Raw genomic sequence first — 64,977 nt, 5'->3', positions numbered from 1 at the left:
AACGTAGTAGCGAGTTCCTCCTTTGATCTGGGAGAAACTCAGACACCCCTTTATATTTTATTCCTACTTGTTGGAATTTCTCATCAGCATATAAAACTTATTGCTGTTTTACCGCCGGCAGCAATGTAGGTGTGCTGGTGTCAGTGCCGGAGCCCTGCGCATCGGCGCTCCCTCGCCGGAGAGCGAAGCGGTCCCACTCCGGCACTGCACTCGCCTCAGGGACCGGCGTCACCCCTGCAGAAGATAACCTCCCGGGCTGCTCCACGGGCGCAGCAGGGCGCCCGCTTCGTTTCTAGCGCTCCCCTTTATGTTTTCAATCGTATCACAATAACTAGCAGCACCGGAATGCTCTCCGGCAAGACAAAGAGTTGTCTGCAAGTCATCTCCAAATGGAAAAGCTGAGCCGATTAGCTGGGGAGGAGCAGTTTAATGCTTGCGCGGTTAAACTGTTGGAGCTCCCGGGCTGGCGGCTCGGGAGGAAGAGGCTGTATAACCTGGAAACTGGGCTCCCCGGGGAGGAAAAAGGGAGTGGGAGGGGAAAATTGCCAGAGCACTAACTTCAAAGCCTTTCTCCCCTGCGGTGCGTGCGCGGAGGGGGAGAAACATGATTGAATTAGCGCAGCGGTAACGGCACGGAGCTGTCTGCAGCCCGCGCTCGTTAACGCCTGTCCCAATTTGGCGAGAGCAGCCAACAGGGGACTGGGAATAGGGTTGGGGTATTCCCTCCCCCCCGCAGCTCCCAGACACGGTGGAGCCACTCAAGGGACCTCTTTACAAACCAGGTGAAGTTATTCGGCGTTGTGTGCTAATCGGGAGAGATGTCGCACTGGCAGGCCATTACATCTAATTGCTGCCCATTATCTCTTTCTTTGATACGCAATTAGATGACAATTAACTTGATAAATCCCACCGAAGCGGGGGGAAAAGAAAGAGGAGAAGTTTCTTGGTCTTGGCTTGTTTCTTGTGCAGGCTTTGTTGGTTTTCATTTATATCTGTCTCAAATTCCTAGGCCTCGACGTAGTGTTACCTTTTAATGGTACTCAATAGGGAGTTAATCCCGGCAGCTCTTTGGTATTCAGGTAGGTTAAGTGCTTTATTTCTTGTTTTAGTGCTTAGTTATACCGCCTGGGCAATTCTGAACAACTGTGGAGGTGTCACAACTCCTCAGGCAACGTGTGATGGTGTGCATGGGAATCGAAGTACTATTTTGTTTGGGCCTAACTTGTACTTAACTTATCTAGGTGCTTTGTCCATTAGTTGCGCAAAGAACTGAATGAGATTTTCCCGATAAACTGTTTTTAATGCAAAGCGCATGTTTGCTCCCACAGCTGCTGGATGGGAATATCTGGGCTTGCGGCGGATGAGCCGGGAGAGAAGAGGGTGCAGCGGTGCCGAGTGAGTCAGTAGCATTTGTTATTTATGGCGTGTTAGCCCGCATTGTTCCCGTGGGCAAAGGAGCGGCTGGGTGATGGCCCTGTTAGCGTTCGCGGGTACTTCAAACAGAAAAGCGTCTATTCCGAAACAATCGATCTCGTTGGTGCCTAATTGACTATCTAATAGCACCTATCAGGACATCAAAGGAGGCGCTGAACAACCTAGTTAGCATCTCCAAAGGGGAGTAGTGGAGGGCACAAACAGTGATCAACTGTCCCACAGGTCGCGGGCTGCAGCCGTGCCTTGCAGCCCTGCCACTACCTACGCTCTTCTATGGCCCCTGAGGTACAAGTAGGGCAACGTATCTCGTCTGTGCTTCCAGGAGCGTTAAACTCATTCCCCTTTGTAAGTCACCTTACCTCTAAAGCGCTACCACAGGCTCCCTCCTAAAAACCTGCCGCCTGTTTGTGTAGCTAAACAGAATAGTAAGTGTGTGTTGGGGGGCTTGTGTCCCTCCCCGGGGAGGTGGAGTGGCGTTGCAGTTGTTCTTTACTGCATCGTCTTATCAGCCTCGCTTCTCTAGCTTTGCCAAGAAAGCTTTGGGCTTCTCAGAAAGATAAATGAGATATGCCTATGATGAAGCCAGTAACTTAGTAGCCCAGCACGTTTTAGGTCTGGTGACTTAGTAAATCAGCTCTTAATCCATGACAAATACTCTGACGGTTTAGTACGACTTCTTTCTTTTTTCATGGAAAACTTCTCACAAAGTTACTTAGGGAAACTTTGGATCCTGAATATTTGCCTAGTTGTGCTACAAATTATTTCTCTTGAGAAAGGTTATTCTTAAGATTTCTAATTCGTGGCTACTTTTTCTTATGCTGTCACACAAAGCCAGGCATGATGGTATTTTTAGGGACTTTGCATACCAACAGCATCCTTGGGGAAATGCAAGTACTTCAGCTTCTAGTAAAGGGTGAGCTTCTAGTAATGTGGTCCAGAAAATAAGCTGAACCTTCAAAAATACACCACACCTCCCCCTCACCCCCCCTCAAAAAAACCCAAAAAAAAACCCCACCCAAAAAACCCACAGAAAACTCCCAGCACCAAACCAACCCAAACATTCGTGCATATAGAACTGCTGTGGTCTTGACTGTTCTCATGGGCTTATGCTTTGTGTGTGTGTACAAAGCCCCAGAAGAAATATTCCCATTGTGTAACAGTGAGATAAATCTACCATTTGTCCCTAGAAGTCTTGTAGAGTTCACACGAAAAGAGCACTTTGTCCTGATGACCTTAGCTGTAATTCTCACATCCTGGCATTAATCACTGCACCTAAATTTCAGGGTATCATACTGAGTTATAAGTGCGCATAAGTTATCAGTATATTTCTTGAGGCAAGCATTCTTCTCATGGTTGTAAGGCTTACATGTAAATGCAGCACAACAAATATTCTGAAATATGATTTGGGGAAATGGGTACACTGTTCTTAATATAAATCATGTAAGAAAAATACAGGTATTTTCCAGGATTCTACAGTATCCCCAGCTTTTGGGTATATAGAATTCTACATGAAAACACATTAATTTCCCTAAAATATCCTATATTTATTTTTTATCGTGGTTATATATCAAGCAAGTGATACAACAGTTTGAAGTGATACAAGAGAATTGTGTGGCAGTGAATTTTTCTCATACAAGCACCATGTTTCTGCAAGGTGAGGGAGGGTTTGTCTGTAGCAACAGAGCTTCTGTATGCCAGGGTCATCCAAGTTTTCAAGTTTCTCAAGCTGTCACCTCTCTTGATGGGAACTACAACAGTCAGTTGCCCAACACCTCCCACCCCTTCCCCATCTGTTCCAGAGTTTTGTGGGGTTATGTTCATGGAGGGGGGAGAGATCCTAGGGTTGGATATAAGGCAATATATTAGGCAATTCAGATTGGATTCTAATAAAAAACAAAATCAAAACCCCAAACCATTTTCATTTACTTTCAGTCCGTGGTCAAATGGGAGGGGAAATGGCAGCAGCTATTCAGGGATACTAACAGTTTCCCATCTGTAAGACACATAATGTATAAATGCAAAAACTCATGCTTGTCTCTTTGGGCAGAGTACTGAATGTTCATCTCATGACTGGTTTAATTTTGGCAGTAGGTGTGAAGTGTCCCTCCCTAGATGGTCATCCCTGGGTGTCACTGTGTGCCCTGGTCAGGGACTACAGGGGACACTGGACTGCTTGGCTTAGTGTAAGTTTCATCTGCTGTAGAATGGGTGTGAGGGCTGCCCGGGGGGGGGGCGGGGGAGGGTGTGGGCAGGGGCATGCTGCTTGCTGGGCATGTGTGTGAAATCCCAGTGGTTCTCAGGTGCTACCTCCAAAGTTGGTTTTGGTGAGGCAGCTCAGTAGCTTATATACAACGCATTACAAGGAACAACTTCCTGTGGCTGTGTTTATACATGGTGGAACTCAAGTTTCTCTGCTTGGATTTTCCTGCACATGGGGTTATTCAGAAATGGCTGCTCTGAAATATGATGGTGATAGTGAGTATGGTGGTGTGTTTGCTCCAGAGAAAAAAAGGACGATATACAGGTGGCATAGTTCAGGAATATCTATTAAATCCATAAGTTATTAAAATTAATGTGACAGCACTTAATTATTTTGGGTAGCAATGAGTAACCTATCCTTGTTTGACTGAACTCTGTCTAGGAAATGCTATTGAGTTTAAGCCATCTCCTATTATTGGGGGGGGGGGGAGGGGGGGGAGAGTGTGTGTGTGTATTGGCACTCAAGTATGTGTTTCTGACCCAGGGAGAGAGTCTGGTCTCCAGCACAGTGTTCAACTGCTTGGGCATTTGGCGTATCAGCCAAACTGTCAGTCTTGTGCCAGAGGTCAATGAACCTCCGTTAGTGCCTGTGCCCAGCGGGCCGATCTCTATCAGTCAGGGCTGTGCTGAAACGGCCTCTCCCATCTCTGCCTTTAGGGGCTGGTGTTGCAAACAAAGCTCCATGAGGAATACAGCTGCTGGATTCAGTGGGCTCGGTAAAGTGTTAGCATTACTCAAGGGCACCGGATTTACCGGTCTACTGGGGAGCAGAACTGGAGTGGCCCTTGGGGGTGGAAGGGATCAATAGTGCACTGTCTATGGACCTACAGAAACGCTTGAAACAGTGAAAATGGATATCACGAATGTGATTTTTATCCCCTGATCTCTCATCATAAGTTGTGTAGTTTTGAGGGGAGTAGAGGAGTTGGTTTGTTTGGGGTGTTTGTCTGTCTTGTCTTTCTTCAAAAAACTCCCCCCAAACAAATAAAAACCTAACCAAAAAAGAAACCCCCGAAAAAAAAAAAAACAAAAAAAAAACAGCCCCCAAAAAACAACACCCCCCCCCCCCCCAAAAAAAAACCCCAAAACCCAACCCAACTATCTATTGTGGGAACCGAGATCATCGCTCAGTTAAAAAGAAACAAGTTCCCACACCATTAGAGACAGGTTTATGGTGCCCATTTCTTTCCCTTGTGCACGCCTGTGGGAGTTCAGTGTAAGCTGAGGTCCTGTCAGTGCATTCACCCAGTTACTGGGATGCCGATTGTTTCCTCCAGTCTTTTGGAAACATCGAGGGTCAGAATGTGTGTTATCCAAGTATCACTACTGCCAGTGAGGTTGTGGTTGATGGGGTCTTTTCCACTTCGGCGGGTTAAAAACTGGGTGTAAATTGAACACAAGATGAGCCCGGACACGGACTGAGATGCCTGGGGTTGGGGGGGGGGGGGGGAGGGTGGGGGGGTGGTCGGTTTTGATATCCTCCCGGCAACGTCCTTCTCGGGAAGCAAGGTGTGGATTGGGATAGTTGAAGTTGATGAGGTGCGAGTTTCGCTGCTCACTTAGCGCTTTGATCGCTAAACTCCTTGGAAGCTCGTTGCGCTTGCTAGACAGACGGCGCCAAGTTCAAGCTGGGGAGGCCCGCGGCCCCGCTAACCCCACAACCCGGCCGTGGTCCCCGCGGGTTGGGGGCTCAGTCTCGGGGATAGAGACTTCTTGATAGCAGCCCCCCGTGGCTTTTCCCAGGGAAGCCAGTCTCCACAGCTCCCCCGAGGTGAAATGCCCGACGGCGGGGCTGGCAGCCCCACTGGCACCCACCTCATCCCGGCCTCGCTCCGCGTCCCGACAAGTGCGGACAGGGCCGAGAAGTGTCGGGACTGGTTTCAGGTACTACTGGCTCAATGCAGGACCCCGCAGCTGAAAAGGGACCGGGTAAAACCCCGCTGCTATGGCCACCGTCCGTATCTTTAAATGCCCCTTTGCGAGGCTGGGCCTTCCAGGGAGGGGGGCAAGTTTGCACTTCAAGGGGGATCTCCCCGACCCTCAGACACGCTGGAGCCAGGGGCTGTAGGCATTTGACAGACGCGTGAACTTTCCTCCTCGCTGGCAGCTGTTACCTTTGCTCGTTTCCCACTTTGATGTGGGTTCACACTTGCAAACGAGCCCTCCCGGGACCGGAGCGCCCATATAAGAGCAGGCCGAGCGCGGCCGTTCCCCAGCCCCTCTCCGCCATGAACCAGGACGAGCTGCCGTTGGCACAGACCAAGCCCCACGGGGTCAGACCCCACATCTGCTGCGCACCCCCTCCCCTAGCCCCCACTTCGCTCGGCAGTACCCCTCTCCTGGTCAGAGCCGAGCCCCGACGGGGCGGGGCTCCGCCGAGCGAGCCCTGCGTGGTGGAGCGGGGCCGAGCCGGTCCCCGGGAGCACACGGACGTGTATCCGTCAGAGACAGGTGGGTAAGGAGGGGACGACGCAAGCGGGATCTTGACTCCCGTCGGTATCACGGCGCGGCAGGACGAGGGGAGGGGGAGGCACGCCCCAAGCTTACCGCCTTCCTTCTTCTTTTTTACAGCCCCCGACGGCGGCTGCCTGAGTGCCGACGAGTCCTCGGGCTACGAAAGCGAGAGCGCGGGCGGCGACCGTGCCACGGCGGCGGGCGGGACCCGCGGGCGGCAGCGGCGGGCGCGGACCGCCTTCACCTCGGAGCAGGTCTGTCGGTTGGAGAAGACCTTCCAGCGCCAGAAGTACCTGGGAGCCTCGGAACGGAGGAAGCTGGCGGCCGCCTTGCAGCTCTCGGAGATCCAGGTGGGGCCCGGGGGAACCGGATCCTTCCCACCGCCGTCGGGAGGGGGCAGCCGGGCTCGGCGGTCTCGCATCAGCCTTCGCTGAGCTGAACAGACGTAGCTTCAGCCGGGTTTAGCAGCGGCTGTGGGAAGGGTAGTGGGAACCCTCGGGGATTGACGAGTTAACACTGGGGGAACTTGGGGGCACTTTCTGGCGGGGAGGTATCAAGGTTCCTTTATTTCTTATTCCTTAGCAAGGTAAACTATTCGTCTTTGACGTACAGCGATCTGCATAGACCTTGCAAAGCTTACACATACGGTCTATATGTAACCACTCAAAGTGATTACTCTAAAATCATTGGACACGAACACTCTTCCCCTCTACGTTCCCCCAGATCTGTTTCCTCGGTTAAGTAGGGCGAAAGCATCGGTCCAACCCTGTCAATTCAAGTGGAGCAAAATTGCAAAAGCAGCTGAAATACAATTGTTCATAGTTTGCACTTTATTTTCAAGCAAAGTTGTCCCTGATTTGTGTCTTCCACTCTCATCCTGTTCTTTTTGTTATTCAGATCAAGACCTGGTTTCAGAACCGGAGGATGAAACTGAAGAGGCAGATACAGGACCACCAGCACAGCCTCGTGTCCCCTGCTCCACTCTACAGCTACCTCTCAGGAACCCCACCAGCCCTGTTTCAGGATGGTCTCCACTTCCCCTTAGCTCCACAGCACCAGAGACTCCTGGCTTTTACCCCTGTGCCTGCTGTGCAGTTCAGCTTTCCCTTTCCCAGATATGATGCATCGCAAAGCACCTACTGCTTTATGGCAAATGAGCTGCCATACTACCATCATCGGCGCTTTCTTCCTGATCCTTCCTTCCATCCAGTTATCCAGAACAAAATGGACAAGCAGTACCACCCCATATATGCATTATAGGGGTGGAGGGAAGGGGCAGGCGAAGGAAAAGAAAGAATTGTGTGCTGTATTGTATCATTTTGTGCTCAGAATTTCACCTATTTGGAAGAATATCTGTTTATTATTTTAAATTAAATATGGAAATTATTTTATATTTGTAAAAAATCATATTAAAATTTATTTCATTTTGTGCCACTTAGTAATTTTTTGTTTTATATGTTGTCTTTAAAACAATGCTGGGCTACTATCTTCATTCAAAAGATAGTAGACTGAAAGTAAGGTACTGAAAGTGAACTGGAGGGAGAGAGGCAGTAGCAGAAACTTGCTTCTGCCAAATTTCCCATGGAGCAGGGCAAAGTCCAGTTTGAAATGGGCATGTTAAGAAAATGGTTTTTATTGCATGTCCCCAGTTTTCCATACATATATGTAACTAAAATCTGAACAGTTATACATGCCAACTCCATAAACATTGTTCTGCAATACAAACAACCATGGTCACCTGGATTCTTGTTTGGGGTAATGCGGAAGGATTTAGATGTTTTAATTGACTTTTCTATGCTTGTGCAGAGATATAGACTGTGTGTTGTTCAGTGTGTTTGGGAGTCAGTTGCATTGCAGTGTGCTTTTGGATAAGTGCATCCCCCAGGAGGAAGGTTAAACTATTGGTGAGTTTCTTTTTTGAAAATTATTGCTTTCCATTTCCAGTCCCATCTTCCACCTGCAACCTTACTGTTAATTAAGTTCAAACAGGAACGTTCTTTCCAACAGGAATGAAACCATTCAGGCCTTCAGTAAAGAATTTTGAAGCTTTACAATTGCCAAAACAAAAACTTTGTTTAAAAAAAATATATTCTGTTCATAGCGAAGCCTTGAAATTGTCTCTTAAGCTACATCACTGAATTAATCATGAGTGGGATTTTAAATCTTTGATTCACTACTGAATGAATGCCCATGTTAATTTCACATTGAACCCCTTTTTAGTAAACTAAACCCTTTAGAACAAATATTTAAAAGCAGTAGCTCAAGCTTTAGCTTTAGCAATCCTGACATTTGTTGGTAGCTTAGTTTTTCCTGGGATCAGTTTTCACTCCTCTCCTGAGTTTGGTTAACACTTATTAATTGATCTTTTAGACTTTCAGTTTCTTTAATTCACCTGAAAGTTTTTCTAAATGCATTAGAAACTGATTGCTGCCTTGTAGTCTAAATTTTCACCCTCCAACTCAGCAAGTCATCAAGTTTTGATGTAATAGCATAGGGTCTTTTCAATTGTGAAACTATGACTTGGAAGGGGGAAAGGGAATTTTCTCCAATTACAGTGTGCCAGATGTAATTTAACTCCAAGAGGATTCATGTTGACATGTTGGAAGGGAACTTACTGGTAGCTGGGGGAAGTAGGGTCTGGAATTGCAGGCTGACCATTTGTTAATAGTCATGCAGCACCTAACCTGCATTGTGTGGTAGTGCTCAAAGTGGCAGAAATGCAGCGTTTCCAGCTGCCTGGCTGCGTTTCAGAATGATGCTGTCCTGCTGAGGTACTGAGAAAGTCTCTTGGGGAGATTCTTTCAAGTGTCTTTTCTGCCCCCTAGACAGGAAAAGTAGGGGTGCCTGTGAGCAGGTACAGAGGTAACCTTGCTATCGTCAAATCCTCAGGGATTTCCTTTTCGCTAGAGGCCATAATCTAACAGGACACAGGAGGCAGGAATCTGGATGTAAGAATGTCTGCTCCTGTATCTCAAGGCCCCTGTTGTGTACCAGAGGATGTCAGCTTTGCTCTCCTTGGCCCCACAACACGACTGTTAATGGGAGGGGAAGGAAGGGAAGGCACAGCACCAGGCTTATTCTAAGCCCTGTTTGTCGACTTTTTTTTTTCTCTTCCCTCCTTAGGACCAACCCCTGGAAGAGAGGGGTTTTCTCCTTTGGGGTGTTTTGGGGGTTTTGGGGGGTTTTTTTGGTTTTGTTTTGTTTTCTTTTCTTTTCTTTTCCTTGTTCTCTTGCCAATTGCAAAGTAGTCTAACCATCACCTGTCAAGCAGGTTAGGATGGTCGGGACAGACGAGATGTAATTGCAGTTGCTGCAGCTGCTTTATGCTGATGCAAGGTCTCTTGTTTCCTCATTATTCGCTAAAGGCTGAGCTTTGCCATTCTCTATGAAGCTTTGGGATTTTTAGGAATAGCCTTGATATCAAGGCTAACAAAATTCTGCAGCTTTAAGTTAGCAAGGATGCCAAGCTACAGGCAAAAGTTTAGAAGTAAAACCAGAAACATTTCCATTTTAAGTGTTGCAGAAGACCTGGACTTGTGAACAACAATGTTTTCATCACCAAATTTAATACAGTCAACAAATGACATGCAAATAATTTCTTGGCCTCACCTCTCTTTAAATGCTTAAGTGGAATATCTATACCAATAAATGGGATACCCCTTTAGGAATGGTGCAGAATATACAGATTAAAAATAAAAGACAGTACTGGACAATTTGTTCAGTTTTGCTCACAGGGCTGTCACCTTTAGTACCATTTTTGCTTAAATACTTTTGCTGTAGTTTGTAAGTCTTTCCTTAAAAAAATCACGATTAAGTAGAATGGTCAGTTTTTAACACTTAGCTGTAACATCATATAATTACTGTGTAATTTGAAGTGTAAAGAATACTTTTTCAGAGGACATCCCCACATGGTCATTTGCTGAAAATAAACATTTGGATAGGAAAATTTATATTGAATCTTCAATACAGTATAGTGTGGACCGTAAGGTAAGTTTCAAGGCTTCCACTTCCACCCTTGGTATTACTTCTCCAATAGACAGATTCTTTTCTCCTTTAACATAACCCCCAAAAGTTGATTTAAATAATAAAACTGAGTTATCAATCTATTTAATATAAACAAAATAAGTTAAATAATTACTTTCAGAGATATTTGGCTGTTCTAATTTAGACTATAGATAATTAGCATTTTTAACAGGAAGGAAGATATGACTGGAACCTCAGTCTTTTATGGTCATCAGTCAGAGTCATTGCCGGAATTACAGAAGGGTAACGAGCTAATCCTGGACTAGGAGGCAACAGCAGAGCTGGACTTGGCAAAACTGGCTGAAGAGACTGAGCAGGAACAGAAGGTAACAACAAGGCAGGGCTTGGCACAGCTGGGTGAAGGGAAACAGCAGAGTTAGAGGAGACATTGGTCTCCATCCCACGAGAATAACTGGAGGCAACAATATCTGGATAACAATGATAGGGCAGAAATAAGTTTGAGAAAAGAGCTTCCACCCTGGCATCTTGAGTCTGGCGTTTAAATTTCATACGACGATTCTGAAACCAGGTTTTTATCTGAGGATAAGAAAGAAAGAGTCAAGAACCAAGCCACTTGTCCCCTTTCTATATAGCAAGACATCCTAAAGTTAGAGTAACAGAATTGCTGTTGATAGTTATAAGACTTAGGGCTAATAACATTGATATATATTCAGCGTAAGGTAAATTGTCTTGGCATGAGGAGGAATCCGTAACAGCAACATGGCAAGCCAACTACTCAGAGGTTTGGACGAGGGTTGTTACTACAGACTGGTGTAGCAGAATTAGAAGGACTGGGTAAGTCTCATTCTCTGAAGAGAGAAATCCTGCGATGCTATTAACTACACACACAATTTTAAGGAAAAAAGGAGCCAGAAATTTTAAATTCTGGTGATGATAAAAGTACTTCTACCTCCGATGAGGATTCACCTTTTGAGGTTTGTATTGGCCGATTTCCATTTGTGCGCTGTCTCTGGCTTAACACACCACTGGGGCAGGCAGCAGCCCTGTGCCGGCTGAAGCAGGTGCGCTGGCCTGGCCTGCCTGAGCTCGTTACCTGTCAGAGGGACGGGGCTGACAGGCGGTCTGAGCCGCCGCACCTGCGGGCGCGGTCACTGCCCCGCCGCCCCCCCGATGATCGTGAGGTGCCCAACAAGGCGAACGCGACCTGGGGACGCCTCTCCTCTCCTGCAGTTTTTAGGAGGGGTGCGAGGGCCGAGGCCGCGCAGCGCCCGTCTCCCCTCCCGGGTGGAGGGCAGAGGCGGGCTCGGAAATCACCTGGCTCTGGGAGAGGTTCAGCACGGCGGCCAGGCGCCGCTTCTCGCTGGTGCCGATGTAGCGCTGCTCGCGAAAGCTCCGCTCCAGCTCCTGCAGCTGCGCGGCCGAGAACTTGGTGCGGGGTCGCCCGGGCACGGGGCCGCCGCCCGCCTCCGCTTCGTGCCCGGGGCTGCTGCGGTCCGCGGCATCATCCCGGTCCCGGCGCGGGGCTGCGGGATACAGGATGCGGGTGTCGGGGGGATGTCGGGCCGCGCGGGCGGTGACGCAGGCAGCAGCCGCACGTGCGGCTACTGTCCCGCGACGGTCTCAAGGCCGCCGCCAACGGTCTCGCCGCGCGACCCCCCCGCGAGCGAAGGCGGGACTCACCGAAGGCCGGCGGACTCTCCTGGCTGCCGGTGCCGCCGGGCGGGGAGGGGGGTCGGCGGGCCGCGGCTGCGGGCTGGGCTCGGCCGCGGCTGCTCTGGGCCAGCCACTCCACCGAGAAGGGTCCCTTCTCCATCCCCGCTGGTGCTGGTGCTGGCGGCGTTCCTCTCCCGCTGAAGCCGTCCCGGCTACGGGGCAAACATTTAAAGCGCCTTCTAGGACTTGGTTTGAAAAGACCGCAAGGCATCAAATGAGGCTGAGAACAAAGGACCCCATTGAGAGGTGCTTTAATCTCCCCTTTCAGGTGATTGTTACATCCGCCTAATCTCTGAACGCGGTAGTTAGCAGAACTCAAAGCTACCTGACCTGGCGCCAAGTTCAGCTCCGAATCCCTCTCCGAGTGGTCTCTTTGACCACGTAGCTGCTGATAATTGCATCGCGGCCTCTGCGCTTTCCATGCTGCCCAAACTGGCCTACGGCTCCTGAACTACACCGTCATTTTCAATCTTTGTCTCCTGGTACGCAGGACAAGGATTCACAAAGCATTGGTTATAAAGGCGGACATAGAGGCCTGTTCTGTGAGTGCTAAACCCAAGTCTGGAGTCTCTCTTGCGTGTTCCGTGCAAGGTTTAGAAGCGTTCCATTTTCTTACCAGCAAAGCAGAGTGACCTGAGGTAGGAATGAGTAGTCCTCGAGCCTGCAAACAGGTAAAAATTATGGAGAAACACCAGTATCTTCCCAGTATGTCTACGAGTAACACGCTGCTCTTTGTCAGGTCAGGGTGGGTGGATATTGTTTGAACCAGGAATTAGTTGGAAATGCGATGATAAATATTTTTTTGCTGCTGTCCGTGAAGTAGAGTGCAGCATTTAGGATTTTCATCTTCCTCTGAAGTGCAGTTTATGTGGTATCAGAGTTTTAAAGAAATCTCCAGGGAGAGAAAGTTTGAAACTAGATCACAGTGGCATTAGGATGGCAATTTGTTAAATCGTTTGTGGGAAGAAGGGTAAGAAGTTTTGAATTCTCTAATAAGTATTAGAAAGAGTTACTTATTAAGCAAAAGATTAAGCAATGAGCAGTTGTGTTTCAGGATCTTGGGTGAGTCGACAAAATGAGCAGTTGGCTTGGATTATATCTGTTCATGTCTTAAAGCATCCTTTCCCTGCAGCACAAGAAAGAAATATGTGCATTTCAAAGCAAACAGTTCTGATGTTCTTATAAAGTTGATCAAAGAAGAGGAGTGTAAACTGTTCAGAGGCAGTCTGTTCAGGGATGCTTCAGATAAGGGTGAGAAAAGAACCACTTTTACGGTCTGAAGTGGATCTGGGATGGTACAGTCCTTATCCTCTGCAAACACAGGCTAACGCATTTACAGGTTGTTTCAGTAAACAGCCACTATGTAGAGTCGGAGATAATGAACAAGCTTTCACGCAGAGCTTAACATGTTTGAGACAACTTGTTAATTCTTAGACTTCAAAGATCTTCATGTCATCTTTTATAAACGGTGATGTATTTGTAGTGAGATGGCAAGAGTCAGATAATTCCACCCTTCTAGCTCTTTTTCCTGTAAGGTTTTCTACGTTTTCTCAGGTAGGAACATTGTTTTCTCCCACAAAATGTAATTGGACTTGCACCCTGGTTTGTTAAGTATGCTGAAACATGACATAGGGAAGAAATTTTTAGATGCTGACTTGAAATAGTCTCCGTACATACAACTACAGTTACAAAGTCCTTTGCTCTTGTAATAACGAGAGTATCTTGAATATCCATCTGGGTAGTCTGTTTTTATTATCAGCATGAAACTTCTAGGAGGTGACTAGATAGGCTTCCAAGTGAATAAATGACTTTGCATAGGTGACACTTCACATTTTACTGAAAAGCTTATCTGTGTAGACTAACGGGGATGGTAGTTGCTTTGTCTTCATGTGCTTCTAATCCCGCCCCCCGGTCGTGTCCGTCCTCCGTGTCCCCCCCCCCCCCCCCCCCCCCCCCCCCCAGCAATCCATAGCTTTTAAAAACATTTAAGACGTCGCAAAGTACAAGTGAAAATTTTTCTTTTTTTAATGGGACCTCCTCCCCCCAAAAAAATCCCTACCGACCAACTCCCCCAACCCGAAAGCAGAAACCGCAGAGAAATGTGAGGATTCTTTTTCTGCATTTACGCAACTAAATAAATCTTTAAAAAACCCACAACAAACCAACCAACCAAAACACCCCAGAAAAAAAAAACAGTGTTTCTTCAACTACTATTGCCAAACAGTCTGCTTTGAGGACAATCGAGGAGTATAGTCTTGAACCTTAGTTGTAACAGTATGGAAAAATTACTGGGAAACAATTCAGTGTTCAGGAAGATTTGACTGAAATGGACCATTACATATATTTTTAATTAGTTTAGTTCCTAGTCCTACAAACCTGCAAATTAATCCCAGAAAGGTTAAAGCTTTGTCTGGAAAAATGATAAATGATACTTCATAGACAGTTTCTGAAGTGAATTGTATTACATGTAGTGTTACAGGCAACATCTAATCAGAGGGGTAAGTACGACATCATTCCTTTATGATTGTTTCTAATTGTTTATTGTTATTGTGCTTATTTTAATAGATGGAAAAAAATCTACAAAAGGATTGCTACTATGGTGTCAGCTTTTAAATTTTGTCTAAATGAAACTTGTGCTTTTTTAATAAAACTGTCAATCATTGATGATGTTATCTGACTGGGTTTTACAGTTTCTAGGAGAAACCCCTTCATTTCAAGAGACCCAGGAAACAAATATATTTTTGTAGTAGACCATGCTTTCAGACGTATGATATCGTTATGCTTCTGTCATCCTTTTTTTCATGGAACTGAATCTCCTGAGAAAGTCTTTCTAGAATTTTTCTTTCCCTCCTCTGAAGTAGTTGACTTCGAAATAGTACTTAGGAAGCTAGAAGTTGGGATTTCTGCATTGTCCAGCTCTTTTTGAAAATCAAGTATCTCTTTGACTGGTGCTGATGGTGAATCTGCTTTATCTGCTGTTCGTAAAAAATGTTCATAGACTTGTGTCACAATTGCTCTGAGAATTTTTGCTGCAATCGCTTTAAAACCCAATGCTACTAATTGTAATTTATAATTGTAAACACCACAGGCATACCATTAAGAACTTTTGTTGCTTTTGGGGTAAATTAAAATATATAAATGCTATTGTGTTGCTGTAACTGTTGGCAGAAAACTATGTAGGCATAGAAGTGGATCTGGTGGCTGCCTCTGTCTTAAATACCGCCCATTTATTGTACACAGAAGTAGATAACAGTGACTAAACTTTCCTGTGTTAGCATGTGACTGCACTATGTGTTCTCCTATGTTAGAAACAAAATGTGCTATTTCTTATTTTTAAAGGTGCTTACCATTATTTAACATAATTGTTTTCCTGTAAGACCTTTCTGCTGTAGTGTGTTTTGTGTGTTAGGTTTTTGTTGGTGGAGATTTTGTTTTCTTTTGGATTTTTTTTTTTTTGTGCGTGTCCTAATTAATAACAAAGCTGGGTTTTTTTGCTAGACCATTGAGTATGCATTGTTAGAACAAACCTACACAGGGAGCTCAACAAAACTAGAAGAGGGAGTATGAGTGGCTCTAAAGGTGATAATCACAAGAAAACATACGTTTGAAGTGAGTATATATTTTTTTAAATGCTAATGTTCATGCACTGAGTGCTATTATGATGATTACCCAAGATAGAGAATATAGCTCGAGGCAAAGCCTCCGTTCAAAGGGGGATGGAGTGATTGTAATGCCATAAGTGACCATCACATGAGGGCAATTACAATTTAAAGGGTAATTGCTGCGTGTTTCTAGTTAGCAATTAACAATCAGCAGGTCCTGTGATGAAACATCTAATTTTCCATTGATTATTAGCACTTTCTATGAACACATCGATTACAAAAAGCGTAATCACCCAAACTTTGAATGTAAATAGTAAGCTAGAGAAATGTAGTAGAGGTTTAATAATCTTTCTTGACTGAGATCTGAATGAAAAAGTTTGGTATCAGTTATAACTATGTTTTCTTTTGTCTATTTAAGTGTCTTGTTGAAATATATTTTTGAAGGATATCGTTAATTAGTGTGGTTTTAGTCATTGCATCAGTTCCTACAAAGCAACAGTTATTCTCATGGTGTTGGTTTTATTATGGAAAATACTAATGTGTAGAAGCTATACTAGGATTTGTCAGTATGCCAGCAGTGAAACTAAACAGTAAAAACCAAAGGAGACATGTTAATTAAATAATTTCAATAAATACTAAGGGCATTAATCAGATAAAAATGTTACCTACCACGTTTATCTTTACTTCATACAAATGATGCATCTAGCTAAATGAAATGTGTTGAGTAGAACTTACAGCCTGCTGCTGTTGAAGGGTTTTGTTTCACTCCTCCCTCTTTCTGGGCATGCTTTTCCCCTGCATGCTCTGAGTTTAGGTAACTGATCTATCAGGGAGTCCGTTTAGGTTTCTAAGCTAGCAGGAAACAAACAGGAAAAAAAAGTAAATTTCTTCTCTCACTGAGAAGTTGGATGGGCTCTCTAAGTGGCACAGGGAAATGTATGGAACATAGAAGGGAAGAGGAAGAAGCAAGATGATTCCTGTTAGTAGTGAATATATAAATAAATGCCAGTCAATGGGTCTGTATAATTACTTAATTTCACCAGATAGAGAGACTAAGGTAAGTTCTGGGGTGATGTACCAACACACGTGCAGCTCACTACTGAATAAATATCACTTTTTAAAGTATGACTTAATGGCTTCCTCTTTGCCAGTTTATCTGATTAGATTAATTCGATCCCATAGTATATCCTCTGCTCCTTGCTCTTCTACGTTACCATTTGAATGTCGCTTCCTTGCACTGGTGCAAGGCCTCTTCTACCCTCCTGAACTACGTCATCTAGTGGCATGTCAACAGATTCTGCTTCGGGTACTACAATGGGCTATGAGCAGCACTGCCGTTTGTTGTTTAAGTACTATCCATTTGTGATTCAGCTGTAGTTGAGTGACAGTTTGATTTTAACAGTGTGTTGTAATCCAATAAATGAATGATCTGTTATTGCTTTCAGGTTCCCTCTGCCAGTGGGTAATCACAAGATCACAAGAATCACAAGGTTGGAAGAGACCTTTGAAGATCATCAAGTCCAACCATTCCCATCCTATGCTAAACCATATCCCTAAGTACCTCATCTACCCTTTTTTTGAACACATCCAGGGAAGGTGACTCAACCACCTCCCTGGGCAGCCTGTTCCAGGCCCTGGCAACTCTTTCAGTAAAAAATATTTTTCTAATATCCAATCTAAACCTGCCCTGGCACAGCTTCATGCCATTTCCCCTTGTTCTATCTCCTGTCACCTGGCTGAAGAAACCATTGCCCACCTCTCTACCACCTCCTTTCAGGTAGTTGTAGGTGGTGATAAGGTCTCCCCTCAGCCTCCTCTTCTCCAGGCTAAACATCCCCAGCTCCCTCAGCTGTTCCTCATATGATTTTCCCTCCAGCCCCTTCACCAGCCTGGTTGCCCTTCTCTGCACTTGCTCAAGGACCTCAATGCCCTTTTTATGGTGGGGAGCCCAGAACTGCACACAGTACTCAAGGTGTGGCCTCACCAATGCCGAGTACAGGGGCACAATTACCCCCCTAGACCTACTGGCCACACTGTTTTTGATACAAGCCAAGATGCCATTGGCCTTCTTGGCTGCCCAGGCACACTGCTGGCTCTCATTCAGCCTGGTGTCAACCAACACCCCTAGATCCTTCTCTTCCTGACAGCTCTCCAGCCAACCTCCCCCAAATCTGTAGTGTTGCATGGGGTTGTTATGTCTCATGTGCAGCACTCTACACTTGGCCTTGTTAAACTTCATCCCGTTGGTCTCAGCCCATCAGTCCTGTCTGTTCAGGTCCCTCTGAAGAGCCTCCCTACCCTCAGGCAGATCAACACTTCCTCCTAATTTAGTGTCATCTGCAAATTTACTGAGGGAGCATTCAATCCCTTCATCGAGGTCATTGATAAAGATGTTGAACAAGACTGGACCCAGGACTGAGCCCTGGGGGACGCCACTCGTGACCGGCCTCCAGCTGGATTTGGTTCCATTCACCACCACCCTTTGGGTCCATCCATCCAGCCAGTTTTTAATGCAGTTGAGGATTCACCTGTCCAGGCCAGTGGCAGCCAGTTTCTCAGTCAGAATGCTGTGAGAAACGGTGTCAAAGGCTTTACTGAGGTCGAGGTAGACCACATCCACAGCCTTCCCCTTGTCCATTAAGCGGGTCACCTTGTCATAGGAGGTGATCAGGTTAGTTTGGCAGGATCTACCTTTTGTAAACCCATGTTGACTAGGCCTGACCCCCTAGCCAACACGCATGTGCTGCATGATAGCTCCCAAGATGACCCTCTCCATGATCTTTCCTGGGACTGAGGTCAGGCTGACAGGCCTGTAATTCCCTGGATCCTCCCTCCGGCCATTCTTATATATGGGGGTAACATCTGCCAGCCTCCAGTTGAGTGGAACTTCCCCAGTCTGCCAGGATTGCTGGTAGATGATGGATAGGGGTTTGTCTAGCACATCTGCCAGCTCTTTCAGCACCCTTGGGTGAATCCCATCAGGTCCCATTGACTTGTTAGTGTCTAACTGGCCAAGTAGGTCACTAATAATTTCCTCCTTAACCATGGGAATGATGCTATTCTTCCTCTCTCTGTCAGCCAGATCCTGAGGATGACTACTCAGGGAATAACCATCTTTACTACTATAGACTGAGGTAAAGAAGGAATTAAGGACCTCAGCCTTGTCCTTATCCCTTGTCACTAATGTTCCCTCAGTATCCAACAATGGCTGGAGATTCATCTTGATCCTCCTCTTACTGTTAATGTACCTATAGAAGGACCTTTTATTATCTTTTACAGAACTGGCCAGTTTGAGTTCCAGTTCAGCTTTAGCCCTTCTGACTTTCTCCCTACATGATCTCACTAAATTCCTATAGTCGGCCCAAGATACCTGCCCCTTCTTCCAAAGGTCATATTTTTCCCTCTTTTCCCGAAGATCTTCCTGGATGTCCCCTAAGCAAGTAATGCTTGCTTAAAAAATGCAAGCCAATGCTTTTTTATAATAAAAATTCAAATAGTGGTTAATCTTAATTTTACACTATTGATGCATTATAAAACACACTAAAGATAAGAAAATAAAGCAAGGATATTTGTTTTTAAAAAAACCCCTCCAAACCAACAAACCCATCTTGAAGGAAATTTTTCCTTGATGGAAGAAACAAGTTGTTTGATAGTTCATTAGCCTTTCTTTATGGTAAGGCTTTCCCTTTCTCTTTCTGCTTTCCCTTCTTCACTTGATCTACAGCTTCCTATGCGTACAGCAGATAAGATTTTGATCTTGCAGAATGCAGTAGTCCTATGGGGGGAAAAAAGGACTGAGAGAATTTAATTCAGACAGCATTGTAACACTTGTTTTATTAAGTAGAATTCGGAGTTTATGAGTAATTCCAGTATATTTTAACTTTTCAGCTCCTTGTAGATTGCTTAATATTTACAAAGATTTTTTTTTTTTTTTTTTTTAGAAAACACAGCGTGGATGTGTATCAAAGCTCACTGTCAAAACATTGATTTTGCTGACAGGAGTAAACATTTTAATCCCGAATTGTGGAGGGGGTTTTTATTATAGAAACAGATGGTTTACAGAAACAGGAGAGAGGAGAATAAATTTAAAGGCCCAAAATTCCTTCCTTCCAGCAATAGCTTTTGTCTTTGCATCTGCTTCGCAAAAATCAAGTCCTTTCTTTCCTTCATCTCTGCTTTTGTAAACCCAATCTCTTTTGATTTGACGCGCTGTATCCACTGTCAGTCTCTCCATCGCAGTTTAGCGCTTCCCTCTCTCCGACTGCGCCGGGGAAGAGTCAGCAGGGGGAGCGCCAGGAGCGCGGGAGAGCTGCTTCTGGTTGGGGCGCCGCGGGGGGAGCAGTGCTGCCGGTCCCCGCAGCCCCGAGCTCAGCGTGCCACAGCAGAGGGAAAGGTTTCGGGGAATGCTGAAACCCAGCGCGTCCGTCTCCGAAGTTTGTGTGAAATCCAATTGGTTTGAATTGGTTGTCTTGTTGAAAGCTGGAAGGATTTTCATGAGGAAAAGAACAGATATGCACCTAATACTTCTAGTGTGTCTGGTTGAAGTATTGGAAGTTGGGAGAATTAGAGTTCATTAAATAAATTGCTATAGCATTTGCTTGATATAGTAAAACCCCCCCCCCCCCCAACAGATTAGTCCCAAGCAGCTCTTTTAGGTCAGGTATTGAGTCAGTATTTTGAGTGGCTTGTTGTCTCTTTACATACACCCCCACCCCCACCCATCCACCCCCAGCATGAGTGGTCTGTAAACTAGCATTCAGCTACAGTTCTTCGGGTGGTGGGAAACAAATGCACAAACAAAACCCCCACCACTTAACAATGAAAAGCTATTTGAAGTTTGGTGTATTTTTTTTTTTTTTTTTTAACCTAAATCAAGTATCTTTTCCTCTCTGTATGTTTTTGGGAAAATTTAACCAACAATCAGAAAACTAGCCTGAATTGGTGCGAGGTGAGGTGGAGGAGGGTATGAGAGACAGCTCCTTTTCAGCATCTGTGAGCTGTGTAATCTATTCAATTTTTCATACAGAACTGGACTGTACTTGTGTAGTAAGGGAACTGAGCTCTTGGCATCTAAAAAAAAAAAGCTTTATGTAGATGCTGGAATTCTATATTAAAATGCTTTAGATGTAATTGAAACCCACTGTGTTTATCAGTATCTTCCAATAGGTAAAATAAAGAAGAGATGATTAAGAAAAACAACTATTCCTAAGTGGCTAAGTGTACTAAACAGCTGAATAACAGTTCAAAACTTGAGTTTGCTCAGATCCCAGAGACTTGTTCTGAAGTGATGTTATTTGCACCATTGAATTTCTCTTGCAGCATTTGTGAAGAAAATCTCATTTCTACTTCCAGTTGATTTGTTTGAACTATTTGTGCTCCTTAGAGAACAGTTCCACAGCTGTAAGTGACCTTACCTAATAGACTACACTGCTGTTGCATTTACCTTTTCAGCTTCTGGTTGCGCACTCCTGTTCCCTAACTTTCGCTAGTACTGACAGTTTTGGATACCTCTATTCTTAGAGGAGGTCTGATTCATGCATAACCCACTATCATAACAGAAAACTCTTTTTGCTTTTTTTTAACTTCTGCATTACCAAGTTTAAGTCGTTTGAAAATTGCCATACAGTGAATTCAGGAAGAGAATATCAGGGCAGGAGGAAGGGGATTGGGATCTCACCCATTCTACCCTTTTCACTGCTTTGAAGTTGTAAGTGATTATGGAATACAACACAGTATCAAATAGGAAATTTTAGGAATGGGATCCTCCTGTCCTTACCACTAGCTTTACCACTGCTAGTTAAAATAATTAGTTTTTAAAAATGATAATTATTCTGGATCTTGCACTGTGCCACAAAGAAAAATGGAAAAGGTCTTTCCACCTGCAATTTAACATGTCCTTTACTCTCCCTTCAGTCTTGATAGGAAAGTGTTTAGGCATAGAATTGTGGTTTGTATTAAGACATTAAGCACAAACTGGATAGAGGTGGAAAAGCCTGTAGATAATCTGTGCTTCCTCTTGTTGCCCCATCCCTTCTCCAGATTTGCTAGCTTGGCTCTCAGTATCTGCCCTGGATTTTATCATTTTTATGTCCTGTTGTTTCATCACTTTATATATGCTTAAAAATCATGGTATCTTTTTAATAAGGGTTGATTTAAAAAAATGGAGTTTGAGAACACTTAGAGGTGTGTTATGGTTTGTAAAGTTTTGACTTCAGTGAAGAAAGCTGGGATCAGTAACCAGTGTCACTTAAAAAGAGTGAAAACTAGGTTCACATAAAAATATTAACAGAGTAAAATTCATTAAAAACATAAAACCCCAACCCAAACCCATTAAAAAATGAGGTACTTGTTCATCCATTGATACACACCCCCTCCAACAAGTTTTTTGTATATGAACTGAAATTATTCCCATAACATAGTGAGTGAATGCAAATAGCGCGTTTCCTGTTTGAGGGTTATTTGTTTTCATAAAAACAAGTATTTTTAAATTAAAGGGAAAAAAGATACCAAATATTAAAATTCTCTTTTTTGACATTCGTGCTGTACTCCTTCAGTGCAATCATGCTACTTGCCTTGAGACAATCATGCTTGATAAAGTTCCTCTCTGGCCTGATATTTTATTGATTTCACTCCAACCTCAAATTCTTTGTTTTCTTCTCTTTTTGGTAATAGCTGAGATTTACTTTCATCCTAGTAACTTTTAATTTTAACTTTGTATTCTGTGTGTGGTTTTGTTTGTTATATTTTTAAAACATCACCTGCAGTCATTTTAGATAGGGCTCTGTGAACTGTTATAGGCTAAATTATCCAAGAGTGGTAATAAAGGTAAAATATAATTTTTTCTGATAAAATTGTGGGGTTTTATTTTATATTAATGTGAAATCTCAGTGAAATTTGAGAAACTCCGTTACATGGTGTTTATTTATAATTTTATTTGGATTGTATAACTTTTCCCCACCTTTATGTATAGTAATTCTGAAGGTTTCTCTTGATTTTAATGGCACTTATTAGATTTAATATTTCTTATATTAAAAAAATCCTTCAATTCTTTCGCAAGTGAAGTAAGTAATGTATTGGTTATGTACTTTGGGGGATGCTGAGAAGGTGGAGATACTGAATGCTACCTTTGCTTCAGTCTTCACTTCAAAGGCCCCTCGGGACCCACAGACACTGGATGAAAGTAGTAGAGTTTGGGAAATGAAGAGCTTCCCTCTGGTTGAGGTGGGGGTGGTCCAGGAGCATCTCAAAGGGATTAACACACATAAATTCATGGGCAAGGATGGGATGCATCCATGTGTCCTGAGGGAGCTGGCAGAAGTGATTGCTGAGCTGCTATCATCTTTGATAGGTCTTGGAGAACAGGAGAAGTGCCTGAGGACTGGAGGACAGCCAATGTCACTCCAGTCTTTAAAAAGGGCAAGAAGGAGGATCCCAGCAACTATAGGCCAGTCAGCCTCACCTCTGTCCCCGGAAAGGTAATGGAACAGCTTGTTCTGGATGCCATCTCCAAGCAATTGGAAGAGAAGAAGGTCATGAGGAGCAGTCAGCAAGGATTCACCAAGGGGAAATCATGCTCGACCAATCTCATAGCCTTCTATGATCTCATCACCGGCTGGGTAGATGGAGGGAGAGCAGTGGATATCATCTACCTTGACTTCAGCAAGGCTTTTGGTACTGTCTCCCATGACATTCTGATAGAAAAGCTGAGAGAATATCGGATAGATGAGTGGACAGTGAGATGGATTGAGAATTGGCTGTCGGAGCGAGCCCAGAGGGTGGTGATCAGTGGAGCAGAATCTGACTGGAGACTTGTGACTAGCTGTGTTCCCCAGGGCTCGGTGTTGGGTCCAGTCCAGTTTAATATCTTCATTGACAATCTTGATGAGGGAAGAGCATCCACCCTCGTCAAGTACGCTGATGATACAAAGCTGGGAGGAGTGGCTGACATGCAGGAACACTGCGCTGCCATCCAGAGAGACCTGGACAGGCTGGAGAGCTGGACAGGGAGAAACCAGATGCAATTCAACAAAAGCAAGTGTAGAGTCTTGCACCTGGGAAGGAATAACCATTTGTATCAGTACAGGCTGGAGATGAGCTGCTGGAGAAGAGCTTAGTGGAGAAGGACCTGGGTGTTCTGGTTGATGACAGGTTGGCCATGAGCCAGCAGTGTGCCCTGGTGGCTAAGAGAGCCAATGGGATCCTGGATGCATCAGGAAGATTGTGGCCAGCAGGTAGAAGGAGGTGATTCTCCCCCTCTACTCTGCCCTGGTCAGGCCCCACCTGGAATATTGTGTCCAGTTCTGGGCTCCCTGGTATAAAAGAGACAGGGATCTCCTGGAGAGAGTCCAGAGAAGGGCTATGAAGATGATTAAGGGTCTGGAACATCTCTCCTATGAGGAGAGGCTGAGTAAGTTGGGACTGTTCAGTCTTAAGAAGAGAAGACTGAGGGGGGGCCTAATTTAAGTTTATAATTATCTGAAGCAGGGGATGCAGGGGGAATCAGCCAGCCCCTTTTCAGTGGTCTGTGGGGATAGGACAAGGGGTAATGGCTGCAAGTTGGAGCACAGGAAGTTCCGCACCAACATGTGGAAGAACTTTTTCACAGTGAGGGTGACAGAGCCCTGGGACAGGCTGCCCAGGGAGGTGGTGGAGTCTCCTTCTCTGGAGATATTCAAGACCCGTCTGGACATCTATCTGTGCAATATGAGTTAGGGAGCTGCTTTGGCAGGGGGTTGGACCCAATGATCTCTCGAGGTCCCTTCCAACACCTATGATTCTGTGATTTTATGATTCTATGATTCTACTTCCACTCCTTTACAGCAACCTTTGATATGAAATCAGTGAAGGAAGATACATTTGTGGATGCAATTTTTGATTGCCTTTTAATGTAAGTAAATAGTGACATGTAAATAGAATAGTCCTCTAACACTATTATGTTACAGACAAATGAATCGGTAAGTTGTGAAATGTTTGTTTAGGCTTTAATAGTATAGTCCAACAATAACCATCGAGTAAAATGTCTTGTAACACACCTAGTTTTGGAGATTTACAAGACATGCTAAAGTTTGCAATGAAGAGTAATGCAATATATATATGACTGAAATATATAAAATATACATAATAGGTTTTATAAAATATGTTTTTATTTGACATGCTGTATATACAGTTGTTTCATAGTAGTAATATTTTTTCCCAGAATTGATGTGGTGCATTGCTATTTAGACTAAATAAAATAATTGGACAGAAACCTAAAGAATTTATTTGATGACTACTTTTCCTACTGGATGAAAAAAGCCAGGAGAACAACTGCACTTCGGCTTCCAAGACACCTGTGGGTAGAAGAAGAAAAAAATAATCAGCATGTTTATTTGATTTACAGTTAACTGTCTCATTTTTAGAAGATAAGTATTTGTAATTTCATGCATGCAGGAATCATGTAAAGGGTGCCCAGGATCTTAAAGGATCAAGTCCTAAGAATAAATAGTACTTTGAAGACAGCCCACTTTGGGTAACATTTACATGACTAGGCCTTATGCACCCAAGTCTGCACTAACTGAATGTAGTGCAGTCTGACTCCCAGGAATTGTTGAGGTAAGTCTGAAGAGTTGTTTTTTTCTGTTTCTGTGACTACATGTCCATTATTTTCAACTGGAGGTTTATGGGAATAAGAGCTATAGAAGTAGCTTTTTAGCAATGCATGAAACATTAAACCAGACAGTGTAGTAAATGCTGTAGTTGGATAGATGGTTAAAATATGAGTCTTGTGATAAATCAGTTTTTTAGAATGAAACCAACATTCAACCATTATATTAGGGTAAATAATGCCAATATATTTTACTCAGTGATAATTTAATAAACCTTTTATTTCTTCATACCTTTGTTTTCTCTATACATTTCTACAGTCACCTTGGCAATGCTGTTTGAAATGAACGGTGAAATACCTCAGTCGCACCATTTTCCCATGCCCTATCCCTCTTTAGGACCAGTTCTCAAAGAAGTATATGCATAGGAAAAAGGAACAACGAGCCCAGATCAAGAACACCTCCACTTGTGGCAAGAGTAAACCTGGAATATAAGTGTATAGATTAAGAAGTAGAAAAATAAATTCTTTACATAGTGCTTTTTCCCTTTTTGAACTCCATGTTAATATAATATGGCGTTAAAAACTAGTGCAGGCTAGATCAGAGGTTAAAGTCAAAACATTAAAATGAATGTTAAAAATTCATCAGTACAGTCTCATTTTTTTAAATATGTAAAAGAAAATGTAGAGTTCTTAGAAAAAATGAAGGATCACCTCTGTAGAATTTAAGATTAACTGCTACGCAGTGACAGTATCCTGTTTTCAGTATATTGCACTACTGCACAATATTTGCGGCTTTTTTATTTAAGAGCTACAGAAATAGCTATTTCAATTACTCAAACATGAGATAGAAAATAAATTTATAAGCGACAAAATACTGTAAAATCATCTTTAGAATAAATGAGATTTACCTGGTTAGCTGTCTGATGCTTGAACTGCAACAACTTCGTTTTCATGAGAATTTATGCCTTGCTTGAGACCTTGAAGTATGAACAATACGGTGTAACTGTTTTCATAAGTGATAATCGGTTTGCCCCTTGCCAAGGTCTTAGCTGTACCTGCAAATTGGGTGCACAAAAAGCCTTGCTTTGTAAAACTGCTGAAAACATGGAAAGTATCATCCATATGTTGGGGGAGGTAGAAGTGGGAGTGCAATGGGCAGAAAGACCGATAGGAATAATTAAAGTGATGGCTTGAAATGTGCGCTGAGAATGATAATTTATCGTCTGTGTTTTCTTTCACATACGTCAGTGGTGTTTGAAGTATAAATCTGGGAGAGAACTTTGTGTTCTCAAAGCCTGTGCTGTGTTTTCTGTCTAAACCCCCCTATCCCCAGCACACTTTTTTGAAAATCTCTATCAGTGTCCTTCACTGCAGATACGACTTTACTGGGGAGGTACCAAGGTCTGTGTACAAGGCTTTCTTCTGCTTATCCAGGCACCAGTGAGGCTCACTGCTGGATGCCAAGGCTGGGAAACCTCTTTCACCAGAAACCTCTTTAATCCTGTTTGCTAGCAAATTCTTTAACCATTTGCTTTCAAGTTGCTGGTTTTCTTTTAGGACCTTCATTATACTATAAGATCCGATCTCATATAAAATAGATCATCATTACAAATATATTAGAACTTCGGAGGCATCAGTTAAAATTGTTTGAATTTTGTTTAGATGTTTTCAGAGAATTAAAGTGTCATGAGTACTAATTGTTATATGCTATTGTTTATTCATAAGTTTGGACACTCCTGAAATTCATTGTGTGCTATTTCAGTGTCAGAAGATTTGTCAAAGTTTCCTTAATTTCCTACATCCATTTTGCAATATCAGGTTCAGTTTGTTCCCTCCTGTCCAAATAGTCATTGCATTCTGATTTGCGTACAGTGCCTTGAAATGAGAAGATTTATGTTTTTAGCTTGAGATGATTCTATCCCTATATTTCTTCAAAAAAATACAATTGATTCTTTCAGTTTTTCCTCAGGGATGTTCTGTGCTTGTGGCCTGAAGCCATCTTATTTGTGTCCTGAAGCAAGTATTGTATATTTTATGATTTATAATATACAGTGCTTCCTTCAGCTTTTTCGTTCAATCAATCAAATGTGTCACCTGGAGAGAGAAAACCTGTCCTGCACAAGACCAGAGACTTCAGAGCAGTGCTAAGCAGCTTCTTGTATAAGGCAAGCAGGAGAAATTGTCAGTTTTGGTTTTGATATGTGTTTACCTGATAGAGAGGTTTGTTTTGTTTTATTTTGGGTCTTTTTTTCCCCAGGGGATTGAACACTGAATTACTGGATTAGCAGCTGGAATATAAACACCATTTATGCTTTAGTCTTGAGTCCTAGACAGGCCATCTAATGCAGAGTGAAAGCATCACCAAATTGGGAATGTTGTGTTTTGACATTAGATGGTGTTTTAAGCTTTGGTTAAGGGCCATATCTGCAGAATGAAATCTGGAGTGGGGTCTGGGCTTCCATCTTTATGAGCAGGAGTGTCTATTCAAACAAATGTTCTCACTGGGAGTATTAAGATTGCTTACTTGTGTGTGAAGGAGTGTACTCTTAATTTTTCTGGTTTATAATTGGTATTACTTGCTTGTGGACGGGGAAAATACCTGGAACAGCTGCTTTGTAATTTATCAGTCTCTTAAGAGCACAGCCAAAGCAGGTTTTGATTTGGATTGTAGAATTAAACCTTTATTAAATTGTGCTTTGCTCAGAAATATAAGCAGAGCAGGCAACTTTAAAACTTCAAAAAAAAAAAAAAGTCAGGAATACAGTAGTCAACCTTTTGCCTTTGATGTTGAATACAAAGAGATGATCTGATCCTTTTTAACCTCAAGCTGTGATTTCTGAAATGTACTCCATTCATATGAAGCCATATAAAGTCCATAGCTAGTGTAAAATAAATAGTCTGAATTTTTAATGCATGCAAGGTTTGATGTCTCCAGTATTTTATGGATTGTATGTGTAGTTTGATATCATAAATGTTTATCTTTAACAACCTTTTCCTATAAAAAATCCCTGCAAGCTTAACTTCATGCATATGGGTAGATTTGTGGACCATGGCTGTTAGCTACTGTTTAAAAAAAGGGAAAAACAGTCAAATGAATTATGCAGCACTGATGTATCTTAGATGATGTTTATTTTTTCAACCCCTTCTGAGTACTAGAATTCCAACAAGCTTGTATTCTATTTTCCAAAGGACAAATTACATTGCTTGTGAATTCTCTCTGTCTTAAACAGTGTGAAAGGGGCTTATTTCATTTATGGGCAGGTATATGTATGTATGTGTTTTGGCAAAGATTTGTTTATGGTCCTTGAGTTATTTTTTGCTTTGGGATTTTTTTTTCTTATGACACATACAGCTTTGTATATAATTTAATATCTTCAGTGTTTCTGGCTTTATGAAAGAGAGGTTGAAATGTATGGGAAAAAGCCCCACTAAAAACACCATGTGAGTGCTTTGCCTAAGAATAAAAACATTTCAGAGTTGGGGAAGGAGGGTTTAATTTCAAACTTTTATTGTGTACTGCTGAATTTGTGTACTTTTTCAATTAAAATTTTCATGTTGATTAAGTCTGGCTGCAGGGTTAAGGGAAACTCTATTGCTGTTTATAGCCCCCTAAAAAAAGGAAAGACTATATTATTATCATCATTCACAAATTCTAATATGAATATTTGGAAATGCAATGCCTTTTTAAAGCCAAGGGCTGCCATGGGTTTCTATTTAACACTTAAACTCACAGTGGAACCTGCAAGTGAAAGCTGAAGAAAGCATCTGATGAGAATCTCCTTCATGCTGATTTTTAAGTAAAATGATAGGTTACGTGGGACTAAGCAGGCAGAAGACATCTTACAGAGATTTGCTTGGACACTAAGCAACTAATAGGATAGGAAGAGTTCTATATTCTAGGACAATGTGCTACTAGAACATTTGGCTCCTCCGCTCTGTGTGTGTGAATTCTGTCCTGTCAATATCCAGCTGCCCTGAAAAGCCCAAATATTTGAACCTTGACCAGCAAAAATAAATCAAAGTATCTTTAACCCCCCAACAAAAGCAGAAATTCAAAAAAACACCCACCAGCCTTTCCCCAAAGCCCCCTACCCCTCTCCCCCAAATCCACCCTCCCAACCCCACCAAAATTTTTTTAAAAAATCACCTGTTTATTGTGAAGAGATGATTCACTAACTGTCCTCAAAGAGATGGTATCATGGTATCTTAACAGCCTAATTCTGCAAGTAGCTGGAGAGGTGGAAAAGCAGTGATCCCTTGCTGAGCATTGCTTTTTGGTTAAATTTTTCAATGAATGTGGATGGCATTGCATGTGGGGTAATGATGATTATTTCAAATGTTTGGCAGACTTGTTTCAGTAAATTTAAGCAATTCCAAGGATAGGTGATTGTAGGATTGAGAGTATTTGTATTAAATTCAGCGATAAATGTCCCTTTAGCTTCATGTTGCACAAACATCTCTGTACCAATTCCTGCATTGACTGGACAATAGTCTGGATAAATCCATGCATTTTTTCCATTCAAACCTCAGTAATTCTATATGGTGCATCCCATGATATTTTTTACTAGAACTAACAATTTATTTTAATCACTCTAAGTGATGTTTTAAAAATGTTTGGTGATTTTGTGGTTAAGGAATATTGAGAGATACATGTCAAGGCTAAAGAATCTGAAAAAAATAGTCCCAGTGTTCTTGGTGTTATTAATTTATTGATCATTGCCTTGGGAAGAGGGAGAGTTTGACACTTTTAAACTGATATTTAAAATGTAATGGCCTAAATAAAAAACATTCTTAATTGTACGTAGCTGCCAATGTCTGAACACTCAGTTTGAACAGACCCTTTCAGAAGTTAAAAGCTATTCTAGATGGCTCATCTAAAGCAAACACTTGTAACATTTCCCTACAGGAATGATTGTTACAGAGTAGATGCAGCCAGAAGGGAAAGCTAAGTGGGCTGTAACACACAGATGTGTGAGAAAGCCCTTGATTTATCTTCCATCAGCTGCATGATTTATACTGCTTGAATTGTGGCTTTGAAACAAAATAGATTGGAATGCACATCACTGGGCCTGTATAGCAGCTTGGAAAAACATGATTAGGCTGAAGGCATACATTTTAGCAGTTGAAGATGTGCTAGCAGTTTGAGTGTTTAGCTCAAGATACTATTTATGATCAAACTAAGCCCACATTTTTAGAATATTATTTCTCAGAAAAATGTTGGATGTGACAGGGCTGGACATTTTCTGTTGAATTTCTTACATGCTTTTAATATAGAAATGCTATTTGTTAGACTTCCAGCCACAGAACCTGGAATGTTCATCCATAATGGCACACTCTGTGTGATATCTAACAGGATGAAAACGTGGGTTTTATGCGTTACTGTTTATATATGGACTGAAGATAAATGTTATCTGAAATGGGATCTACCAGCCTACAGCGATGGCTTTCCCAGTTGAACAGACTCACTCATATATATGTTTTTTCTATAGAATTGTTGCTATATTCTGAAAGCCCTTTAGGTTGCAGTGACCTAAGTTGGAATTTCTCTTAGGACTAACGTATGTCCACTTTGTGTTGTAGGCATGTGACGACTTCTTTTTCATACTGCATGAAACATTTTGATTTCTATTTTAACTTTTTTTTCTATGGTTGTCTAAGAAACATTCCTTCTTAGACATTAGGCATAGCTTTAATGTTTCTTAATATGTTGCCCTATGCAAGGTAAAATATCTGACATCAGATACAGAAACATAGCGGGTTATGGCCTTTCTGCCTTCTTCTTTCCTATTGTATAAACAGGACCTGTGGGTTTGGGTTGGTTTTCTTTTTTCCTTTTTGCTTTCAAGGCCTTTCATACACAATCAGTACCTATATCAGTCTCCTTTCATTCACTACTGAGAAGTTGATTCATGCCTGTGATTGACCGAGATTGACAATGTTCATTTTTATTTTTTCAGACAAGAATATTTGGCTTTCTACTCCATGGTTTTGCTTGTAAATATACAAAGATTTCTGATTAGCCTTCTACAAATCGGATAAAGTTCACCTTTTGCCATGGTGCCTACAAGAATTTTCAAGGTTTTGTCAGCATTAATTTGTAAGACTAATTGTCTCATTGTTTTTACCCACTCTCTGTCTTCTGTAATTCTTGCTCCATACTTAGCTGTATGGAGCAAGAATTACATTTTTCATTCTGTAATGTACTTAATAGACTCTATTCAGGGTCTTTGTCTCTAATGATGAACTCTTTTCAAGGAAACTGAAGCCTTACTTTGCCCTGTGTGTCTCATCAAAGAAATATCAACACACAGCCTTTTACCAGATGGCTGGGGGAGCTGCCAAGGGCTTTACAGACAAAACTGCTGAATTTAAATTATGACCCAGTCAGGTTATAGGTTTTTATTTATACTGTAACATAACATACTTACCTGGAAAAACATGTACTTAAATTACTATTGTTTCTAGTATTTAAAGTAAACTGTTAATGGGAAACATAACTAAAAAAATACCGAATGTGTACACAATATTTATATGCAAAGTTAGGCTGCTTTGAATGTTTCATATACCAAAAAGGGTCTGAGCACCTGGGGAGAATACAGGAATGTGATCAGGGCTTGTAGGGATGCAACTAGGAAGGCTAAAGCCCTCTTGGAAATGAAGCTGGCAAGGGACATAAAGGATAATAAAAAGGGTTTCTTTAGATACGTTAATAGTAAGAGGATGACCAGGGATAATGTAGGACCCTTGCTGAATGAGGAGGGTGTCCTGGTAACGGGGGATGCTGAGACGGTGGAGATACTGAATGCCGCCTTTGCTTCGGTCTTCACTTCAAAGGCCCTTTGGGACCCACAGATCCTGTATGAAAGTTGGAGTGTTGGGGAAATGAAGAATTTCCCTCTGTTTGAGGTGGGGGTGGTCCAGGAGCGGCTCAAAGGGATTAATGCACACAAATCCATGGGCCCTGATGGGTTTCATCCACGTGTGCTGAGGGAGCTGGTGGAGGTGATTGCTGAGCCGCTCTCTATCATCTTCAACAGGTCTTGGAGGACAGGAGAAGTGCCTGAAGACTGGAGGACAGCCAATTTCACTCCAGTCTTTAAAAAGGGCAAGAAAGAGGAACCTAGTAACTATAGGCCAGTCAGCCTCACCTCTGTCCCCGGAAAGGTAATGGAACAGCTTGTTCTGGATGCCATCTCCAAGCAACTGGAAGAGAAGAAGGTCATGAGGAGTAGTCACCATCGATTCACCAAGGGGAAATCATGCTTGACCAATCTCATAGCCTTCTATGATCTCATGACAGGCTGGGTGGATGGAGGGAGAGCAGTGGATGTCATCTACCTTGACCTCAGCAAGGCTTTCGATACTGTCTCCCATGATATCCTGATAACAAAGCTGAGAGAGCATGGGATAGATGAGTGGACGGTGAGGTGGGTTGAGAATTGGCTGTCGGACCGAGCCCAGAGGGTGGTGATTCGAGGAGCAGAATCTGACTGGAGGCCTGTTACTAGCGATGTTCCCCAGGGCTCAGTGTTGGGTCCAGTCCTGTTTAATATCTTCATTGATGACCTTGATGAGGGAATAGCATTCACCCTCAGCAAGTACGCTGATGATACAAAGCTGAGAGGAGTGGCTGACATGCAGGAACACTGCGCTGCCATCCAGAGAGACCTGGACAGGCTGGAGAGCTGGACAGGGAGAAACCAGATGCAATTCAACAAAAGCAAGTGTAGAGTCTTGCATCTGGGAAGGAGCAACCGTTTGTATCAGTACAGGCTGGGGGATGACCTGCTGGAGAAGATCTCAGTGGAGAAGGACCTGGGTGTCCTGGTTGATGACAGGTTGGCCATGAGCCAGCAGTGTGCCCTGGTGGCTAAGAAAGCCGATGGGATCCTGGATGCATCAGGAGGAGTGTGGCCAGCAGGTAGAAGGAGGTGATCGCCCCCTCTACTGTGCCCTGGTCAGGCCCCACCTGGAATATTGTGTCCAGTTCTGGGCTCCTTGGTGTAAAAAGTCAGGGATCTCCTGGAGAGAGTCCAGAGAAGGGCTACGAAGATGATTAAGGGCCTGGAGCATTTCCCCTATGAGGAGAGGCTGAGTAAGTTGGGACTGTTCAGTCTTAAGAAGAGAAGACTAACGGGGGACCTAATTTAAGTTTATTATTATCTGAAGCAGGGGATGCAGGGGGAATCAGCCAGCCCCTTTTCAGTGGTCTGGGGAGACAGGACAAGGGGCAATGGCTGCAAGTTGGAGCACAGGAAGTTCCGCACCAACATGTGGAAGAACTTTTTCACAGTGAGGGTGACAGAGCCCTGGGACAGGCTGCCCAGGGAGGTGGTGGAGTGTCCATCACTGGAGATATTCAAGACCCATCTGGATGCCTATCTGAGTGATATGTCCTAGGGAGCTGCTTTGGCAGGGGGTTGGACCCTGATGATCTCTCGAGGTCCCTTCCAACCCCTATGATTCTATGATACCAATGTTTTGCCCAGGTTATTATTATTATTTTAATAATAATGTAAATTATTTCACTGTTCAGTGCCTAAAGTCTTAAGTGTTTAGCTAAATGTAGGGCCTATACAAGTGCATTTCAGGAAAATACACTGAATGCATAAAAGCTGGTGGTGACAGATCCTTGCTCATTGTCTTTTGTTTATATGCTTATATAAATTAGTTTTTTGCATTTTTTTTTTGCAAATGCCAAGTTATAATTGCATTCTAATGCATCTAACAAGATGCATTATTCTATTATTCTTTTGTTAGCTTTCTTTTAAAAATAAATTGCTTTAAAATGAAGATCCATGAACTGTGCCCAGATATTTGAAGCATAAAGAAAAAAAAGAAAAAAAGATACTGACATGAATGGTCGAAGATGTTGCAAAGAAAGATTGCATATTTTGTGTTTTAAAGAATGAGTTTGGCAAGAATGTTAACAACTGAAAAAATGCATGATACAGTAGTTGGCCTTCAAAATTGTTTTTCTATGCCAAGTATGGTGAAGAAAGATTAAAAGTTATATGCAAGCCACAAGGAACAGCTCATGAAACTAAATTGCAATAAAGTCATATTCAGAGTTCTGATTCTGTGCTCACTGAAGCCAGTAAAAGATTCCCTGTGAATTTTGTCTGTATAATATATGAAGTGCCAGTATTTTGTACACCAAAGCTGAAACCCAGCTTAACCGTACAGATGTATTAGAAATTCAGCATAACTAAAATAATATTTTGGTTTTTTTAAATTAGTGTTTTTCATCTGATTCTTAAATTCTACTTGATATGTATTAACTACTGCAAGCATTTTTCAAAACTACCCAAAGAAAAGTTTCTTCTAGCACCAAGTTGTCCCCTGCTGCTCTTTTAAAGGAGGAAAGGCTCTCATTCTTTCCATTCTTTTCAATATTTAATTTGGGATTTTTTTTTCCTTTTCCCTAAACACTGTTAACTCATCCTTTGCTGTGTGCTTGTGCAGGTGAAGTTGAATGTACACAGTTGTACTTTTCTACTTAAGTGGTGCAGAGCTGTCTTAAACTGCAGATTGTTCTGGGCTACCAGGGTACTAGTCCAGCTTGTTTAAGGGATAATTAGTTTCAATTTTGTACATTAGGGCAGGCTAAATTTGAATTGTCATTAAGGTGGTGATGCTGGCCCCTCTCTCCCTTGCAAGTAGTATGTCTGAACTAAAATGTGGTGCTTCGTTATTCCTGTGTTAAGGGATCTGTCTCACACGATAAAGCACAGGATAAAGTTGCAAGATGCTTTGCATGCACTTGTCTCCCCAAGATTATCAGTGAGGAAACAGGCTAAACAGCTCAGTGGCTGACAATTCTCGTGTGTCCTCAGTAGGACAATCAATTTGTTCCACAGTTCCTTGGACAAGATTCTTGGGCTTATTGTAATATTTTGCCTGGGGGATAAGCTGCCCCAAACCTCTGTATCTCTACCAAATATGTACAGTGGAATGAATACACTACAAAATAGCTTCTCATATCTGAAGTATGTCTTCGTGTATAACTTGAGTGGGTCACACAAGTTAATTCAGCAATATAGGTATACTTTTGCATAATTTTAAGTCCCCCCAGACTCACTGACTAAAAGAAAAAGTCATGTTTGAAGTTGAGCATTGACAGAAGTATTTGGACTGTCAGCACCTTGTATTTCATTAGAAAGGAGTATATCTGAACAGTTTTTAAAGTTCTCAATTTGACTTGGTTTGCAGGTGAATTTGCTCTCTTTGTTCATTGTGCTACATTAGTAGACTAATTGGAATACTAATAAACTCAGTATAATATTGGGGAATCAGCATGATCAAAGTTAAACCTCACTGTTCATGTTTGTTAGAGGATATTGGTGGGAACAAATCATTAACTGGATCAGTTATAAATCCAGAGATTCAGTTTCTTTATATCAGCTGAGACAATTTTATCAGTTCACTGCTACCTCTTTGCTTTCTGTTTGAATTCCAGACACATGCTCCTCATGCTTGTTCTGTGAGGGCTCTGGCTTTTGATACACCCCTCCATAACCCAGCTCAACTCACTAGTTTTCAAAGAAAAAACAATTCAACCAAATAAGTAGCTTTCAGCCAGATTAGCAAGGTGTAGGGGAAAAGAAGGGGAAATAAGGACTGCCCAGTTTAGTAAGATCAGCTAGCCTGACTGTAGAACCACACCTTCAAAGCATAAATAGAATAATAGTAATTCTTTTGTGTCTTATCCCAGGATGGTGTCACTGAAAATTGTGTGCAATCCCCACAGGTTGGGGTTTGTCTCTGTTCCCACTGGAAATAGAGTAGGTGATTTCACAGGAGAGTGAAATCAAAACCTTTGTTATTATTTTACCTCTCTATTGTTGTAATTATTTTATTTCTCTGTTGTTGATGTCAGTCTACCAACTGAAGGCCTTTTGTTAATATAAAACATTAGCAAGTGTGGATCAGCTTCATTGTTATTTGTTTGGCTGAGCTCTTATTACAGGTAATGCAACAGTTCCATATAGATTACACATTCTTAATGTAATTGGATAATTTTTTAAAAAAAGAATGCATTTCATATGCATGTGGAAAAATACTGACATGTTAATGAATTGTGAAGATTTCTTTCACATGTAAATACGTGGAATGGCTCACAAGATTTTGAGTACTTCAAGGATTTTTTTGAGTGATCAGGAAATGATAGCAGTGCATCTGAATATCTGTTAGTCTCAAATGCCAAGTAAAGTACCTCCTGTAGACCAGATCCTCAGCTGATATAAATGAGTAAAGATTTGTGGGCTGAAGTTATGTTGATTCACAACAGCAGACCCAAAAGTATTTTGTGCTGTACATTGAACAAAAGTTCCTATTTTAGTGTTTAGGAACTGGTTCAAACTTGAAAGATATACATTAATAAAAGAGTTTTCTGAACATCTCACACTGTTGATACATCTAGGCATTGGTTTAAGTCTGAATCTAGTACTTTTGTTAACAACTAAGCTGCCTGTGTCCAAAAGCATCACATAAGATTATATGTTTATACTTAGAAGAATTACTAATGTGAGTAATAGGAGGAATGGAACACATTTTGTGGATGTGATCTGCAAAGTAATACTTGAAGACTTACACAGTAAATTTATATCTTTATGTTTGACATTGTGACTAACAGATTTTTTTTTTTATATAAATCTGTTAGTACAGCCACATGACCAAATACTTTTGATCAGGTTCAAGCAAATCCTCTTAAATTCTTGCTACTCAGAAATAGAAATGGAAAAATACAGCAGCTTGCCCTGTGATGTTGTCTGCAGGTATACAACATTCTCAGCAATCTCACTAACAAGAAGCATTCTGTGTTCTTTCTTTGAAGTCTCAATATTGCCTTCAGATACGTAACAGACAGACAAACTCAAACAGTGGCCTTGACAAAAGATGAAAAATTCATTTAGCACTGGTACAAGTTACTGATATCAAACAAGCTGAGAAAGAAATTAGTGAGGAGACAGAATTATCTTCTTACTCTGCCAGAGAGAGTAACAGCAAAATTGACCTTGAAAACTGTCTGGAGAGCATTCTTGTGTGACACAATGTTAAAGTTATGGATTTGGAGAGGTCAACAGCGCTTAGCTGATTGTAGGAAGTTACATTTTATTTACTATGGTTTTAAATTAATATTACAGCAAGTCTTTGTGCTAAGATTTTTTCAGAGCAAATACAGTATCTTCTCATTTTCTGTAGCCTGTAATAAATTACATTGTCCACCCCTCTTATTTGAACATGTCAAAAAACTCGGCACCCCAGTCTTAGACTTAAATTCTTGCTCCTGCCTGAGGCTCAGTTTCAGATAGCCTGCAAGATTAAAGAATTAAGTGGAGCAAGAATAAAATTCAGATTCGTTTGATGTATTCTGTATGCTGTGATTGGAAATTTTTTTTCAGGACATGAAATGTCCATAATGTAATGTTTAGGTCAATAGAATATACTAACTTGAACGGTTACTGTAGACTGCTTGATGATATTGGGTGGTTGTGATAAGAATTTTCTAATCTATTTATTTTTAGAACACCTTTATTCAATTTCTGTTCCTTCAGAATTAGTGTGTTCTAGGGTATAATTTTGGTGCCTTCATTATATGTTTTCAGATCTTAATTTAAATATAGTTATGGGATAATTGATACGTAGTGTTATGGGTTAATTTTTATATTAAAACCAAAACTAAAATGAGCCATAAATCATTCATTGCATTTCTGCTTTGAAAACAGAATTTTTAAGAATTGAACTAAATGTAGCCATTTAAATAGGCTTTACTATGAAGAAATATTCTTATATTTGTTATCTCCCAGTAACCAGCACATAATATTCTTAAATAGATTTGGTTACCTGTGATTACCCTAAAATTTAGTGGTTTATGGTAAATTATTGAGGCAAATGTTTGGGTGAAATCAATCTGCTAATTCATGTGAAGAATGGAAATAATGGTATCCATGTTAGAGGTTAACATGTTAGCTTATAACAAAAGTGTATCAACTTCCACCTTTGTGGTGACATCTCACAAATGTACCTGGAGACATAATAACACAGACTACTTGGAGCTGTGGGGGGAAAAAAATCCTTTTCCCCTAAGGTTGCTGCCTCTAGAGAAAAAAATTTCCAAACTTTCTATATCAGAGAAAAGAAATGGGAGTACTTGCCAGTTTAGCACAAGCTTTTTTTTTTCTCTTTAAATGCTGTTGAAGAACAGATAACCCCTTAATGAGAGGTATTTTGGTTTTACAGGTTAATTTTCAGAACACCACATTCAAAGTGGTGGACTAGCATCCTTCAGGTGTGGTTCTTTAAGACTGCTGAAGCAACTTAATGTTTCCCTGCTACTGAAATGTAAAGTCTGTTGTTCTATATTTTAAATTATAACTACTATAGGCTTTTTTGCCACTCCCCCCCCCCCCCCCCCCCTTTTTTTTTTCAGGTTGGTGTGATACATTCCCCTTCCCACCTCCTCACTAAGTTTGGTGTAGAACACAAAATTCCAGGATCATCACTAATAGCTAAAGAAAAACATGAATTCTGTAACAAGTGAAATTCACACTTCATTAAAAAGTTAGTGTCATTAATTTTTCAGCCTTTTTCACAAAATTCTTCCATTACAAATTGAGTATGTCTACACTGAATTTAGGTTCTTTCAGCATGCTAGGCATCAATAACATAACTATAAATGCAGCTGACAGCAGGATCCTGCAATGTCGCAATTGGTAATCAAATTAGAGGTAAACATTTTCAGAACCTGCAATGAACCTGTTAATATACAGCTAAGGCCAAGGTAGTAAGAAGTTGGTAGAGAATTTTAATGTCGACCCTGCAGTTGCCCCTAAAGGTTTTAATGCAGAACTTCATTAAAGAGATCTGATTTCTTAGGAGGATGCAATTTGGCACATGTGTAAATCAGGCACTTATTAGGATAATAACTTCTGAGAATCTTAATCCAGAAGCTCACTCACTGTGATAAAGAAATTCCTCTTTAGCTCTGTAGGAGCTACTTCGGCCCTGCAGCACATAGTCAGCAGAATGACTAAGGGCCATGTTTCATGTGATTGTGTTTATTCTGTGACTGTTTCAGAACCATTTATGCATTGTGTTCAGTTTATTAGAATAAATTGTGTGTGTAGATAACGTTCAGATGTGTTTCAGTCCATTCTGGAACAATGAAATTCTTAAAGGTAAACTTTTTTGTGTTTATAGGCTTGAAGATATAGAGAAAATGCAGTATCACATTACACTGAAAACATTTCTTTCTGTAGATGTGCAATTTAAGCATTTGTTCATAGGTTCACAATGGTCTGCTAGTTGAATCGTGATGAACTTCTTCCCCTTTGTAGCAGACTTATGAGCTCCAAAAACAAAGAGAAAAACCCTAAACTACTTCAGCTTGTGAACAAATGTAATCCATGTCTGGCAGTATCTGACTGAGAATATCTCTAAGCAGCCTCTGCACCATCTGCACCAAGTTTGGTGGTGGTGTGGGTTGTTTGGGTTTTGTTTGTTTGGGGTTTGTTTAGACAGAGACTGATAAGTACTTTGTGTTAGTAAGCATTCATTCTTTAAAAGTTGTTTCAAGTCTTAACTCTTTATCACAAGTTCTGTAGTACACTGGGTGATCTCTCTGTGTCATAAACACATCAGAAAAATGTCTAACTGTTTTTACTGAAAAATTAAGGCAGAACCACTATTGGCTTCCTTAGTAGAAGACTTTTTCCCCCGTCAGTTTCACTACACAGGGTGTAAAGATCTTTCAATATTCTATATCTTCATTACTTTTTTAACCTGTTTTCAGTAAATTTATTTTCAAAAGGTTTATTCACAGAAAAATAAATTCCATTTCAGTATATACATATTTTTAAAGAATACTTGAAGCTTTTAAAGCTGTATATGAACCAGAGCTTTGATAACACTGACTCTTTTTGTGAAGCTTACCCTTTTTGCAGAAAGGATTTTTTAGGTAGAAAACATTCTCATAAGGAATCTATTAATAATCTCAAAAGACATTTATGTTGTTTGCTTCTAAACTATTGCAAAACACTTCTCAAATCAGTCAGAAATACACAGGTGAAATGCAGGACTACATACAAATGACCAGAGTAATTGTCTGAATCGCTTTTCAAAGGGGAGTATCAACAATTTAATTTTCCATTTTATAGCCAGAAAATGCATTTTATCAGTCAATGTAGTGAAGATTTGTATCTTCTTGTTAGAATGAACTCTCTCTGAAGATGTTAAGCCTTAGGAACAAAACCCCAACCGTCTTGGGATTTTTATGCTTTTCTCTCCAGTTAAGATCTGGCTTAATTTGGTTTTGATCCCCCCTCCCCTGTTACAATTACACTAGAAGGTGCTCTGAAATTTATAATGTATAATTTTGTTTTAACACAAAACATTGCAAATGAGCTGTAATTCATGGAACTCAAGGTGACAAGACGTTTTACAACGTTTAATATGAGGTGATCACTTCAGGGGCTATTAAAGTCTGAACCCCTTACTGTTGAGACTAGTAATTTTGTTTTACCATAGTTTGTATGTAAAATGATTACCTTATTTTGACTGAAACATCAAAAGATAGGACCCTTATTTTTCTTCATAATTCCACTACCTCACCCCCAATTAATCAATTTATTTAAGATCTTTATTTATATTTCTCCTGTTTCAGCTTCTTTTTGTTTGTTCTTGGTAGGCTATTCCTTAGGAATTAGATAATTTTCTATTACCTAATATTTTTCTCCCTGTAAAGATACTTTGTATTGCTCTGTGGTGACTGAAGCCAAAACAGCTCCTCTGCGGCTGAGCTAGAGCAAAAAAATAAGACACACATTCCAGTCAATCACTGACAGCTTCTAAGTTAGAAATGCAAACCAGTGTTTAGTTCCAAACTTTTCAGTAGAAAACATTTTTCTTCTTTCACAGTATATTGCTTTTCAGTGAAAGCACAAGGATTTCAGTATTTAATCCTATTTAAATAATAGAAGTTCCATTGTCTGTTCCTTGCAGTTGTCTTATACAAGGTATTTTCTAATTAAATGAAAGTATGAATTCAGAAAAGGATTAGGAACTAATTCTGAATATTCATTTCTTTTAACTAATGCCCAAGAGAGTGATATAGACAAATATGGATGTGATAATGTGTAGTAATAATTTGCTCTTTTAAAATGGTTATTTAGATGGGAATTTATTTAAATATAGATTGCGTATCTCTGAATGACTTGGTCTTCATTTTTATTTGGGCCTTAACCTGATTTCTGCTATTTAGAAGGAGCATTTGTATGTAGTTAAATACAAAGGTAGCTATTTCATCATTCAGTTGAGTGTTCTAAGATTAAACCAATTTTGATCCTTCTAGTTAATTTTATAATTTTTTTCAGACACAGTCTGGTAGATGATGTTGCTGAATGAAATAATTAAGACCTGCTGTTTTCAGCCTTGTTTTACTTAGATGTGTCGCCATCTGAATTTTAAGATAATATTGCTTTCTGGATGTTGCCCAAACTAGCAGCTGTCTATAATTTTTTAGTACATCTCCCATCAAGAATGAATAGGCCAGAGAAAAAAGACAAAGGTAAGCAGGAAAACAACAAACCTTTTTTGTGTATACTGGCTCTGAAGAAGAAAGGGAAAGAACTGATCAGTATTTCAAAGTGTGTTTACAGGGTGGCCACTGTAAGAGAGGAAGAGGCTGCTTTGCTAAACTGTTAAATATATTTCATTTTTGCTTTTGTTACAATCACAGAATTCACTACGTTGGAAAAGACGTTTGAGATCATCAAGTCCAATCATAAATTAGACTTCAGGATCTTTGTGACAACAAAATTCAGCATAGTCCTTTAGTATTGTTACTGCCCAAAAGTGTCTGACCGTAAAAAGGAAATAGTTTAGTCATCCTGTTTCATGATGGATTTGCATTAAGGTTGGAGCTGGCTGCCCAGGGAAGTTGGGCCGTCTCTGTCTTCAGAGATTTTCAATACTGAAATGGATAAAGCCCCAAGGAATTCAATCTGATCTCAGAGCTGAACCTGATTTGAGGAGGAAGCTGTTCTAGAGACATCCTTAAAACTGTTCCAGGTAAAGTTGGTCTTTATGAAAGTGCTGTTAGTTGATCCATTTTAAGTGATAGGTCTGTAACACTGAGCTATGTCTGTAGGAGAAAAGGAGTCCAACTTGAGATTGTTCTACCACAATGATCACGCCTAATAGTTTTCAGCAGACCAGTGCGAACATGGAGGGGTTTAAAGGAGAGTGAATTCACCTAGTTCAATAGCTGATTGTTGCATGTCCTGAACATTGTAGCTGCATAGGCAAATTGTACCCCTAATTTTACCAACTCAAAAATTTTTCCAAGCATTACATTTAGCAAAATGAAAAAAAACACAGGTGACTTGCCCTGTCATTTATTTTTGAGCATATTTGTTCCAAGCTGCAACAGAAGTAAGAGCAGTTTAAAATTTCTCTTTTTTGTAATTGTTATGTATAGGTTTGCTAAAAAAAAAAACAAACAACCCCAAACCAACACAGATTTATATATAGAAAAAATTCCATACAACCTGTGTTGTTATTTTTTATATATGAAGTTAAATATCCAAGTATGATACAATAAAGTTGTAATTGTGATTGTTTTTTTAATTAATTTTTATCAGTGGTTATAAAGATTATTATTATAGTGGGTACGTTATTACTGAATTCTATAACAGGTGATTATCACTTTTGGTTTATTGTCTTTATAAGAGATTACTTATAATAGATTTGCTTTTATTACAGCAAAGAATAAATCACTTTAGTAGGTTTATACTGTTTTGAAATTTGACGCTTAGCTCAGTCTTGGATTTTTTTTTTTCTAATCAGCCACAATATGGTAATATTTTCCAGCTAAATTTCTTCAGCTATCATTAGAATTAAATAATTTTGCATGTTGCTATAGTTCATAAATTCAAACTGTAATCCTCAGATAATTTCCCTGTTGCAGGAATGATTAGGAGTATGGTGGGCTTAATATTGGCCTAATATTCCCTCCCCACTTACCTTCTAGTTGTCCTTCTACCTAATAATGTCCTGGTTGTTTTCTAGTGGTTTTGTTCTGTTGTCATTGGTATGTTCTCAGTTCAAGAAAGATTAATGTGATCCAAAACATTTAAGAAAGGGAAATGGAATGAAAAGTGAGAATGCTGTATGGAAATATTTTTTTTTTTACTTTTCAGTGTGTGTGGGGAAGCATTTTCTAAGTTTGAGGAGACTGCAGTTTAGTGGCAAACTAAGCTAGTACGATCTCTGGGGACTGGAGTGGCTTATTCAAGTGCCTTGATTAAACATTCCTGCTTCTTTACTATGTCAGTTCCACCATGGTTTGTTTGACTTGTGGTTTGATTGTTTTGGGTTTTTTTTTTATTTAGTTGGTTGGGTTTTTTGTTTGTTTGTTTGTTTGCAGGGATTTTTAGATGTGATGTTTAACCCAGAGGCTCAAAAATAGTGTAGCTTAGACTCCCTAGTAGTCTACTGACTAGTTACTTTGGCATTGATCCAGCCATAGATGTACTCAAAGCATAATCTGTATATTTAATTAATGCCAAATCCTCTTTGATTTAAGAAGCAGCATTTACTTCCAGTTCCTTGAGTTGTTGGAAATATATATTTTGAATGTCTGACAGTGTGGTAGAGTTTATATTAATAGTATCTAAAACTGGAGACATTCAAGGAAGAATGAAATCCACTGTATAGAATATGATGTCTGACTTTTATTTTCTTCTTTCCAATTTGCATAGTTAATATTATCAGAGGTGCATTTGCCTGACTGTATGTAGTAGTACTTGAGAAACAAAGATCAACCTGTGAGGAAAAAGATACTAGAGCTCACTATGACTGAACCTTCAGTGCTTGGTCTGTGATCCAAGCATCTGCAAAAGCCTAAACTGCTCCATGGTAGTGGGAAGGCTTCTCATGTGCAGTTAAATTAACAATTGAAACCAAATTTGAATATGGTTCACAAGATTATGTCAAGTCTGAGATTCTTAGATATTGGTTTTGTTTTATTTGGTTCCTATTTCGCTATGTTCAGTGTATAACTTGATTGAAACATACAGGCACTAAGAATTCAATGAGCACTCAGGGGAGTGAGCTAATCTGACTTAAAAAATAAATACATTTAAATGCATGTAACTATAGTAAATTGCTACTTAGGAAGTAAAACCAAATGATTATAAACCTCGACCTTTTCATATGAATTAAATTGTCAGTGTAAATTCTAGCAAATTCTTTAGAAAAGTTTAAAGACATTGTCACACACAAATAATAAATGTTTCTAATTGGCAATTTATCTTCATAGTTAAGATTGTATGCCTTATTCTCATTGGAACTTTAGCCTCCAGGAGTCAGTTTTCACTCTTAGGTGTTTCCTCACTTCATGGTCTCATGTTAGGTAGATATGGAATTTGGGAAGTGAATACTTTTAAAACAATGGTGGGATGTTTTCTGCTCACTGAAAAGAGGAAAAGATTAACTCCCTTTACTTGACCATAATTATTTTCATAGCTTATATTAAGATAAGTCATTATATTACTAACAACCACTGCAGTCATAAATAATATGGCCTATTCAAGGGAAATTTGCCAGAAGAGGAGATGATGGATGCATTATAAACTACAATTTTATTCTTGTGTAAGTAGCTGGGTCTTCAAGTGCATGCTTATAGGAAGACAGAAAGTAATCACTTTCAAAACTGAATATGTACATAATTGCATATCAGCTTGGGGCATGACACTAGTTAGTAAATGAAGCATAGATTTTAGAATATGTACAGCACCTTTCCAAACACATCTCATGCAATAGAATTTCTAAATGGTAAATTTTGAAAATTGCAAATTATATCACTAGATGGCAGTAATAACCAAGTGAAACGAAATAGCCATCTAAAGCCTCTTGCAGTTTTACTTTGAATTTAATTTGATAATCTAGATAGAAATGTTAGGCCTGGCATGTACAAATCCAAGTCAGATATAAATTATGATAATTCATAGGTCTGTTAACAGGGTATAAGATACTTCAAAAGGCCATTTGCAAGGCTTCTTAGGGATTTGAGAATCCTGATAGAATTTTCAAATTGTTCTATTTGGTTGTTGTAAACCACCAGGAAGATAGGTGCCCAATATCCAAAGTGTCTATTTCTTATTTCCTGGAAAACAGGAAATGAACTATTGAATAGAAAATGTTTTAAGCAGGGGGAGGCAGATGTTGTTCCACAATCTTATTGGATAATATGTGAATTGAAACATCTCATTGAAAAATCCACTTATAAGATTCAAATAAGATTAAAACAAGAAAACTGTAGAAAAAGTTTTGATGTCATGGAGGAAATGAACACAGTAATTATGAAACCCAGACAGTAATTTAAGTCATTAGCTGGTCTACAGCAAGTCTAGTTTCCTGTGTATTTATGAATCAACTGTGCTATGTTACAACTGTGACATGGCACAGATATGCCATGTAGCCACTATAAAAGTAAGTAATTAATTCTCAGATACACTAGATAGCTGCTTTGTGACACTGGAAAAGGAGAAATAATTTGGTCACAACTTCCTAGCAGAGTTCACCTAGATTAAACAAATCACTGGTTGCATGCAGGTGCAGAAGCATAGCCAGTACTTCAACAGAAGTAATTATTAACAGTCCAACTGGATGAAGCCCTGAGTAATCTGGTATGACAGCCTCAGATGTCCTCAAGATGACCTTGTTTTGAACTGGAGGTTGGCCTGCAGACTTGAGAAGTGTTCCATCTACATTACCCTGTAATCCTATACTAACCAGACAGATGTAGGTTTATGAACATGGAATAAAGTAAGGTGAGAGAAGGCCAGGTTGGATGGGGCTTTGGGCAACCTGGGCTAGTGGGGGGTGGGGGGGCGTCCCTGTCCATGGCAGGGGCACTGGGGCTACTTGATCCCTTCAAACCCAAACCGTTCTGTGATTGTATGAAGGCACACTGCCACACTTGGCAATAAATTGAATAGCAGACGACGTCCTAAAGGAGGATACCTGTACAAGAAAATGGAAAAGCTATATATTTTTATTTGGGAAGGAAAAAATATTCTAGATTATTTTAGTGTAATGAGGCAGCCAAGAAGATACTGAATGTAAATCAGTATCCCGATATATAACAAACTTTGAATAGCCTACAAACTGGGGAATCTTTAAAGCAAATACTTAATTTAATCTCTTCATTTCCAATGCCGTGTAGAATAGATCCTCTGTGTGCTCAGCCACAGGCAACATCTCACTTTTTGTATTGTTCACAATGAATTAGCACTGACATAGCACAGTCTGCTATGTACAGTATCTCTGTGTGTGAGGGACAAAAGAATATTACCACTACCCTTTTCATGTATACTTTAATTGTGGTAAAGATTAGGTAAGACTTAGCTTTTGTCTCCCTTGCTTGCATTGGAATACTGCTGACTTCCACAAAGAGCAATTTGAAAGGAATTAATCAGCCTGAGTACAGGTAGTAAAATCAGACTATGAAATTAAAAGGATGACTCTTTCACTGCCTCCACTGACTGCACCAGGAGCAGGTAAGTGCGGCTGTTAAAACAGCTGAGCAGGACAGGGCTGAGATTCAGTCCTGAGTAAACCTACAGTCAACAAAGCAAATTCTGGGCTTTGCTCCATGTTTCCTATCAACAATTCAGCTGAGAGATCTACTGTTTAGTTTTGTTTTCCCTTTATTCTTAAAAGGAGTCAGAAATATGCTAACAAGTTCTTTTGGAAAAAGTCCTACTGACATCAAACTCAATTTAAGATTATTCTACTGTTTTGGTTGGGTTTTTTTTTCCCTTAAATCAGTTTAGTGGGAGGATGCAAGAACTGTTTATAATTACATTCAGTTTAGTTGTTCTCATTGTGAGACTTTTATAATCAAACGAGATAGGCTTTTTGAGCTTTATGTCCATGTTTAAAGATCATTATGGATATGTAAGTCAAAACATACATGCTTGCTTCCTGGCATACAGAGGAATCAGTTTTATTTTGCCAGTAGGAGTATCTTATTTAAATATTCAAATATTGCAATATTTGTGATTCAAAAGACAGTTCGAATTTTACTCCTTAAACATACTTCACAGGAATGTTAACAGTCTGCAAAGTTTTTCTGTTCACCGTAAGGTAATTTCAGAAAATTAATATAGTATTTTTTTTAATACTTCTAAGTTAGATGTCTGATTTATGTACGTTCCCAGATCCAAGCTGACCTTCTTGAAAAGTGTAAGACTTGGGCAGTGAAGCTGTATTCATATGAGCATAATGATTGTTAAAAAATGAAAGTGCTGAAAAGTTAGCCTTTGACTGGACTTTTAATAGTGTAAGGGCATTTGTCCAAGTTTAGGTAAGAAGGCTCTATACAGATATTTTCCCCCGTCCCCCTATAAAAAAAGCAGCATGTAATTACCAGCACTGAATCTAGCAGCAGGAAGTAACATTTCACAGAGTTTCAAAATGAAACTTGATTAGCCTTTCAATGTTAAAATTAGAGCTGTGAAAGCTCAGGAAGATCTGCCAGCTCAGCAGACTCCTGGTTAGGTTTGCTAAGAAACTAAAAAGAAAAAAAGGTTTTTTTATTTCTTTTGCTGTCATTAAGGTGAACATCATTAAAACAATGAAAAAATAGAAAAAATGTAGGATAGCTTGAGGTCCTATAAATTAGAACAGCAAGGGATTAGTGAGAATAAAAACCAGACTAGAGGGAGAATTTGTTTTGATATTTAACATGTATAAAAACCCCTCTTCTTAAGAAGCTGGATATCTGAGCCCCAGAACCTGTACTGTTCTGATTTGCAATAACACTGCAATTTACTTTGAGGAGGAGATAATTTTGTTTATATTAAAATATTATGAACTGGTTTTATGTTTCAATATTATAATATTGCCACACATCTGTCACCATAAGGTCTTCATTTCAGAATTTGTTCTTATATGCATTGAGTACAGAGACTTTTTTACATTGTTCAAAGGCCCAGAACCTTGCAGCAATGAACTTTAGGGTTCAAAACACATGGGCTAGTTAAGATTGGTTGAATGCTGAATTTTAGAGTAGAGAACTTACTCCTTCCTCCAGAAGCATTTCCTGGATGCAGTCACATCTTTTACAGTCACATGACAGACAAACTGAAAATACAAATAACAAAACCTAATTGATAATGTATGATTGATTTGCATAAATTAGACTGTACAGTGTTTCTCCTAGCTCAGTGTTGTACAGCATGGCACTTGTGATAAATGACAGGGAAGTAGGAGAAAGACTCTAAAATCTGCCCATCCATTCAGCTGCAACGATTCATAGGCATAACATAAATAATTAAACAGAGATACCATCATCATTTTCAAATTTATTTTTCACTTTTCTCCTCAGTCATTTCTGGTACATGTTCCGCTAATCAATTCTCACTTGTATTTTTGTCCAAAGCAGAGAAGTCAGCCTAGAAGACTGACCTCCATATTTTCACATAAATTCAACTGTTGGAAAGTGTTGGCATGACATAATGCAGTACAATGTACTTGTTTAGGTCTTGAAAGCGCTATAGCTTTAGAAGATCAATGTTTTCTTAGGCTAGTTGCTTTGCTGATAAAGCAGAGGAAGTTGCCCAGAGCAGAACAATGTAGTAATTCATCTCTATTGCATTTGGAACCTGAGCTAGCATGGGTACCAGTCTTGTGTTCTTCCATGTAGGCTGACTCTCCTGATGTAGACACAAGTCCTGAAATTTTTCATGTTATTCTGCCGTGATTTAATGAAATCCTGGCAATGAAGAAATCAATAGCAAATATTCCTGGAGGTCCCTGCTGTCAGGGTGTTGCCACTAGATGCCAACTGCATTTTGTTTGTCAGAAAGAAGAAAGTGATGTCAGGTCCATGCCTTTTGAAACAGACACGGGGTCAAAGTACAGCTGTATGTTTTCTTTGCAGGGAAGTGCAAAGGAAAGGAAAGCTTGGCTGTTACAGTGCAGGAAGCTTCTGTGTTTCTGCATAGAAACTTGGATTCTAAGTTTAGGCACCCAAATTAGGTGTTTTATATTACAGCATAAAATCATTCCTGTTAGAGTCGAAACTGCAAATTAATTTTGTCTGTTTAGCTTTTCCTGGCCTGATGATTATGCACACTAGGTCTTTGTTATATGTTTCTTTACAGTCTTTTACACTATGTAAAATGTTCTTTCCCTTTATAGAAAGACCTTCACTTTTTCTGTGATTGAAATTTCTTTAAAACAATCTAGCTGCAGGATAAATTTTTAGCTTTGGTTCAGCATCCCACAGGCTTTTAAACTTGAAGTGAAGTTCATTATCACCCTGTTACCTGGGTATCTACCTTCTGTGCTTGCAGCAAATTTGCATGACAACTTTTTTCTGTTCTTTTGGTACTTTAAAGAAGGCACCCCCCCTGCCCTGGCCCTGAGTATGCTTGAGCCAGTTTGGCCTTCCTTAGGAGCTTCCTTATTCCCTACAAATACTGGTGACTGGATGTTCCTGTTATACAAATTTTGTCTTGCTTTTATCTTAATTCATTGTTTGTGTACCTTATTTTTCATGCCCAGGAAATGAGCTGCAGAAAGAAACCATTAGACTTGATGCCAGCCTCCTGCACTGCCTGTCACCTCAGTAAGGTAATTGGAATGGAGAGAACATAACCCATGGTGAACATAAACAAAGTTGAGACTTGCAAGTGGGAGACAGAATTTGACTTGAGCTGAGTCTGGGGAAAGAGGAAGAAAGATGTTTCCGTAAGTGTTTAATTACTTATGTTTTCTTTTCCCAATACCTGAATCAGTGGGTAGAAGTTTGTGCTGATTGGCAGTAAATTCCCTGAGTGTTAAGACTATTTTGTCTGTGACAGTATTTAATTTATTCAGATCTGGAGACACAAGGAAAAAAAAGTCCACAAGGAAACTTGGGCTTATAAATTCTTCTATACTTTGGTTTTGTTGCCTAGTTTGACTAGGATGTATCAGTAATACAGAGTTGGAGACAGCTGGGAATGGCTATTTCTGGACACTGATCTGGGAATAACTCCTATCTAATTTACATGCTTGTGCTAACCCAAGCCCCTGTCCTCTTGCTGCGTAACAGAACTAAGAGTTTCATATATCTTCATATGTACTCAATTGTAATTAGAGTTTAAGGAAAGGTATAAGTTTTGGAGTTTAAGTTCCTCCTTTCCTCAGATGAAAATCTATTCTCCAAGGGTATTATGTAACTTTAATCACCAGACAATAATTTTCTGCCTTGAATCCTAATTCTCCATTGGTTTGCACCTCGTGTATTAATTTGCACATATGCAGAGTGAAATTAGGTGTTAAATGAAACCAGCCCAGTTTGGTAACAAATTGCATACCCTTTGAACAGGTGTAAATTATTGTGATGAAATTTAAAGGAGCAGGGAGTTTAACCCTTCATGGCAAAATTTTTGTCTGATTGCTTTCCCTTGATGTGGAAAATATAAACCATCATTTTGTCTGTCTATAACTATTAAAACATCTATGTACATCATTAGATGATACCATCCAATAATCAATATTAAGGGTCTGAAATTGTAAAATTTAAGATACTAACAACCAGCACAGTAATAGCTCTTCAAAGAAAATATTTTCATTTAAATAATGGCAGTTCAGTGTAAGCACCACAATTTTGTCAAAATAACTTTTTTTCTGTGATAAACCCCACTGGTTACAAAGTGGGAGAGGTATCCTGTGACTTTCAAAACTAATATTGACTGTATTCTGATTAGTAAATTGCACTAAACTCAAAGTTTGTATTACTATTTTTAATGTAACATTTAATATCAGTTTAGAAATCAATATTTAGTCAAAATAAGTATCATAGAAATAAAGGTTGGAATAGTCTTTTGAAGGTCATCCTTCTGCTCAAAGCAAGACTATTGCCAATACTAGATGGCCAGCTACAGCTTCTTAATGCAAAAAGAGGGCATGTGGGAAGAGGAAACAAGAATAGGTGTCAAAGAAAAATGCTATAAGGGCATTGGTTGAGCATTTGGGAATGAAATCTCTAAGGCCAAACTTAGCTGGAGATAAAACTAGGTAAGGACATAACAAGTACATAACAAGACCTGCTGGAGAAGAGTGAGTGCTGTGGAGAAAGACCTGGGTGTCCTGGTTGATGACAGGTTGGCCATCAGCCAGCAGTGTGCCCTGGTGGCTAAGACAGCCAATGGGATCCTGGGGTGCATCAGGAGGACTGTAGCCAGCAGGGGGAAGGAGGTGATCCTCCCCCTCTACACTGCCCTGGTCAGGCCCCACCTGGAATATTATGTCCAGTTCTGGGCTCCCTGGTATAAAAAAGACAGGGATCTCCTGGAGAGAGTCCAGAGAAGGGCTACGAAGATGATTAAGGGCCTGGAGCATCTCCCCTTTGAGGAGAGGCTGAGTAAGTTGGGACTGTTCAGCCTTGAGAGAGAAGACTGAGGGGGGATCTAATTTAAGTTTATAATTATCTGAAGCAGGGGATGCAGGGGGAATCAGCCAGCCCCTTCTCAGTGGTCTGTGGAGACAGGACAAGGGGCAATGGCTGCAAGTTGGAGCACAGGAAGTTCCGCACCAACATGCGGAAGAACTTTTTCACAGTGAGGGTGACAGAGCCCTGGGACAGGCTGCCCAGGGAGGTGGTGGAGTCTCCATCTCTGGAGATATTCAAGACCTGTCTGGACGCCTATCTGTGCAATATGAGCTGGGGAGCTGCTTTGGCAGGGGGGTTGGACCCAATGATCTCTCGAGGTCCCTTCCAACCACTATGATTCTATGATTCTATGAAGTAGCTGTAAGTGAGACTAACACTATGTCAGTAACAAAAGGAGAACGTAGATCTGTCCATTAAAGGGTCTAATCCTCTATTATGCTATTTCTGAAGCTTTTCATTTTCCTGCAGTTGACTAAGCAACAGCCTATGCATTTTTGATGGCTAGATTCACAATGCAGGATTGCATTAATAAATCAAATGCAATTATTTATTTTATCTATTTGATTTACAACCTGCTTTGAATTTGCAATACCAAGTTTGATGTATGTTAGTAGGACCAAAAATGTATTTAAAAAGTTTTACTTTTCCCTGTTCCTCCTTGTGACCAGTTATACCTCAAGTTATAGTATAAATACTATTAAAAAGTATATAATATTACTTTATGTTATATATTATATAACAATTTATTATTAATTATTGTATATTACTATGTACTTGGCATTGTGTTATAAAAGTTCTGTGTCTCCTGTTCATACTAGGCTATAGCTCATGAAACTTCAGCTGGTTACAGTGAAGGCAGTGGAACTATGTGAAGTTCCACCAGGTAAGGACCTGACCTTCAAAAAAACACACCTAGAACTATCCTTGACTTGCTAGGTGATAATGCATTACCAGATTTTTATTTAGAAGTTTGGATATTTTCTCATTAAAACAATTGAATTAAACCAAAGTAATTCTGGTGCTGACAAAGTACTTAGTATTTGGTATGATTGCTTCAGTTGATTTATTTTTCCCTATTGTCTCAACTTCTCTAATTTCTTCCTCTTGTCTGTCTCAGTAAAGGTCCTTCCCCATCCTTAAAATGGAAAGTTATCTGAACATAGTATTTGGTACTCAGACCACATCCATTTTCTTGCTGTCTTTTGTGCCAAAAGAAAATGAGGAAGCTTGGAATTTGGAAAGAAAGCAAGATATCATCTCTCTGGCTTTATGCTGGACACTGGATTAGAATCCCTTTGTTCTTTTTCTCCTGTACTTGGAAAAGTTTGAATTTCCCAGTGATGTCAGTATTGGCAAACATGGTGAATTATTCTTGAAAAAGGATCCTAATAAAGACACTTGAGTAGCTACATTTTTTTGTTGTTGTGAGGTTGTTTCCATCATTAAAGCTCAACCTTATGGGAAATGACCTTCAGCAGGTTTTTGTGCACGTATGCTCTTGTTCACTCTCTCTCTGTGCTTGCTCATGGTCTCTCTCTGACATATACACAATTAGTGTTAATTTAGAGAAAAAACTGAAATCTTTGAAAAATAATTAATGGAAACTGTAACATGCATCTGACAATAAGAACAAATTCCCTAATTTATTATATCTATCCTTTATTAAGTAATTTTGTGGTGTATCTATTTGTTTATAGTTATTTATCAAATACTATTTTAAGTAATGCAAATGAAGTGCTTTACATGAGTGCCCCATGTTTTCCTTCTCTAATGCTGTTTGCCAGACAATGACTTAATGATTTCAGTTAGCACTTAATTCTGCATTCTTTCTTTTCAGTCTGATTGAAAAAGGGAATAATTTCATATCCATGCATCATGGCAATCAAATATAATTTCAAGGCTTACAGTACACTCTCTAGTTTGTCCTAAAAGTGAAAGGCCAAATATATTCTGAATGAAGAGAAGCAAAGGAGTCATGAACAAACATCCTTTTGATCTTGCAGCGAGGAAAGAAAATTAATTGGTAGTGCTATCAAAGGAGGACATAAAAAGAGACCGCCACTAGGAAAAGCCAACTGAACTACTTCAGCTAAGCACTTGGCTGGTTACTTGTAAAACTAAGCTGCTTGCAATAGTTTGAAGCCTTCGAAGGGAAAATAGCCTGAACTTTACAGATGTTTGAATTTGCAGTGTTTTACTAAAAGGAAATATTTAATTCAAAACTAAACTATTAAAAATGTCAGGACCACAAGCCTGTTCCTGTTGTAACTCACGCTTTTTGCTGTGACTTTCAGTGGAAACAGAAACAAGGGTTGATGTTGCCTCTGGTGATTACTAAGTTGCTGACACTGTAACACTGTTTAAATTAATCCTTATAATGCCTACACATTAATGCTTATGTTAGTGCTTTTGATATGAATAAATGATTGGAGAAAAAATACATAGCTATTTAGAGGACAAATACTTTCAAAAATGTGTTCTACATCCAGTACCATAATGTCACAGATCAAATGCAGCAGGTTTATGCCCGTCACCTAAAAGAAGTTTATTAGTTCCAGAGTCTACCATGACTCAGAGCTGTCATTCCTCATCAAGTCCAGCTCTGAAACCCCAAAGCTCAGACAAGACAAGGTGACTGTCTTGTTAGGAAAGTCCCTGAGGGTGTTTGGGTGATTATCAGACTCCGAAGGGCAGTCTAGTTCTTCTAGACAAGTAGCTTCTTCCTTAAGGCCTGCTTTTCTAAGAATTAGCAGAGATCTGCTTACTGTGGGCTTCATAGCAGACAAAAACATCTTTCCAAGAGCCAATCAGACCTTTTAAATAAAAACATGACAACATAACTTAGAGGAACTCTTGGCAGAACTCGACAGCTTGGTGCCATTTGAGTATTTGAATGAAGATATTAGTTGATGTGGCAGCCGAGGAGAAACTGCTGCCAAGACTAGGTTTGGACAAAACTCCTGTAGGTATATTTTGCAAGGCATTTTCAGAGTGGGTAATCTTTTCAAGTACATTTAGACTGGGATAAAAGGAAAGAACAAAAGGAATGTGGAAGTCTTTTAGCCTTCAGTAAATTCATATAGGACATTGAGAGAGCAAAAGAATGGAAGCAGACATCTTGAAAATGGGTATTTGTTTAGGCTATAGCTAGTGGAGGTTGAGGATTTTTTTTAATTAACTCCTTGAGGAATCAAGGCTTACTTGGTAAAAACTTTCTTTGTTTCTCTCCATCTAGTCATTGCACCCATAATAACATTTGAAATGATAGCTACTTTCAAGGAAATTTGAAATATAGATAAATTCCTGAGATCTGTGGAAACTGGCACTTAGATGTGGGAGATTTATTATTATTAGGGCCACAAAAATGATCCAAGGGTTGGAGCATCTCCCATATGATGATAGTCTGAGAGAGCTGGGCTTGTTCAGCCCTGGAGAAGAGATGACTCCCAGGGTGGACCTTATAGTGGCCTTCCAGCACCTGAAAGGTACTTCTAAGAAAGCCTGGAAAGAACTGTTCATGAGGGCATGTAGCAATAGGAAAAGGGGTAACAGTTTTAAACTTGAAAAGGGGAGATTTAGGTTGGATATTAGGAAAAAGTTCTTCAATATGGGGGTGGTAGATCACTGGAACGGGTTGCCCAGGGGCACAGTGGAGGCCCCATCCCTAGAGATATTTAAGGTCAGGCTTGATAGAACTCTTAGTGACCTGATCTAGTGAAGATGTCCCTGCCTGCTGCAGGGGGTTGGACCAGATGACCTCTAATGGTCCCTTCCAACCTTACACATTCTATGATTCTATGGTTATTCAAAATAAAGGATTTATTCCTACTAAAGGAAAAGCAGGCAAAATGCACCTGGGGTTTTATTGAATAAGGGTGAGATTCTTGTGGTGAGTAAAGCTTGGTAGGGGGATCAAAGGATACAAATTTGTAGAAAGCTTCCATTATTTCTGCTAGTTATGATTTTTTTTTTTTTTTGTGAAGACATTCTTAAATTCTGTGCAAAAGCTAGGAAGGAAACATAAACTTTTAAGTTCACATTCTTCATTTGAAAAAGGTTTGAAATACTTATCCGTTAACTAATTCTAAACTAGTTATATTATTTTTTACAGCATTAATACAAGTTTTTCAGAAGCTACAGCTGTTATTTGTCTGGAATATAGAAGTATAGTATAGTCTGAGTTGGAAGGGACCTCGAAATATCATCTATCCCAATCTGTGATGGGAAAGAGCCTAGATGAGATTATCTAGCACCCTGTCCAACTGCACCTTGAAAACCTCCAGTGATGGGGACTTCACCACGTCCCTAGGGAGGATGTTCCAGTGTATGATTGTTCTTGCTGTATTAACCTGTGAAACTTCTTTCAATTATTGATAATTTGTTTTACACACCAAGAAGATCTGTCAAGGTATTAGATCAGTTTTTTTACCTCTAGTCTGGCTAGCTAATCCTAATTATTCCAGCTATTACACACTTTAATAAATCAGTTGAATCAAAAGAAATCTATACTTTTGGTTTCCTGAATTGTAAGGCATTAGATAAAAAATGGATTTATTTAATAAGTTGGAAGGCTTCTAGATTTGTTATTTCTGGAGAGAGGCTTGAGAAAAGCATGGAGAACTTGAAGACATGAAATAATTGAATCTGGAACAGAGGCAGTTGTGGGTAATACAATTATGTTTACACAATAGGAATAGCTTATTAAGGAGATGTCATAATGACTGTTACCAGCAAGTGTGGAGTAATTGGCTTGAGTAGCCACTTGAGGTCATCCTGGTGCTACAAAATTTGTTTAAAACCAATTTAAAAATGATTCAAAGAGAATGATTGTTTCAGTGAACATGGCTCATCTGTATTCCCAAAGTTTTGGGTTTTTTTTTTAATCCTCTGCAAACCTTTGCTTTATTGTTTTTTCTCCCCTTCCCCTTCTCCTGGAGTCATGCAGAATCTGTTTTTTTCTTCCTGGCATCCAACTTGATATCAAGGGATAAGAGGTCTCATTTGATCATTGTGCATTTCTTTGGTGGGGAGGGGAGAGGGTGGAAAGGGTGTCTGTCTCTTAGAAAAACTTCATAGGATTCAGAAAAAAAATTTATATGGGCTTTGTGGGAATTAACTTTCTCTGACTCTTTTGCCAGAGTAACATATCCCTGATCACTTGAAGTATATTTCTCCTATTACTCTTTCTCATTCCACCCAGATTCCCTAATCAACTACTTTTCTACTGTGTTTGGTGGGTTTTTTTCAAAATTTCCTGTGTTCTTTTCTCTTAACTCATTCTGTTCTTTGTACTTGTTCTTGGTTCTGTGACTGCTAGGCCTGTATTTTCTATCATATAATTCACAATATTTTCCCACAGTACTCTGCTGGAGTCGTGCAATTCTTTCTTTGGCAGACTGCCACTTTGTTTTCATAGCTGCATTGTATTTACAAGAGAGTACAGGTTTGTGTTGATATTTGAAACCTCATATTATTGTGTAATCTAGAAGACCATTTACAGTCTCTGAACTGATACAAGAACATCTTGGTTTTTTAGTTCAACTGCAGAGGCTCATTGGTAATCTGAGAAAAACCCTATGTAAGAAACTGTCTATCTTACTTCTGTACATCCTTGTGATCCTTGTGCCTTCTCTGACAGCTGACTATGAAAGATAAAGTTGATGCTGAAAGAGCCCAGAGAGGTGTTAAGAAAGTGATTAAAAGTGTAGTAGTACTTCTACTGGAAGAAAGAGAGATTGAAAGGAACCAGGAATAATTCAGGCTGAGTTAGGGTGAATAATAGGGATTTGATTGAGGTGAGAAGATTAGTAAGAAATGACTGCTGTCTTCTCTTTAGCTCAGTCTTGAAGTATGAACTAAGGAGATGAAGTGAAATTAAAGGACAAAGGGACTTTTTTTTTTTCCTGGAGTATAATCATTCATTGGCATTTGCTGTTTCAGGAGGTCATTGAGACAAGTTGGGAGATGATTGTAGCTGCCTTTTAAGGTTTCATGAACAGCAATTAGTAGATTTTTTTTCCTTTGAGTACTTTGTAGAATACTACTGAATAATCCTGCTATCCATGTCACCAACAAAGATGTTAAAAGTGCCGGTCCCAGTGCCAATCCCTGAGGAACACTGCTTGTCACTGGTCTCCACTTGGACATTGAGCCATCAATCACAACCCTTCAGTGCGACCACCCAACCAGTTCCTTATCCACCAAGTGATCCACCTCAGTGTCAAATGGGACAGTGTCAATGGGACAGTGTCAGATATTTTGCATGAGTCTAGGTAGATTATCTGAGTTGCTTGATTGAATTATTAACCTTCACTACACTTCCATGGAACAGGAACACTGCATTTTCTTAGTGGGGGCAACCTGTAGTTGCTGCATAGTGCCTTATATATGCTGGAAGGAGAATGTTTGTCTAGGGCACCATTCCACTCTTCCTATTGATGTCCTACAGAAAAACTCTGGGATTTAAGGAGGCTTAAGTGACTTGTTCAAGACTGCACAGAAAACAGTAGTCTTGCAGTATCAACACATTAATAGTGTAGAGCGAAATGGTTCTTAGTTGTGTTCATAGATAGTTATTAGTCTGTTATCGCAAGGTTTTTGCCAGCATTGGTGAATCTTAAATTTAACCTTTTCTATACTTCAATAGTGTGGAATATTTTTCATCTATCAAGCAAAAATAAGTCTAAAAAGTTGGCATATGAAAACTTGGCTAATTTAAGCACTTAGGTGGCTTTAGTTAAAATTTCTATGTCCCGGATTAATAGAAATTTCAAATGAGATAAAATTTTCTCAGTCCATTCAAAAGAGAATGAAAGCAAAGAAATGACAAATTGATATATGAGAAGCAATATATGAGATGTGGCTGATAAATTATCTTCTGATATGTTAATGAATTCCAGACAGAGAAGTTTGCGATATAATGATTTATAGAGAATTTAATAAAATAAATTAAAAATTGAAAGGTGATCTGAGTGAAAGAATCCCCAGGAATCTTTTGAAAAAATAATTAGGAGTTTGAACATTTAACAAGGCTTTTTATAGACATAGACCCTGATATTCACATATAGACATATTTGCATTTTAAATAGATACATCTGAAAAATCTACTGAGCCTATGGTTACTATCAGTTCTTACACTTACATATGAATGACAAGTTTTAAAATGCTAATTGAGAAATACATACTGTACTCTTGCATACACAAAGAAAAATAAAATCCATATTTAGTGCCAGACTCTCTTCAGCCACCCAGAAAATCTTGTATGCCTGTTTGACATAGGAGAGTAAAGATAATAGATGTAAAAATGCTTGAGCAAATTAGATATTTGTGATTGAAACTTAGCTTTGGTCAAAAGGAAGCAGGACTTCTTCAGGGAAAACTGATTCTGAAGTACTATTTTTTCTGTTTTGTTGTCCTACAAGAAACAGAAGCCCCTACTAGTAGAAGAACCCAAGAAACTATTGCTGTGGCAGGAAAAAAAGTAATTGTAGCTGTTAGCTGAGACTGCTAGTAATTCTAATTAGCTGGTTGAAACTTACACAGCTAAGATGTATCTTTAAAATCCAAGAACAACCACCATGGCTTGTAGTCTTTTTGAAAAATATTCTTATTGGCTCGTACATGATTCCAGGCATTTGTGTTTTAGTGTTCCTATTGTCATTTTCTATCACTAGAAGCATATTATATTAAATCAGTTTAATTGAGAGGTAGATCTTATAATACAGAATATTTCAAAATAATATTCTATTCACACTACAGTGAGTATTTAAACAACATGAATTAATCTTGAGACAAAAAAAGAAATCTAAAAATAATGTAAGGGATGAGATTCAACACACTCAAATAATATATTTACATAAAATATGAGAGAAACAGTACCCCACTTAATTTTATCTACCTAATGTTTTCCTTATATGATGCATCAATTTTTTTCTTTATTGTTTAACTAATTATTTATTCTCTTTAAAAAAATAAGATCTACTTAGCATTTCTTGATTCCCACAGCTAAGTAAATCCACATCTTACCACAATAAATGTTAACTTTTCCCAAACAAAATATGGACACTTTTATATATTCCATGCATGACAGGAATGCTTTTAATATTAATTTCTATTATGGGGTTTGAAATTTCACACACACACACACAGTATTGAAAGATACATATCCATCACATTTTGGAAATTTGGAAGAGAATTTATTTTCTGTTCATTTATTTCTGTTCATTCAATATTTTTCATTGTCATGGTTTTTGAGTAGATCAGACTGATAAACTAGCACTGACATGCCACTACAGAGAACAGGTTACCTGTCCCTGGGGATGTTTTGCCTATAAGCAGAGGTATAGGCACAGTATGGCAGTGTTCTGTCTGTGCAGTTCAGGGAGATGCTTAGGGAACAGCATCGTCTTTGTGATGATGAATCAATTGGTGCACAATTATATAAAGGTTGCTAACAGCGGTTCACATCAATAGACACATCACCTGCAAGCACTGTGGCTTTTTTAAAATTTATTTTTAAATTCTATAGCATCATGTAAAGAAATTGACCCAACAGCACTTGCCTTCCTGTTTTGAAAAATTTTCCCTGGTTAAACATTCATCCAACTTAACTACCACTTGAGGAACTCATAGTAAATTAACAGCTGACTGGTAAGCCTGGAGCTTTGAAGAGAAAAATGGTCCCTCCTCTTTACAAGGAGTTTTGAAATAGTTTAATTTCTCTTTGTATACTTGGTCACAGTGAATGAGGTAGGATAAGCTGAAATAGATGTGGATGTGGGGAAGATTAGGATCTGCCAGCATACACTGTTGGCTTCCAAAGACTAGAGGAAAATTTCACAACATAATTTTTTCAAAGTGCCAGAGTACAGTTATTCAGTTGAGGATAATCTAAAAGATTATAATGAAATTATTGCTTCCCAGCACTTGAGAAATGAAAGATTTTTTTTCATTTTAATCGTTTTATAAGTGCAAACAAGATGTCATTCCCATCCATAACAGATTTAGAATATATCCACTAACCTGAAACAAATGGGTGTTCATAGTTTGATCTAAATATTACAAATTCCCACCATGAGCCAAATTCAGATTAAGTTAGCAGAAGAATTAAGTTTTGATTCAAGCCACTAATTTATGCCATTTAGCATAAAATTAATGAGGATCTGATGAGTAGGTGTTGGCTCCTGTGATTTATAACTGTTTACCTCACCACCTTTTTGCATCAGCTCCTCTCTGATTCTGCAGATCCAGATAGTTCTCCAGCTAGTTAGTTAGAAAGATGTGTGTGATGAATCTCTTTCCAATTTTGCCAGCTCCCATGTTTGAAGTTCAAGTATCAAGGTAATTGAACTTTTGTCCCTGAAAGTTTCAGCTATTGGAAATTTGGGAATACATTAGTGTAAGTATCTGGGTTTTTTATTTTTTAATTAAGGAAAATACCTATGTTTTCTAGTTGTAGAGAAAGAAAAGAATGTGTGTATGTATGATACTAGAACATCCTGAAGGTTTAAAAATGGAAGGTAAAATCAAACTGAAGAGTATAAAGAAACCTGTGAGTTTTCTTTCAGTCTTGCATTTCTTTTAGACTGGCTGTTTTCTAAACCACCTGGGATGGCAGATGGTGCCAGCATGCTTTTGAACCTAGTGGTTTTCTTGTCTGGTTTTGCCTAGCATTGTGTCTCACAAGGGTCTGGTTTGGTTCCTATACTAATGGGTAAAGGACAGTCTGATTTATCAAGAGTTTAAGAGCAAGATGGCCTGAACTATCATTAGCATAATCTATATCAGTTGCAACTAAAGACAATATGCAGTTGTTTTCCGTTTGTTTGGCTGAATTACATGATAAAAAGATGAGATTAGCTAAAACAGAATCCCTGCAGATTTAATTTACCAGGACTGTTTTGGACAGGACATCTGAACAAAGTGTCATTTCCTTATTCCTTTTGAATTGTGATGGGGTATCATTTCTGCAGGCCAGCAGGTTGTGCAGTCTACATGCTGCTACTGACCAGAGGCTGCAATTCCGTGACCTAAAGCCACTGTTAACTTTGTGGCTGTGAAAATGATCAAGCTCTGTTTGAATTCCCTGTTGATAATCACGATGCATATCTTTGAAATGACAGATAGATTAAAGAAATGCAGGCAACTTGCATAAATGATCTGTTGCTTGCAGCTGGTTCACTGTGTAGTTGTGTTATTGTTGCAAGGAGAGATGAGCAGAAGGGAGCGTGACTCTTCCCAGTGTTTTGCTATCTCTGTCAGCTGCCTGGTAGCCCAAGGTTTAAGATTTTTCATGTTAATATTTAAAGTCCCAAGAGGATTGCATCCCAAGTGTGTTTTTGAGCTTCTGATGCCCTGTATACCATTTCAATCTTGACGGTTAGGAGAGAGAGGTTTTGGGCCTGAGGGCTTTCTGAAATGGAATAAGCTGAGAGTGTAGAGAATCTTTTCCTCTGGAGTACCGGGTGTGTGGAATGTTTTCCCTCCAGAGCTCAAATGTCACAAATTTAGTGTATTTAAAAATATGCTTTCCACCTACAACTGGAAAGCTTTGTGCAGCGATACTTGTAATTATTTCACTGTTATTTGTTATGGTTTAAAATAGCAGACTAAGGAAGTGCAAAAATGTTATAATCTTATTGGAGAGTCATCACTCTTTGCCTTGGACATTGCTTTTGAAAAACTATCAATTTGACTTTTTCAGCTTACTTCCTCTCTTCCCCATGTTTTTGAGAACCTTTAAGAGACTGTTATGCTTGCTTATTTTGAATCAGAAGATAGTAAATACTTCAGACAAGTAAGATTTTTATGCTCTTTGCTTGTAGAATGCACAAAGGGCAAGCTACTAAGCATGCTGAGACTTTTGCTAAAGGTATCGTTATTACTCTATCTGTATTTCATCTGCCTGTCATGACTACAAGACAAGTAAATCCGAATTCATCCTCACATCCAGTGAAATTCTGACAGGTTTACTTACCTTGAGTAGGATATAACTGTATCTGAGGTCCTGCTAAAACCACAGCTAGTGTGAATAAAATACCAGAGTACAGCACATTCAAATCAAAGGTCCAGATCTGCAGCCTTAGCTCGAGTGTCATGTCTGTTACAGGTAGGAGTTTTTTCTGGTCAAAGGCTACAGAATCAGTCTCCCATTTAATTTGTTTAATCTTCCTATAGGTAAGGTACTGTAAATGCTAAAATGTTTATACTTTTCTATTGCTCTTACTTTTTGGCATTGTATTATACTATGTTGGTTAGGTAAAGTCTTGTTATTTTTTTTTTTTCCGACCAGTACTAAGCTCAGGTCAATTATGTAAAGTTTGGCAATTGTTCTTGCCCAGTCTATTACCACTTAAAAAATATACAGTTCAACTGTCATTCCTTGATATTCAAAAAGATCTAATGGATCATCAGTGGAGAACAAAGAAATGGTCAGTGAAAATAACTCTGAATCAGCGGCAATAAAAAAATCTTTTGGTAGTTTAGATAAAATGCTTTTTTAAGTAATCTAAATCTATTTCAAATTATTTATGTTAGTGTTGAAAATACTATATTTATATTTATTTTATGAGCTGGTGGCTTAATCAGCACTGAAGGCATGTTGGAAGGTGTTAGAATATATTTTCTCATTTGACTCAGCTTTGGGCAATTATACATGTAAACATAATTAGTACAGTACTCTTTTTTTAAAAAAAAACATATTGGTCTCAAGTTTGTGATGAATGAAGCTGCAATGTGTTTCCCTGACACCTTTTTTAATTGAATTAATCCAATATTAATTTATTTTAGATGTGGCAGAAGCATCATCCTATTACTAATAAGTTGAAATAGACAGCAGGAAATGCAGGTCCCTTCCTGGCATTGCCAGAATGCATCTCTGTGTGTATCCAGCAATCTGGGTGATATGTTGACAGAATGAGGCCACTGATGCAAATAAAGGATTTTTTTCCTTCCTCTCTCCTTGCAATTTATTGCTTGTCATTGAGTAACTCACTGCCAAGAATTTCTACAGAAAAATCAAGTAAGAGAGAGAGTGTCTGTATTAGCATTACTGTACAATGTTTAATTCGTGTATTAAGTGCTAAGAGTATTTATGTTTCAGGAGGTACAGTTATTTCATCTGGCTTATCAGCCACCTAAGACTCAAGAAGCATTCTCTATCTATACACATTTTTGGCTAGACCCTTAGCTATAAATTAGAGTAGTTTTACTGCACTCCATTTAGCTGACAGCAGTCAGTGTCACTTTACATTGGTGGAGCACATGAATCTAAATGATTCTGTAATTTTTTTTTCCTATCCTCAATACAATATCCTCAGTCATTACACTTGTTATGTGAGTTAGGATTAGCTATTTTGTCTTAATTGCCTGCATGTTTGTAATCTGATTCCCTGACATGCTAACACAGCACAGAGACAAAATTTGTTTTGGAACGAATGCCACAGTACTTGTTCCAATTTTTACTTTTCTCAGATCACAGAAGCTCAATTTAAGATCAAAACTATTTATTCCATGAAAGAGAAAAAACAGAATTCAATAATAAATGAAAAAAACCCAACCCCGAAAACCAACGCACAGAGAAGAATTTATAGATAGAGAAGAAAATCAGACAGTGGGTGACTGGCAGTGAAGGTGTGTTTATGTGAAATAAACATCCTGGGCTTTAGTATTGAAGTGAGATAACATAACCCTGTTCCCTTTGATCATAATACACAAATGATCAGGACAGGGAGTCATACGAGCGTATATAACTGCACCCAATAGTTGTTTCCTAGAAAGGAGTCACAGACAAAGGATCCTAACAAAATAAAAGGCTTCTAAATTTTTTGGCTCATCGTATCTAGTAGCTATGAAAAGCTGGATTAGTATATTTTATTCATATTTTTCTGGGTGGCTGTATTTGTCTAGAGTCATTACCATCTATGACATGTGGGGTTTTGGACAAAAATAATGGAGGGGACAGCACCTGGTAAAAGAAATTAAATGAGGCTTCCAAAGTTACCTTGCTGTGACCAATGGAATACATACTCCAATTTGGCAAAAATCTGTCCTATGGGCAATTTGAGGGGAAAAAAGGCACCTAACTGCTCATATTTTCTCAGACTGAAGCCAGAATGCCTGCTTGCAAGCAGTCATTTGGATGGCTGAAGTGCCCTGATCTCTCTCTGTAACATAATCTGGGGCACACAGTACTGATGCTTCAGCAGTTACCCGTTTTAAGGGATCACAGCTTGATTTCATATGCCATTTTTTTCCACTTGTGGAAATGTAAGCCATTAGCCATCACCCTAGCTAATTTGCATTTTTAATGGAAGTGGTTACTATTGTGAACTCTGCCTGTATAACAGTGACATCAGCTGGCAAAGAGAGCATTTGCTGCGAAGATATTTTCAAGGGAGAGGTGGGATAGTGTGACAAGGCGTAAAAGAACAAAGAAGAAAATTAGCTGTTTTCTAATGCTACTAAAACCATAGTAACTTTTGAATAGTGATTTCTTA

General features: G+C 39.7%; 2 protein-coding genes across 2 annotated transcripts; one reads left to right on the top strand and one right to left on the bottom strand.

Annotated features, from left to right (window-relative positions):
* Nucleotides 1–5,921: 5,921 nt before the first annotated feature.
* On the top strand, nucleotides 5,922–7,407 carry LOC311192201 (homeobox protein vent1-like; the record flags this gene model as incomplete). The annotated part of the gene is made up of 3 exons (XM_084264625.1): nucleotides 5,922–6,144; nucleotides 6,265–6,497; nucleotides 7,045–7,407. 3 exons carry the CDS (start codon nucleotides 5,922–5,924, stop codon nucleotides 7,405–7,407), a joined length of 819 nt encoding a protein of 272 aa, XP_084120751.1.
* Nucleotides 7,408–10,335: 2,928 nt separating this feature from the next.
* On the bottom strand, nucleotides 10,336–12,266 carry LOC311192200 (uncharacterized protein; the record flags this gene model as incomplete). Its single annotated transcript, XM_084264624.1, has 4 exons — nucleotides 10,336–10,707; nucleotides 11,446–11,654; nucleotides 11,812–11,996; nucleotides 12,175–12,266. 4 exons carry the CDS (start codon nucleotides 12,264–12,266, stop codon nucleotides 10,336–10,338), a joined length of 858 nt encoding a protein of 285 aa, XP_084120750.1.
* Between the last annotated feature and the right edge of the window lie 52,711 nt (nucleotides 12,267–64,977).

This window comes from Gallinula chloropus (genome assembly GCF_964237585.1).
Source record: "Gallinula chloropus genome assembly, chromosome: 5".
NCBI classification, from domain to species: domain Eukaryota; kingdom Metazoa; phylum Chordata; class Aves; order Gruiformes; family Rallidae; genus Gallinula; species Gallinula chloropus.
This window is presented reverse-complemented; position numbering and strand designations above follow the sequence as displayed.